This window comes from Dioscorea cayenensis, chromosome 19 (assembly GCF_009730915.1).
Source record: "Dioscorea cayenensis subsp. rotundata cultivar TDr96_F1 chromosome 19, TDr96_F1_v2_PseudoChromosome.rev07_lg8_w22 25.fasta, whole genome shotgun sequence".
NCBI classification, from domain to species: domain Eukaryota; kingdom Viridiplantae; phylum Streptophyta; class Magnoliopsida; order Dioscoreales; family Dioscoreaceae; genus Dioscorea; species Dioscorea cayenensis.
This window is the reverse complement of record NC_052489.1, coordinates 10,418,153-10,490,241: the sequence shown is the minus strand read 5'-3', so window position 1 is coordinate 10,490,241 and position 72,089 is coordinate 10,418,153. Positions and strand designations below refer to the sequence as shown.

The 72,089-nt window shown below is 40.1% G+C and overlaps 1 protein-coding gene and 3 non-coding genes across 4 annotated transcripts; 3 read left to right on the top strand and 1 right to left on the bottom strand.

The window, feature by feature from the left end:
* Positions 1-5,892: 5,892 nt before the first annotated feature.
* On the top strand, positions 5,893-5,999 carry LOC120250950. The gene has a single exon (XR_005533279.1). It is a non-coding gene; the product is annotated as a small nucleolar RNA R71 (small nucleolar RNA).
* A 26,269-nt stretch (positions 6,000-32,268) lies between these two features.
* On the top strand, positions 32,269-32,375 carry LOC120250947. The gene has a single exon (XR_005533276.1). It is a non-coding gene; the product is annotated as a small nucleolar RNA R71 (small nucleolar RNA).
* Positions 32,376-48,591: 16,216 nt separating this feature from the next.
* Positions 48,592-48,697, bottom strand: LOC120250870. Its single transcript, XR_005533202.1, has one exon. It is a non-coding gene; the product is annotated as a small nucleolar RNA R71 (small nucleolar RNA).
* Positions 48,698-63,194: 14,497 nt separating this feature from the next.
* LOC120250079 (amino acid permease 3-like) lies at positions 63,195-68,036 on the top strand. The gene is made up of 7 exons (XM_039258841.1): positions 63,195-63,347; positions 63,463-63,598; positions 65,863-66,096; positions 66,181-66,274; positions 66,405-66,619; positions 66,828-66,988; positions 67,071-68,036. The coding sequence occupies exons 1-7, from the start codon at positions 63,300-63,302 to the stop codon at positions 67,722-67,724; spliced, it is 1,542 nt and encodes a 513-aa protein (XP_039114775.1). The 5' UTR covers positions 63,195-63,299; the 3' UTR covers positions 67,725-68,036.
* Positions 68,037-72,089: the final 4,053 nt, after the last annotated feature.

Below are 72,089 nucleotides of genomic sequence, written 5' to 3'. Positions count from 1 at the left end.
TACTCCCTATTTCCTGTGGATACGATATCCACTCACCTGGGATTTTATTACTCGATAAACCAGTGCACTTGCGGGACATACGCAAGGGGCGTTGTCAGGTATCAATCCTAAATAAAATGCATGCAAAGTATATAAAATACATGTAAGCAAATACCTACATTTAGGCACTTATCAAATATCCCCATACTTAAGCATTGCTTGTCCCCAAACAAACAACTCATGAAAAATAAAGAGACTGTCCTCAAGCAAGTATAAGAATCCAAAAGCAGTGGATAATGACAAATAGATGTTGAGTTAAAGTCAATAAGCATAATAAAAATACCCAGTCACACCCCTAACATGTCTGTGCTATGTAAGTGAATCTTTTATGTCATTTGCCCTGATGTGGTATAGCCTAAGGACTTCAATCAGTACAGCTCTAGATGGTAATCAGTCCACATACAAAGAATACTAAGTTTTAAACTATTAAGTGCTACTTCAATGGCCAAGTAAGATCCTTCTAATTCATTATCTTGAAACTGAATCCTCTTTCTTCTCAAAACCTTTGGTAGGTACTCAAAAAGATCGCTAGGGTTTTTATTTTCATTTTATCATTCATTTATTTATTTATTTTTATTCGAGTCCAACTAACGTAGAATGCACCAAAATCATTTTGAAATCTTTCTAGAGGGTGCACATGCTGGTTAGGCACAAGAGCCACCCAACAACTTGATTATAGTCTACATAGACGCATTCATGCTTCAGTAGCAAAGGAATACTGACATAGACTCTTTTTTTTATCTCATTCACCCTAGATCACATCTTTAGACACCACAAAACTAGGATTAGCTCAACAAGACTTAGAAGTTCTTAAGAGTCCATTGAAGGATAGAACTTAGTGTTCTAAGCCAAGTACTCAAAGTAGTGTGTTAAGCATACAAGAGAGTTAAAGTTCTCACATTGGCTATTCTTAGGGCATCAATAAAAAATTCAGTGCACAAGATAATACTAGGGGTAAAATAGGACTCAATAAAGCATAAAAACAAGTAACTCACATCAATCATTAGTCCAAGCTAAAAGAATCTTACAAGAATGAACAAAGGCATCATAGGTAACACTAGCATGTAAACAATGGTCCTAATACATGACATACAGTCATCCCAACACTTAGTGTTCTACATTGCCCTTAATGTACACTAATCATGAAAAACATGCTAGATAAAGTAATGAAAATAATAGAGGAGGGTGAAAATAAACTTCCCCGGTTCATCTTGTGCTCGTCGTGAGGTATGACTTGACAAAAGGTGTGGTGAGCAATACATGTCATGTCCGACCTCCATTTCAAATGAGGAAAGCTCACCAAATTCCCTTTATGCCTTGCAAGGAAAAAGGGAACATCATCATTCCACAAAAAAAAATATATATTTAAAATTGCAAACACAATAGAGGAACCGAGGAGTAGTCAATAAAACACATAGATGAAAAAGAAACAAAGTTCTACAACACAAGTTGGTTGGGTAAGAATCGTGCCAACTCATCAAAATAATAAACACGTAAAACAAAGCAAACTAAAATAGATAACAAGTGTCCATGCTCAAACAAGCTGCTACTCATCATAGGCTGGTGTAAGTGGCATTGGTATGGCTGCAGAAGAAGCATGAAACGAAGTGACAAATCGGTGAAAATCTCCTACGAGTCGACGCTGTCCCTCAATAATCTGGTGAAGCTGGCCACGAATCTCACGCTGCTCCTGACGCACAGCCTGAATCTCTCCCTCAATCCCCCATAATCTCATGTCAAAATCAGGCAATGATGTGGCATCGGGGTAGGAACAGGTGTGTCCTCAAGCTTGAACTCTAAGTGCACAGTCTCTCTCTGATTGGACTCTCCAGTGGCCAGGTGTCGTGTTCGTCTGCCACTCTCACCCTTGCTTGTCACCAAACCTATCGCTCGTAGGGTGGCCTTCCCGAGGGGTGCTACATCTCCTACAATGGTTATACCTCGAGTATATTCAAATAAACCCATGCCACGAATCAATCTAGTCATATAGGTCCCAGTAAAAATGTCTCCTAATCTCGCACACTATCCCTGGTGAAGGAATGCATCCGCAACAAGGTGGCCAAGATTAGCAGGGTGCTGCTCAATGATGCCAAACAATATGTAGAGATCTAACTGAGTGACAACCCCCGTGCTATCTGTCTGGCCCCAAATAGATCAAGCAATCAAAGCATGAATGTATCTATGAGCTGGATTAGTCATGCGTGAGGCTTTTCCAGGTGTTCTAATTATCACTAACTGCCAAGATTGCCCAATAATGGTTCCTACTTACATCACTTGGGAAATCAAGCTTAAGGTAGTGACAGGGAATGGAATTGATAAAATGATCATCATAGATATCCAAATACTTGGCAAACTCCATGTGGTTCATCGCATGAGACTTTCCAAAAGCTTGAAAATGGATGGTAGCACATTTTTTATTACGCACGGATAGTGAATCTTGTCGTGCCTCAAAAGTGCTCAAACCCTCCAAGGTTAATTGGTGAAAGGATGGTTCATCGAATGCAAATAGATTTTCCCAACAATTATGTGATAACCAGCCTTTGTCTTGATTTTCTATCCCAAGACTTTTCCACAAGACCCCAATCAATATAGCGCACCACTCTAAATGGTTTTGTCTTCAAAACATCCTATTTCTCTCAGTTGTAGGTGATGGTGTGGGGGTTCTTGGGATTCTGGAGGTGAGCCTTTTGGTGTTAGGCATCCCTACAACAAAGATAAAATTTGATCAAGGTTTGAGGGATTCAAGATAAATCAAAACAAGATACAAGAGATAGGGGAAAATGATGAAAAAACAAGGTTTAGTAGCCATACGGTCGTATGGGGGTCGTATGGTCACTATTCATGCGGCAAGAGTTTCCCCATATTCATAAAATCAAAATTTTTTTACAAAAATTCAAATGTAAATCCATCCATGACATTCACATCATCCAAACCAAGCAAAATGCTTGAAAAATTCCACATAAAAGGTCCAAGAATGCAAAAATAATGAAAAAAAAAAACTAGGGCATCAAAGAGCATACCGACGAAATCTTGAGAAAACTTGCATTAAACTAGAGGAAACCCACTAGATCGACATCTCCAATAGATGAGGAGAAGTTTTAGGAGAAAAAATGGGATGATTTGGCCAAGAAATGGGTGAGAAAGAAGAGAAAATTTCGGTAGAAAAAGAGATAAAAGAAGAGGATGGAAGAGAGAGAAGAGAGAAATGGTAAAACGGGCAAGAACCGGGCCATACGGCCCCCATGCGCCCGTATGGGGGCTGCATGTCCCGAGAGGCTTCTCTTGGTGTTCTGGATGAGAGGGGCAGATGGCCCGCATGCGACCCCGTATGAGGGTCACATGAGGCTCACCCGAGTCTCTGTTTAGCGCCCCAGTTGGCACAGACGCCTCCATACAGGTTTGGATAGCCGTATGACTAAATTATGCTCTCTATACCTCGAAATCCTGCTACAAATGATGAAATAATGATACGGCAAGCTTTGAAACTTCTCCAAAAATGATTGAAACGAATAAAACCACGATCTAGCTCATGAAATAACACCGAAACATGAGTTTCTCAAGACGTTGCATGATTAATCCACAATAAAATCGATGAGAGCAATGTGCAAAGTGTGTGAGCATGAACTTATTCAAAAACAAACAAGCTTAAGAAATACGAAAATAGAAATTAACTAAGACCTAGAATACGAAAAAAGCGAGAAAACACCTCCGAATGCTTGGGTTGCCTCCCATGAAGCGCTTGTTTAGCGTCACGAGCCTGACGTACCTTATCACTTACCTCACGGGGGTTCAAAGAGTTTGAAGCACCGCCAATTGCCTTTGGAATGTTGTTACTTCCCTGTAGATTCAATGACAACAATGAAAAGACTTCGAATTGTTCATACATAGAGAGGGGTGAAAAATTTACCTTCCCTCTGTGAGATGTGGGATGATCAGGCTTGGTACCTTTCTTTCTTCTCCCATGAATTTCCCTCCACATTTTCTTCAACATTGATTCTTTTTTTACTTTTTCTTTGGCATTGGTGCAAGTTACCTTCTACTTTGGTTGCTTCAAGTTATGAATTTGAGTGTGGTAGTGGGGCTCTTCTTGTTCTTCATTCCCTAAGTCCTCCAAATACTCATTCAAAGGATTTATGGAGAGCACCTCCTGCACACAATCAGAAATTAACCTATCAGTTTCATCAATGAAGTAAAGTGTGTCATCATGATCTAAAGAGTGTTTCATGGCATCCGGTAAAGTGTACACCACTTCTTCTTCTCTAATTCTCAATGTTGATTTCCCACCTTTTAAATCAATTAGGGCACCCGAGGTGCTAAGGAATGGTCGGCCAAGAATCAATGGTGTCTCTACATCCTCATCAATGTCCATGATGACAAAATCCACAGGAAAGACAAATTTGTCCACTTGGACAATCACATCTTCAACAATCCCACGAGGTTTTCTTGTTGATCTATCTGGCAGTTGTAAAGTCATCCTCATGGGCCTTAACTCATCCAAGCCAAGTTTCAAATACATGGTGTAGGGCATGACATTTATGCTAGCCCCTGAATCTGCTAGAGCATTTTCTTGGACTCCACCTTCAAGCATGCACGGGATTATGAAACTTCCCGGATCCTTCAACTTTTGTGAAAGTTTCCTTTCTAAAATGGCCGAGCAATTCCCTGTGAGTGCAACCGTGCCTTCCTTCTCCGATTTCCTCTTGTTCGTAAAGAGCTCTTTTAAAAACTTGGCATATTTAGGCATTTGGGTCAATGCTTCAACCACCAGAATGTTTAGGTGGAGTTGTTTGAAAATGTTGATGAATTTTTTGAATTGAACATCCTCCTTGTCTTGCTTCAGTCTAGCCAAATAAGGGATTGGAGGCTTGCACTCAGATGATTTTGACGGTACTTATTGTTGGGGCTTATCATTTCTTCCCTAACTATTTTCTTCAATGTTTTTCTCAGCTAGCTTGGGGTCTTCCTCAAGGGTTACCCCACTTTCCTTGACACTTGGTTTAACTTCGACCCTTGTCTCAACTTGCCTCCTGCTTCTAAGGGAAATGGCCTTCAAATGCTATCTTAAATTGTCTTCTGTGTTACTAGGAAGACAACCTAAGGGCCGTTCAAAATTCACCTTGACGAGTTCCCCCACTCGATGCTCAAGTGAATTTACAGAAGCTTGGAGGTTTCTCAAAATAGAACCTATCTCACTGAACCGTGTGGCATGTTGAGTGAGCTGAGCATTCACCTTGCTAAATTGTGCATCCATGCTACTGGTTATGTTATTGAGTCTGGTATCAGTACTAAGCATGAACTTGGAAAGAATGTCCTCAGTAGAAAATTTCTTCTCAATAGGTGGTTATCGAAATTGAGATCCTTGGGGTGGTGCAACTCTTTGTTGTTGACCTTGCTTCCATGCAAAATTTGGATGGTTCTTCCATCCCGGATTGTAAGTTGAGCTGTATGGATTTCCTTAATTTCGTTGCCCCCAATATAGTCGACATTCTCAATGAAAGCAACTGAGGAGCTAGAAATAGGACATTGGGCCGCACCATGCCCACCTCCGCAAGTGCTACAACTCAACAATGATTCTGACCTCGAACTACCACCCATAAGAAGATCAAGCTTTCGAGTTAACACATCAACTTTTGCAGCCAAGGCATCATTACTACTCACTTCATAAATTCCAGCATTCTTTTATGAAGATCCTCTTGAGGCCCAATGTGATTCATTGCTTGCCATAGACTCAAGTAATTGCTCAGTCTCATCAGGGTACTTGTTGCTAAGGGATCCACCAGACGCGGCATCAATGAGTTGGCGAGTAGCATAGTTCACCCCGTTGTAGATAATTTGTACTCACATCGATGATCAAATCCATGATGGGGGCACCTTCTAAGGAGATCCTTGAATCTTTCATAGGCTTCAAACAATGTCTCGGATTTCCCTTGTTTAAATGCTAAAGTTTCTTGTCTCAAACTGGCCGCTTTGCTTGGCGGAAAATACCTCCCAAGGAATATCTCAACTATATCCTTCCATGTTTTTATTGACCCCGGAGATAGAGATGTAAGCCAACGATATGCCCCATCTCTCAAGTTGAATGGAAATAGCCTCAATCGGATAGCATCATCTGACACCCCATTTATCTTAAATGTAGAGCAAATTTGAAGGTAGCAGGAAAAGTGGTCATGTGCATCCTCATTTGCAAGACCATTAAATTAAACCGAGTTTTGGACCATGCCGATTGTACTTGCTTTAATTTCAAAATTATTGGATGCCATTTACGGTGCTTGAACACCAACCTCATCACCCATGAATTGAGGTCTTTCATATTCAAACAAAGTTCGTCACTCTTTGGCCATGATTGAAGACTCTCTATCCTTAATTTCAATGTTTTGTGCACCCGACCCTTCACCAACTTCTCTCAACCTCTGATGCAAGGTTCTTGCAATTTCACTATCCGGTGTAATCAAAGTTGATGGATTTGAACGTGTCATGCATAGTACCTTGCAAAACTAAAAAAGATGGTAGAAAGTTAAGATCAAGAGAAAAGAAATGATAAAATGAGTAAATAATGGAATTGCTAGAGTAATAATCTAAAAGTTTCGAAGAATTCCTTAAAGTTCCCCGGCAACAGCGCCAAAAACTTGATTGCTTCCACGCAAGTGTACGGGATCGTCAAGTAATACCTATTGTAAAGACATGAGGATCATATTCCACGTGCTAAGGATCTCCTATTACTCCTTCTAACATCTTAAGTGAAGGATTTACTCTACTAGATGCAATTAAAACTAAATACAAGTTAAATAACAAATTAGAGAGAACAAGCAATGAGGAAGCAAGAATAACAATGGAATGCAACGGCCTATGGATGCTGCTCCCCTTGAGGGGTTATCATGATACATGGATGATTAACAAAAGATGCAAGGGTAATTTAGACCGAGAGATTCCTAGATTAGAACAATCCCAATTTCTCAGGTTGTTGAACCCTAATCCCATACGAATGTCGATAGAAATTTCTTCCAAATCCACATTCCTACGATTGCATTAAGATCTCAAAATAGGGACAAACTAATCCTAAGTTCACCCCTAAAACACGGAGGGCTACCAACACCCAATTTCTCGGCGTGTTAATACAAGTATCCACTTCTAATCCATTCACAATCTAATACATGCGAGTAGGTCACATCTACATTTATAACTCATTAAAGAACCACGGATTTCTCCTTAGTGTAGCTCTTACCATGAAAACAGTGGATTAAATCTCAAAATAACCCAAGCATGGAATTAATAAACAATCATCCAAAATACATGATAAAACCCACCAAGGTTCACCGACATCCGGTGGCTTTCGGGGGTCTAGTGTGTCATCATACCACAACAAGCAACAAAGTCAAGTAAAACACAAAGCAAACTCATAAATGACACTCCATAGATGAAATGGTGAACGAGAAGGTAGAAAATGTGCCGAATGATGCTTCCCCCGCCAAAAGAATACCGAATGACGCTTCCTCTAGCTGCTGGTCTCCTTCCTTCAAATAGTTGTCGATTTCCCCTTTGAATGATGATGTCTTCTTCCCTTGAGTGCCCTTGACCCTGCCCTTGGATGATCTCCTCGTTTCCTTGCCCTTATTTTTCTTCCCAAGGTCGCCCAAGGTCTCCCAAGAAGTCTCCAAGAAGCCCTCTCCAAATCTGTCCAAAAAGTCCCTCATTCTGCCCTATAAATCTGGATTTATACCCTTCACAGCATACGGGCCGTATGGGGGCTATATATTATGCCTTACTCGTTCTTTCAAAAGCTAGGCTTGGGAGAGCCTAGTGCCACTCGGATGACACTTCAATTGGCGGATTGAACAATGAGACATCCGAGGGGCATCATTGAAGACTTACTTATGAAGGTTGACAAGTACATATTTCCTGTGGACTTTGTAGTGTTCGATGTTGATGAGAATGTTAATTTTCCTTTGATACTTGGGAGGTCATTCTTGTGCACTTCCAAGGCTCTTATTAATATGTATGGTGGGGAGTTGGCTTTACAAGTTGGGTATGACAAGCTTTTATATCGCCTCGCCGAAGCCATGAGACATTCTCTAGACTTTGATGATACTCTTTACTTTCTTGACACTACCGATGAACTAATAGATGAATATGTGCAGGAAATGATGTGTCCGAACACGTACGAGGGGTTGCTAGACCAAGAAGTGAAGGACGAAGAAGTTTTGATGCTTGGTCTAGAGGACAAGGTGCAACCTACCCTCGGGATCATGGAGAAGATGTTCCAAAAGATGAAGCGAGCAAGGAGACGCCACAAGAAACTCCCAAAGGCTAATGGGGATGTACAAGAATGGAGTAAGGGTGACGAATTGATAAGTGCTTGTGCGATAAGAATGCGAAGCATTCTTTTTTTTGAGTTGAGCATTACTTTTCTCGGGTTTTAACGCTAATATGGGTGTATTTATGTTACTTTCGTGCATCTAGGATTCTGAGGCCGATTATGAGAGAAAGAAGCCAATGTGGGTCATAATGGACTAATTTGGAGGAAATCTTACTAAGGTTCAAACGCGAAGATATAGGTCGGGTTCCAGATGCAGGAATGTGTGCCAACCTCCTCATACTCGAGTTAACACAACTATTTGGACGGGCACAAGGGCAGTCACATTCAAGCATTCCGACTTGTGCATATAGAACAAGATCTCAACCAACATATCCGTTATTAAAGAAGAAAGGCGATCCACGACGTAAATGTGTGCCCGTTTGCGTTACCTCGATGAAAGTATGGATTCGATAGTATTTCAGGCCGGTACTATAGCAGGGTATTGTAAAAAACACTGTAACAAAAATACTGTAGCACTGTTTACAGCTGACCAAGATAATAGGAAAATAGAGAATCCACACAGGGGTGTGGAAATTCCGCACGGGTGTGTGAAAATTCCACACGCCTGTGTGAAAAATCCACACGGGTGCCCACACGGGTGTGTGGATCCCGGATTCTTGCCCTTTAAAAGCCAATTTTAGCACCAATTTCCGCATTCTCTTCTCCATGTTTCTCCCCAACTTGAGAGAGGATGACATCTAGGGTTTTGAGAGGTATTGGCTAGGGCTTTGGAGACGTACTATGGCTTTGACATCACTCGCTGTTTTGAAGAAGGTTAGTGGGAGAGCTTTCGCCTGCACTGATCCGGCGAGGTGTATCCTTGGCCGGACAAAGGGACCCTTACGATGAGTAGAGGACTCTCCACAAGACCATCGCTGATAAGTGTCTAAATGTACGTATTTGAGTGTATGTATTTGTTACCTCTAGCATGTATTTTCATTAGAATTGATGCCCGTTTTGTGCTTAATCGTGTGTTATTTGCTTTGCAGGGCACGGGAACACCATGGATGACACGAGGATATGATTCGGGTGAAAAAGAGAAGAAAACAAGGGCGTAGTACTGTAGATGGAAGTACTGTAGCATCGACACTGTAACTATAACAGAAGATACTGTAGATGGAAGTACTGTAGCTGTCACTGTAGCACCGGGAGAGTTTCAAGTCAGGATTTGGATCATGGCATACGGCCTCAATGCTGCCCGGTATAGAGCCCGGGATGATCACTGTAACTATAACAGAAGATATTTACTTGATGGAGTTTGACTACCCCAAATAGTGTCAATGTTGAGCTCCACAGCGAGTGGTATAGCACTCAGGATGGAGGCTATAGGGAGTGGTATAGCACTTGGTATAGCACTCATGATGGGGGCTATAGGGAGTGGTATAGCACTCGGGATGGAGGCCATCAAGGGGGTATGATGAGTGGTATGTAGGGGGATTTTTGGAAAAAGATTGGGGACTTTTGGCTGGACTTCTTGGAGACTCTAGGGCAAACTTTTGGAGGGTTTTTGGCAGCCATCACTTGGAGGAAGGAGAGAAACGAAGACACCATTATTTGGGAGAGTTTGGCTTGAAGCTTGGGAAGATCAAGGGCTTGAACTTAAAGGGGAAGCCTCATCATCAAAGGAGGAGAAGCATTCGGCATCTCTAGGGCTAGAAGAAGCATCATTCGGCCGGCATTCTCTCTCCTCTTCATCATTCGGACTAGGGAGTGTCATTTATGCATTTACTTCTTGCTTTTGTTGTGTTTGAGATACTTATTTATATGATGGCACACTAGACCCCCAAGGCCGCCGGATGTAGGTGAACCTTGGGGGGTTCATCTTGTATTTTGGATGCTACATTTATATTTGATATGCATTGGTGTGATTTATGATTTGGCTCATTGTGTTTCATGCCTAGAACTATTATGTGGAGAAATCCTTAGTTCTTGTTTGAGTTGTACATGTAGATGTGACCTACTCGCGCGTACTAGATCGTTAATGAGCTAATAGGGGTATTTGTTGACCAACATGCCGAGAAATTGGGTGTAGGTAGCCCCTCCGAACCATGAGGATAAACTTAACTTAAGTGTGTCCTTGTTGCGTGATCTCCATTCACTTAATGCAATCGTAGGAATGTGATTAAGGAGAGATCCTTGTCATCATTTGTATGGGATTAGGGTTTAGCCGCCGAGAAATTGGGGTTGAACTATTGTTGAGGTCCGTCGGTCTAAATCAACCGTGCCATGTATTTTCATGCATCCTTATATCTTGATGACCCCTCTTGGGAATCCTCATCCCTAGGCCTATTCTTATCATCATTGCTCTTGTGATTTTCTTGCTTGACTTGGAGTTGTTACACTTGTGTTTTATTTACAATCTTGCTTGTATTAGATTAGTATACCATGCTTGAATTGTAAGGTTAGAAAGTGAGTGATGGAGGAGTAATAGGAGCTCCTTAACCCCGTGGAATACGATCCTTGGGCTTTTGCTCAAGGTATTACTTGGCGACCCCGTACACTTGCGGGCAATCAATCAATCGCCATGACTAACGAGGGGGTTTTCTATGGATGCTTTGTTTTTACATTCAATTTTATTGATTGTATCTAGCTTCATGGAGAGCTAAACCCCTAGTGGGTACTTGGGTATTTGTGAACCCTAGGATGTATTCGTTTCATTGAGCATCTTTATTATGCTTTTAATTAATTGATGTTTATTGTGAGTTCCAATCTTGGAGACTTGATTGTATGAATACTACCCTAGAGTGACACTAGGGTTGAGAGTTCTTTTTGGTAACTCTTGTGAGTGAGTGACACACCATGAGAGTTAGACAAAGCTAGATTGGAGAGGGTTGAGAGGGTGAGTCGAGAGGTAGCGGAGCGTCCCCTTTCCCCTCCGGTGTGATCTACCCTACCTCCACATTCCAAGAGTTCTTTGCGGCCATAGTAGAGTGAATGGGCTAAGGGATGACCTTCCGCTGGGGCTTAGTTGTGAGTGCAATGGAGTGAAGCGTTGAAGTGATTTTAGCACCTAGGGCTTAATTGTGGCTAGGGATCTTCCACCTGGACAAAAGGGTTAGATCTATACATAGGGATAGGGTTTATCACTTGGAATCCCTAGAGCTCATTGCAATTCTATGCGAGTGTGAGGTTGAGAGGTTATTCAATCTCTCCTCCACGACATGTATAGAGTTAGGCATGGTTGACCTTAGATTTGGGATCATGTAATTAAGGATTTCCATGACTCATTGTTACATCAATTAAGAAGTATAATAGAGGGTTCTTGCACTTGAAACAATTATCCTAGGCGGATCAATATCCGGGTATCCCATCTTTATCGATTGCCATACCTTCTCATTTACTTGTGCCCTCTATCTTGTTGTTTTTATTTTTTTGTTATTTCATATTTTTTCACACTTAAGTGTCTTTATTCCCTACTCTCTGTGGATACGATACCCACTCATCTGGGATTATTAATTCGACACCCGTGTACTTGCAGTTTATACGCATATACAGACGTGTCAAGTTTTTGGTGTCGTTGCTGGGGAGTAGGCATCTAGAGATACTTTGCACTTTGTTTTCTTAGCTATTCATTTATTCATTCTGTTTCATACTTTCTGTCCTATCATCTTTCTGAATTATTCTTTTTTTTTCTTTGGTCAATGAAATGATTGAAATACCCGAGTTATTCGGCACTATCACAGGAATGGTTGAAAATGTGAAACAAAAGGTACAATTGCTTCTAGTACAGGATACACCAAGTCGTTTCTTGCGAGAGTCATATAATATTCAACAACCCATAGAAGAATCAGTTGAAGATTATATTGCCAGAATTCAGGAACGAATCTACGAATTAGATAATGTGTTAGATCAGTTTGAGAGATCTCCATTGGGATCAATGAATGATCACTTAGAGGAAAGTCTTGAGAGGGTTCTATCTCAATTTGATTCATCTTATTATGAACAAAAGCAGGAACTTTTCTCTTTGGGTGTGTCAATGTCAGGAGGAGAGAGTTGTGGAATGGAAGAAGACCACACAAAAACACATTTACAAGTAGAAGAAGGGGAGAATGATTGCGAACATGAGGCGAAGGATTTTGAGGAGACTGATAAATTGAAGGAGAGCAGGCTGCACCCTTCGATTAATTACCCACCAGAACTTGAGCTCAAAACCATACCAGCGCATTTAGAATATGACTTCCTGATGGAAGAATCTAAGCTCCTGGTAATTGTAGGTTCAAACTTGTCGGTGGATCAAAAGGAAAGGCTTGTTAGCATGTTGAAAAGGCATACATCGGCTATTATGTGGAAGATCTCCGACATTAAGGGAATAAATCCACCATTCTGTACTCATAAAATCTTAATGGAAGATGATTACAAATCTGTGATCCAACCTCAGGAGAGGTTAAATCCGAACATGAAGGAAGTCGTCAAGGTGGAGATGGTGAAGCTCCTGGATACAGGGATTATTTACCCTATATCTGATAGTGCATGGGTGAGTCCAACTCAAGTGGTTCCAAAAAAAGGGGAATAACAGTGGTGAAAAATGAAAAGATTAAATTGATTCCAACCAGGACGATAACAGGATAGCGAGTCTGCATTGATTATAGAAGATTAAATGATGCTACTCGAAAAGATCATTTCCCATTACCATTTATCGATTAGATGGTGGAACAATTGGCAGGGCATCAATTCTATTGCTTCCTTGATGGCATGTCAGGATACTTTCAAATCCCCATAGCTCTAGAAGATCTGGAGAAGACAACATTTACTTACCCTTATGGCACTTTTCTTATAGAAGAATGCCTTTTTCGTTGTGTAATTCACTAGCAACATTTTAACGCTGTATGACGGCCATTTTTGATGATCTTTTGGAAGATATTATGGAGGTGTTCATGGATGATTTTTCGGTATTTGGGGACTCATTCGACATATGTTTGAAGAATTTGGAAAGAGTGCCAGTGAGATGTGAAAAAACAAATCTCGTCTTAAATTGGGAAAAAAACTCATTTTATGGTCCAAGAAGGCATTTTCCTTGGACATAAGATTTCCCAAGCAGGTAAGGAGGTGGATAGGGCAAAGATTGATGCCATTGAAAAGCTTCCTCCACCTACAAATGTTAAAGGGATCCTCAGTTTCTTGGGGCATACAGGTTTTTACAGAAGGTTTATCAAGGACTTTTTGAAGATCACGTAAGCTTTGACCAAACTCCTAGAAAAGGACACTCCTTTTGATTTTGGGGATAACTATCTGAGTACATTCAATTTGTTGAAGGAGCGATTAGTGCAAGCACTAATTTTGACTATACCAGATTGCAATGAACCCTTTAAGCTCATGTGTGACACAAGTGATTACGCTGTGGGAGCAGTTTTGGGACAAAGGAAAGACAAGTAGTCTCGACCGATTTATTATGCTATCAAGAGTCTCACAAGTGCCCAAGAGAACTATACAACCACTGAAAAGGAGTTGTTAGCAGTGGTGTTTGCTTTTGACATGTTCAGGCCATACCTCATTTTATCTAGGGCTACAGTATTTACTGATCACTCGGCAATCCGTTATCTCATGAATAAGTCTGACACAAAGCCAAGATTGATTCGCTGGATCGTATTGTTACAAGAATTTGATATGGAAATAAAAGATAAGAGGGGAACCAAAAATGTGGTTCCAAATCATCTTTCAAGATTAGAAGGTTGTGAGGGGCAAGAACCGACAAGCAAGGAAATCAATGATTTCTTCTCTGAGGAACATCTGTATGCAGTACAGGAGTCAGAGTCAGAAGATACTCCATGATTTATGGATTTTGAAAATTATTTATCAGGAAAGGTACTGAAGCAAGGCCTCAGTTTTCAACAAAAGAAAAAGTTTTTCATTGACTTGAAGAACTATTTTTGGGATGACCCCTACCTATTTTGTAGTTGTACAGACCATGTGGTTCGCAGATGTCTTTCTAAGAAGGAAGGGTGGAGCATTATTGCACATTGTCATTCGGGTCCTGTTGGAGGGCATTATGCTGCGAGCAGAATTGCTGAGAAAGTTCTGGCTGCTGGTTTCTATTAGCCAACTTTATTCAAGGATGTTCATCAGTTTGTTCTTCGTTGTGATAGTTGTTAGAGGGCTGGAAACCTATCACGAAGGGATGAAATGCCTCAAAATCCGATGTAGTTCTATGAGGTGTTCGATGTTTGGGGAATTGATTTCATAGGACCATTCCCGAAGTCTAATGGTAATCAATATATTTTGGTGGCAGTTGACTACATTTCTAAATGGGTGGAGGTTCAAGCTCTTCCAACTAATGATGCAAGAACTGTGGTGAAATTTCTAAAGAGGCTCTTGACTCGATTTGGGACTCCACGAATCATTATTACCGATCGAGGAACCCATTTTTGTAACGCACAACTTGCGAAAGTGTTGAAGCACTATGGTGTACATCATTGTGTTGCTACCCCCTATCACCCGCAAACGAGTGGACAAGTGGAAGCTACAAATAGGGACCTCAAGAGGATTTTAACTAAGTCCATAGAACAAGGGAAGCGCGATTGGTCTGAACAGTTAGATGACACACTTTGGGCTCATGGAACAGCGTATAAAACCCCGATAGGAACTATTCTCTAAAATTTGGTGTATGGAAAATCCTGTTATTTGCCTGTGGAGTTAGAGCATAAAGTATATTAGGCAATTAAGGCTATGAATTTTGATTTGAGCAAGTCGGGGGAACAAAGAATGTTACATCTCAACGAACTAGATGAATGGCGAATGAAAGCATATGAGAATGCTAGGATTTATAAGGAAAGAATTCGGAAATGGCATGACAAGTATATCAAGAATCCGAAAGGGTTCAGTGTGGGTGATCAGGTGTTACTATTCAATTCTCGTTTATGGTTATTCCAAGGGAAGCTGAAGTCTAGATGGTTTGGTCATTATACGGTAACCGAAGTTTCACCTCATGGAGTTGTTGAGATCACCCATCCACAGAAGAGTACACTTAAGGTGAATGGACACAGGCTAAAACCATACTACGGAGGAGAGGTTGGTAATGAAGACAAGGAAGTATTTTTCCTTCATAAACCCCCGTGAGGTAAGATAAGGTATGTCAAGCTAAGTAACGTTAAACAAGTGCTTCTTGGGAAGCAACCCAAGTGTTTACTGTTTTCTTAATTTGGTAGTTTAGTGTTTGCTTGAATAAATTATTGAGTATTGGTGTCTTGATTTGTAGATGCTTTTGCTGTGATTTTCTTGTGGACTTGTAATCTCACTGTGTGTTTTCATGTGAATTTGATGGTGTTTTGGTCGTTTGAGCTATCTATCATTTTTATCACTGGTATAGTTTGCATATTAGGGCAGGCTCTGAGTGTGTAAACATGTTTAGAAATTTTCTGCAGATCCTGCAGAGTTTTCTAAGGCATCCAGAGAAAACACACGGGCGTGTGGAATTAACACACGCCCATGAATTTGCATTGCGAGCTCATCCAGAGAAGGAACAGGGGCGTGGACTTAGCCCTATGAATGACCTTGTGATTCTCGCATGCCCGTGGGTAATTTCTGCACGGGCGTGTGACTTTTTACAGAGACTTGGCAAACTATCCCGAGAGCACACAAAGGCGTGGACTCGTCTCTGTGGGCAAACTTGTGAAATACACACGGGCGTGGGTAATTTCCACACGCCCGTGCGAATCTTTGTAGAGGAGCCTGCAGAGTTTTCTAAGGCATCCAGAGAAAACACACGGGCATGTGGAATTAACACACGCCCATGAATTTGCATTGCGAGCTCATCCAGAGAAGGAACATGGGTGTGGACTCACCCCTATGAATGACCTTGTGATTCTCGCATGCCCGTGGGTAATTTCTACACGGGCGTGTGACTTTTTGCAGAGACTTGGCAAACTATCCCGAGAGCACACAAAGGCGTGGACTCGTCTCTGTGGGCAAACTTGTGAAATACACACGGGGCGTGGGTAATTTCCACACGCCCGTGCGAATCTCTCTAGAGGAGCTCTATCCATCCCGATAAGACACTGGGACGTGCGTTGGCCCATGTGAGTTAGGCTTGTGAATGCCCACCCCCGTGCGTAATTTCTACACGGGCGTGTGAAACACTTAGCGATTCTTCTCGGTTGGACAGAGAAGCCACAGGGGCATGCGGCAGCCCCTATGTGTTGGGCACACGGGCGTGGGTATTTCCCACACGCCCGTGCGGATGGGTTCAGTGAGATTGAGTGCTTTCCCGAGAGCGCACAGGGGTATGCATCTGCCTCTGTGAATCTCTCAGGGGGGGCACACGGGCGTGTAAAATTTCACATGCCCGTGTGGTTTTTGAAGGTATTAGAGAGATGCATTTCCCTTTATAAACCATTCGAGCTTTACTCATTAACAGACCCCCAAACACTCAGGAAACATTCTTCAACCTTTTTCTGACCTCCTATTATCTATTTTGCGTCAATTGTTTGAGCTTCTCGACGATTTCAGGGGTTTTAGTTTCATCTCATCGGTAAATCCTTGTTTTATCTTGTCGCTACCCTAAGTCAATTTTATTCGATTTTTCTTCGATTAAACTGGCGAATGTGCCTCGTTTTCATGGTAAAATAACTGTGATGTGTTTTTAATGATCTCTAAAATGGAGAAAAAGGTGTATTCATGGATTTTGCCACAAAGGGCCGTGAGGTTTTCACGCTCGGTGAATCCACACGGCCATGTGGAATTTCCACACGACCGTGTGGTTTCTTGTATTATTAAGTTATAAATGAATTTGATTTATTCCTTTTCCAATACATGCAGATATGGCTCCTAAATCGAAGAAGACAGCTAGTAAGCGTCCTAGAGAGCCTACTCCTAAACCAGAAAGCATGGAATTTACACTTCTCGAACATCATGCTCGATTTGAGCGACTAGCGAAGCTTGAATTCGGTCAGACACAAATCTTGGATGTGAGCTCCCTTAGGGAGGTACAGTTAGCACATAACATGGCTGATGAGGTTGAGGAGTTAATATTGGTGGGTAGTTGGCATAAGCTATTGATTATTCGTGACCTTGCTATCCGCCTACTCACATTAGAGGTGCTCTCTTCATTTGAGTTTGACCGCTCTTATGCTTATTTTGATAGCGTCGATGTCATTCAGTTTAGAGCTTTTGGGCTGCATCATAGTATGAGCATCACGCAGTTCTCCGTTAGGCTTGGTTTATATGACGAGGTGTTTACTAAGACGGAGGAGTATGAGGATCTACCAATTGACATTTCAGGAGGCTTAACTCCCCAGAAAGCATATAGAATACTATGTGGTAAGCGACGATATGAACCAGGAGTGTCTAAGGCTTCATGCCTTTCTCAACCTAATTATTGATATCTTCACGCCATCTTGAGTAGGTCAGTGAATGGTCGTGTGTGACAGTACAGGAGTCCTAAGCAAGCAGGAACTTCTATATTTATTCTCTATGGTACGAAACGGGCCGTTTCATTTGGGACACATCTTAGCGAAGTATTTGAAGCACCAAGGATAGTATCCTAGGCTTAGTGTCATTTTCTCAGGCCCATGCATTACTAGACTCATCTTGGGGATGCATTTATGAGACACAATCAGAGAGGCTGTGAAAATAATAGTACCAGCATCCCTCCGGTTAAAAACAATGAGACTCATGGGTATGATCAAGAAATATCCTGGTGGTGTTTATGTGCTAAATATGTCCCCACCAGAGCCTCTTGTATCCGATGAAACCACCGCAGAGGGGTCCCAACCAAGTTTAGAGCCTCAGTCAACACCTATAGAGACCGAGGCACCTCTGGTGACAGAGGACCCACCCCCCGTGCGCATGTTTTCACCATCTCGAGCTCAGGATCGCTTTGAGAGGCTCGAGAGCTCTGTGGGGGTGATACAGATAGAGGTAGCAGAGGCCCGAGCAGAGATTGGTGATATTAGGGCTACGCAGGCCTCACAGTATATAGAGTTCATGCCACGTTTCAACACATTACAAAAAATCTTAGAGCGAGACGTCAGCTTGTCATTTGTCCTGCGGCCGAGGACTTATCAGGCCCCCTCGGCTTCTCCGGCACCTTCATCCCCTATTTCAGCACTAGTTGACCCACCATGTACTTCATCACCAGTAACAGCAGAGCCAGAGGACGACATCGACACTTGATTTATTTTCCTTGTCTTTTACTTCCGCATTTTATTTTGGACTTGTATACTCAGAAAGGACTTTCCTTCTGAGTTTATTTTCATTTTGTATCTCGAGTTGTATTCATTGTCTTATCTTTTATATACTCGAGTTATTTTTGTTTTTATTGATCTTCACTGAACCCCCTCGTGTATGCGTGTAGATGGTCTTATCATTCTTGGAATTGAGACTTTGTCATGGACACGGCCAAGGTGTTTTGGCACTTAGCTGTGTGAGCTTCACAATCCGTTGGAACAACACTCCCATGGACTTAGCTCCATTAATTGCAACACTAGGAGTCAAGGGAGTATTGTTTTGATTGCTTCTCCCACATCTGAATTTAATTGATTTATATTATAAATGAGCTTGCATGTGTACATTGGGGATAATGTACAACTTAAGTGTGGGGGAGAGTTTCATAGTGCACGCATCCCTTTTATAGTAGTTTTGATTGATATACATGCTCACATAGCCAATGGCGGTTCACCTTAGTTTCATTGATTGTATTCTTCAGTTTAGGAGAATTTTTAACATTGAATGTTTTCATGCTCTAGTTTTTGTTTGAATTTCTAGGAATTTTTGCCCGATTGACACTTGTTGCACTACTCACTCTTTGAATTCTTTTGGAAACTAATGTTTGATGTATAAGGGACTAGTTATAGTTGTTTCTTGTGTTAATTCTGAAAAAAAATGGAAAAATGAAAAGAAATAACAAAATAGTTTTGTTGTTTAGTTGTGCTTGTTGGGTGGAAAGAGCTACCACCTATGATGTATGAAGCTACTTTCATAAGTCAGATACTAGTTATGCCCTAATGAGAGAAAGAGCTATCTCATGGGATATGTGAAAGCTACCACCCCGGTAGAAAGAGCTACCACCTTGAAAGTGTGAAAGCCACCTTAGCGGCCGCTTTGGAAAGGGCTACCTTAGAGGATGTGTGAAGCTACTACCCTTTTTTAATTTTTGTTAACTTTTGTAGATAAATAAGTCCCTTGTACATAGAACTTTGAGGAGTATACTTTGGGTTGTTTTGAGTGAGTTCATACACTTACACGATTTTGGGTTTGTTGTCCTTTCTGATTCAAGTTTTTATCTAGTGCATTGATTTTTCCGTATTTAGTGTTGAAATTTTCCTTACTTGTAGAATGCACTCTTTGTATGCTTGGTGAACCTAAGGCCAAGCACTTCCAATGTTTCCTTCATCTATGCAGATAATGTTTTAATCTTTGCTTGAGGACAAGTAAAAGTTTAAGTGTGGGGGAGTTTAATAAGTGCTTGTGCGATAAGAATGCGAAGCGTTATTTCCTTGTGTTGAGCATTACTTTTCTCGGGTTTTAATGCTAATATGGGTGTATTTATGTTACTTTCATGCAGGTAGGGTTGTAAGGCCGATTATAAGAAAAAGAAGCCAATGTGGGTTGTAATGCACTAATTTGGAGGAAATCTTGCTAAGGTTCAAACACGAAGATATAGGTCAGATTCTAGATGCAGGAATGTGTGCCAACCTCCTCGTACTCGAGTTAACACAACTACTTGGAGGGGCACAATGGCAGTCACATTCAAACATTCCGACTTGTGCATATAGAACAAGATCTCCGCCAACATGTCCATTATTAAAGAAGCAAGGCGATCCACGATGTAAATGTTTGCCCGTTTGCGTTACCTCTATGAAAGTATGGATTCGGGAGTATTTCAGGCCGGTAATGTAGCAGGGTATTATAGAAAACACTGCAGCAAAATACTGCAGCGACAATGTTTACAGCCGGCCAAGAAAACAGGAAAACAGAGAATCCACACGGGCGTGTGAAAAATCCACAGGGGTGCCCACATGGGTGTGTGGATCTCCGATTCCAGCCCTTTAAAAACCAATTTCAGCCCCAATTTCCATATTTTTTCTCTATTTTTTCCCCAACTTGAGAGAGGACGGTGGCTAGGGTTTTGAGAGGTATTAGCTAGGGCTTTGGAGAGGTTCTATGGCTCCGACATCGCCCGCCGTTTGGAAGGTTAGTGGGAGAGCTTTCGTCGGCACCGATCTGGCGAGGTGTATCCTAGGCCAGACAAAGGGACCCTTGCGACGAGTAGAGGACTCCCCACAAGACCATTGCCATGACTAACGAGGGGGTTTTCTATGGATGCTTTGTTTTTACATTTGATTTTATTGATTGTATCTAGCTCCATGGAGAGCTAAACCCCTAGTGGGTACTTGGGTATTTGTGAACCCTAGGAAGTATTCATTTCATTGAGCCTCTTTATTATGCTTTTAATTAATTGATTTTTATTGTGAGTTCCAAAATTGGAGACTTGATTGTATGAATACTACCGTAGAGTGACACTAGGGTTGAGAGTTCTTTTTGGTAACTCTTGTGAGTGAGTGACACACCATGAGAGTTAGACAAAGCTAGATTGGAGAGGGTTGAGAGGGTGAGTCGAGAGGTAGAGGAGCGTCCCCTTTCCCCTCCGGTGTGATCTACCCTACCTCCACATTCCAAGAGTTCTTTGCGGCCATAGTAGAGTGAATGGGCTAAGGGATGACCTTCCGCTGGGGCTTAGTTGTGAGTGCAATGGAGTGAAGCGTTGAAGTGATTTTAGCACCTAGGGCTTAATTGTGGCTAGGGATCTTCCACCTGGACAAAAGGGTTAGAAGTATACATAGGGATAGGGTTTATCACTTGGAATCCCTAGAGCTCATTGCAATTCTATGCGAGTGTGAGGTTGAGAGGTTATTCAATCTCTCCTCCACGACATGTATAGAGTTAGGCATGGTTGACCTTAGATTTGGGATCATGTAATTAAGGATTTCCATGACTCATTGTTACATCAATTAAGAAGTATAATAGAGGGTTCTTGCACTTGAAACAATTATCCTAGGCGGATCAATATCCGGATATCCCATCTTTATCGATTGCCATACCTTCTCCTTTACTTGTGCCCTCTATCTTGTTGTTTTTATTTTTTTGTTATTTCATATTTCGTCACACTTATCACTATTCATCTTCCACATTACTTAAGAACAACTTAAGTGTCTTTATTCCATACTCTCTGTGGATATGATACCCACTCATCTGGGATTATTACTTTGACACCCATGCACTTACGGTTTACACACATATACGAACGTGTCACGAACCCTTGTGCGGTAACAAACTCGATAACTCTGCCTCTACCTTCAAAAGTTTATGTTCATCATGCTTTCAGGTTATAGGTAAGAGTGAAACCTTCATCTATGAGCCCCCGTTAGGTAAGGTCAGATGCATCAAGGTAAGTGAAGTTAAACAAGTGCTTGTTGGGAGGTAACACGAGTCTTTACTGTTTCTCTAGTTTTTAGTTTAGTACTTACATGAATAAGTGCTTGAGTGTTGGTGTCTTGATTTTTACATACTATTGTTGTGCTTTTCTCGTGGATCATTGGTGTTTTCATGTGCTTAATTGTGATTGGCGAAGTTTCTTCCTCATTTGAGTGTGTTGTTTATGCTTCTCTACTCAATTTTGCATATGGTAAGCAGGCTCTGAGTAATTGTAAATGTGCAATAATTTTCTGCTGAGTTGGTAAATGTTTCTAAGTCATTCAGTGAAGACACAGGGCCATATGGGATTTCCACACAGGCGTGTGTTTCTGTTTAGAGCTCAACTTCTCAATCCCGAGAAGACACGGGGGTGTGTGAACGCCCCTGTGAACAACCTTGTGACGGTCACACGCCCGTGGATAATTTCCACACGGGGGTGTGTTTCTCTGCGAAAGACCCCTAGTAACAATTAAGCCCCAGATACTAAGGGTTACTTTAATGCTTCACTCTGTTGCTTGCGCAACTAAGCCCTAGCGGTGTTCATCTCTTAGTACTTCACTCTATTGTGACCGCAAAAAAATCTTGGAACGTGGAGGTAAGATAAATCGCACCAGAGGAGAAAGGGAATGTTCTGCTACCTCTCGACTCACCTTCTCAACCCTCTCCAATCTTGCTTTATCTAACCCTCACAAAGATTACCAATGTAGGCTCTCAACCCTAGTGTCACTCTAAGGAAAAACCCATTCAACAAGCATTCAAGATTGGAAATCAAATAAAGACATTAATTAAAGAAACATAATAGAAAGATCAAAGAAACAATACATCCTAGGGTTTATGACATGTCCGAATATGCGTGTAAACTGCAAGTGCACGGGTGTCGAAGTAATAATTACCCCGGTGAGTGGGTAAGTAAATCCACAGGGAATAGAAGTATTAGTATTAACCAATTCTTAGTTATTTAGTCGAAATCAATGGATGTGATGAAATGAACTAATTGCAAGAGAATTAATAAGGAAGCAAACGGGCAAGAAAAACAAGTAAAGGAGATCTCAATCAATAAAGATGAGGTACCTGGGCGATGCTCCCCCTAGGATCTAACATGAAGCTCAAGATTCACTAGATGCTTCTAAACCGAGTCTAATGAGTTGAGGCAATCTAAGAACAACCGGCCCTTGCCTCCAAGCCACTGGTACTAGTCCCCTACAAGGTCCCGGCGGAGAAATCGCTCAATCTCAACAACTCACACCCCATATGACCGCAATACGCTCCAAGGACACCTAAGAGTGAAACCTATTCCTAAAGATAGATCTAACCCTAATTCTCGTCGAATGATCCCTAACCCCCTACAAGGTCCCGGTGGAGAAATCTCTCAATCTAACGCCTCACACCAAATATGGTTGCATAGAATCTAAGGAATACGGAGATAGGAAACACTCAATCAGAAGGGAAAGGGGACACTCCACTATCTCATGACTTACCTCTCAACCCTCTTTAACCTTGAAGTTCTAACTCTAATGGAGACCCCTCGCTCATCAAAGTAACAAATCATGCAAATCCAATCAACCACAAGGATTAATAAAACATGCAAGCAATGGGAATACAAGATTAAAACACAAATGAACTCAAATTTAATAGAAACATAAAGCAAATCAATATAAAAACATAGATTCTAGGGTTCACATGCCCAAATACCTATTAAGGTTTAGCCCTCCGTGGAGAAAGTTACAAAACAATAGTGAATACAATGAAAAGTAATGAAAACCATGAAGAAAAAACCCCCTTGAATTCGTGATGATGTCCTTGATGGGTCACCCAACGTCTTGAAGAATCCTTCTCTGAAGCTAGGTCGCTGAAGGCTCCCTCTATGCTATGAAGGAGACAAGATCAATCAATGTTGATGATGGGCATCCACCAATTTGCCAAAGACCTCCTTCAAGACTCTAGCCGCCTTGCCTTCCAAGTGCTCACCAAATGCCTTGCAAAAAAAAAGTCCCAAAGAATAGGTCAAACGCCCTATTTAAAGCCCAAAACCGTGCCTACCACGTGGCCCCATGCGCCCATATGGATTTTCCACACGCCCGTGTGGGCTATAGGAATTTTTACCCGGGCGCGCGGGATTTCCAAGCGGGCGCGTGAACAGTAATTTTGCTACAATACTGCTATAGTAAAAAAATGCAGCATTGTTTTGCTGCATTACTTTTCACAAACCGCATTCCAAACACTTATCTCTTGAGGCCACATGTCCGGGCACACGTCCATGTGGTAGGCTATAAGACTTTTATTCATCGACGTATCTTTGAGAGATCTTGCAATCTTCACAAAGAGAAGGAACATGAAGATGTGGCTGCCTTTGTGCCTTTCCAACTAGTGAATTTACTTGAATCCTCTTGGAATTTGGCACACATCTCCACGTTCATAAACTCCTCTTGTGTCTTGGTCCCTGAATTGAACAAGAACTCCCAACATTGTGTCTTTATAGCCTATCTTTGCTTCCTTTTTACTCTTCAAAGCATTCACAACCTATATGCGTAAAAGAACACGAAATACACAATATGAGACATAAACCATGGTAAAAATGATGTTCAATGCATGTAAAACATATATAAAAATATGTCTACTCAAGCACTTACCAGTTTACAAGTCCAAGTACCCACTAAGTGTTTAGCTCTCCATGGAGCAAGATACAATCAGTAATGAAATCAAAAGTAAAAGCATGCAATCCATAAGTAAAAACCCCTTGGTATTCATGTCGATGGTCTTGTGGAGTGGCCGCGTCTTCTCCAAAGGTTCCCTCGTCAAGCCTACGGCACACCTCGCCAAATTGATGCCGATGGAAGCTCCTCTAATAACTTTCTTCTGAAGGAATGTGTCATTAAAAGCCATAAAACCACTCCAAAAACCTTGCCAAATCCTCCCCAAACCCTAACTGCGAGTGCCTACCAAGATGGACAAAAGATGAGAAAAGATAGGGCTAAAAAGATTCCAAAACTGGCTGAAGTTGTGGGTTTAAAAAGGCAGGAATCGGGCATCCACACGGGCTTGTGAAAATTCCACACGCCCGTGTGAATCTGCAGGAATTGATTTTCTAGGGCCTGTGAACACTAACTGCTACAGTAACTTAGCTACATGGATTTTTACAATAATCTGCTATAGTACTCCTCCAAAATACTGCTGAATCCACACTTTTCATTGAGACAACATGAATTGGCACACATTCATGGGGTAGATCGTGTTGCTTCTTCAACAAAATCACATTTGACGATAATCTTGCTAGCTTTGCACAAGTTGGAACAAATGAGTGTACTACCTTTGTGCCTCTCCACTTTGCATTTTCACTCGTGCACAACGGAGGTTGGCACACACTTACGTGTCTTTGAGCACAACTTGTGTCTCCATGTTTGTTCAATCCAAGATTTCATCAACAACATGCATTCACGATCTAGTTTGGCTTCTTTCTTCCATACTTGTCTCCACAACCCTACATGCACAAAAATAACACAAATACCTATGTATGAGAGATAGAATCTGAGAAAAGTAATGCTCATTGCAAGAAAAGAATACTTCATATTACTAATACACAAGCACTTATCAAACTCCGCCACATTTAAGATTTTGCTTGTCCTCAAGCAAAAATAAAACATTGAAGTATAGAAGAACGAAATATTGAAAGTGCTTGGCCTTAGGTTCACAAAAAGTATGCAAAAGAAGAATTTTACAAGTAATGAAAATTTCAACACTAAATATAAAAAATTATTGCTCTAGCTAAAAACTCGAATCAAAAAGGACAACAAACCCGAAATCATGTAAGTGTGTGTAAACTCACTCAAGTCAACCCAATGTATACTCCCTATAGTACTAAGTATAAGGGACTTATTTATTTACAAAAAAAAGCAAAGAGATTGTAGGAGCTTCACATCCTCTAAGGTAGCCCTTTCCGAAGTGGCCACTAAGGTGGCTTTCACACTTTCGAGGTAGTAACTCTTTCTACTAGGGAAATAGCTTTCTGATAAGTGCTTGTCAGATATGGATGCGAAGCGTTCATTCCTTATGTTGAGCATTACTTTTCTCAGGTTTTTACAGTAATATATGTGTTTTTATGTTACTTTTATGCAGATAGGGTTGTAAGGCCGAGTATGAAGAAAAAAAGCCAATGTGGAGCACAATGCACTGATTTTGGAGGAAATCTTGCTAAGGTTCAAACGCGAAGACATAGGTCAGGTGTGAGATGCTAGAGTGTGTGCCAACCTCCTCGTATTCTAGTTGGCACATCCATTTGGAGGGGCACAAAGGCAGTCACACTCGAGCATTCCGACTTATGCACATAGAACAAGAGCTTCACCAACGTGCCTATCATTGAAGATGCAAGTGATCCACGACGTGAACGTGTGCCCGTTTGCGCTACTCCGATGAAAGTATGGATTCGGGAAGCTATTCAGGCTGGATACTGTGGCAGAGCACTATAGCAACACGGTAGAAAGTAATGTAGCAGCACTGTTCACAGCCGGCCGAGAAAACAGAAGTTCAGAGGATCCACACGGGCGTGTGGAAATTATCCACTCCCGTGTGGAAATTCCCCACGGGCGCGTGAAGAATCCACCCCCGTGTAGTCGCCTGATTCCAGCCCTATTTAAAAGCCGAATCAACCCCGATTTTAGTATTCTTTTCTCCATCTTTTCCCCAACTTAAGAGAGGGCTTCGGCTAGGGTTTTGAGGGGTATTGGCCAAGGTTTTGGAGAGGTTCTATAGCTCCGACATTGTCATTCCTTAGGAAGAAGGTTGGTAGGGGAGCTTCCGTCGAGGCGTATCCTATACCATATGAGGGAATCCTTGGACGATGAGTAGAGGACTTTCCACAAGACCATCAATACGACTATCGAGGGGGTTTCTTTATGGATTCATTGCTTTTACATTCTATTTCTTTGATTGTACTTAGCTCCATGGAGAGCTAAACCCCGAGTGGGTACTCGGGTATTGTGAACCCTAGGATGTATTTGTTTCTTTGAACCTCTTTATTATGCTTTCAATAAATTGATGTTTATTGTGAGTTCCAACCTTGAATGCTTGATTGTATGAACATTTCCCCTAGAGTGACACTAGGGTTGAGAGTTCTTGTTGGTAACCTTGTGAGTGAGTGACACACCACGAGCGTTAGACAAAGCTAGGTTGGAGAGGGTTGAGAGGGTGAGTCGAGAGGTACAGGAGTGTCCCCTTTCCCCTCTAGCGTGATAGATTCTACCTCCGTTCCTCGAGCTATTTGCGGCCATAATAGAGTGAATGGTCTAAGGGATGAACTTCCGCTGGGGCTTAGTTGCGCGTGTAAGGGAGTGAAGCGTTGAGGTGATCTTAGTATCTAGGGCTCAATTGTGGTTAGGGACCTTCCATCTGGACCAAAGGGTTAGGTCTATAATAAGGAAGAGATTTATCACTTGGAATCCCTAGAGCTCATTGCAACTCTATGCGAGTGCGTGGTGTTGAGATTGTTCGATTTCTCCTCCGGGACATGTATAGAGTTAGGCATGGTTGACCTTAGATTTGGGACTATGTAATTAAGGATTTTCACGACTCACAATTGCATTGATTAGGAAGCATAATAGAGGGTTCTTGCACTTGAAACAATTATCCTAGGCGGAGCATTATCCGGGTACCCCATCTTTATCGATTGCCTTACCCCCTTCTTTACTTTTGCTCTCTTACTTGTTTCTTTTACTGTTGAGAATTGAATCATTATCACACTCATCATCATTGATCTTTTACATAGCTAAGAATCGAATTAAGTATTTTTATTCCCTACTCCCTGTGGATTCGATACCCGCTCACCCGGGATTATTACTTCTACAAACCCGTGCACTTGCGGGATATACGCAAGGGGACCTTGTCACTTTCACTCATCCCATGAGATATCTCTTTCTCTCATTAGGTCATAAATAATATCCAACTTATGAGAGTAACTTCATACTTCATATCGCGGTAGCCCTTTCCACCCCAAATGCACAACTAAAACAAGTATATCTTTTTCCTTAGCAAAAATTAATATAAGAAACAAAACTAACTAGTCCGTTAAACAATGAACTTAAGTTTCCAAAAAGGTTTAATTAGCGAGTAGTGCAACGAGTGTCAATAGGGCAAAAATTTCTAAAAATTCAAGTAAAAACTAGAGCTTGAGAACATTCAATGTTAAAAATTCTTCTAAACTTAAGAATAGAACCATTGCAACTAAGGTGAATTGCCATTGGCTATGTGAGCATTTTTCAGTCAAAACTTATGCAAAGAACATCTGTAATGTGAACTCCCCCCACACTTAAGATGTACATTGTCCTCATTGTATGCATGTAAGCACAATAAAAAGTATAACACTAAAAAACATATGTGAAGGTGGGTGATTGCTTCCCCGCAAGTGTACGGGATCGCCTAGTAATACCTCGTGTAATGATACGAGAATCGAATTCCATGGGGCTAAGGTTCTCCTATTACTCCTTCTCAGCTTATTATCTAGCCTAACATCTTAAGTGAAGGGATTTACTCTACTAGATGCAATTAAAACTAAATACAAGTTTAATAACAAATTAGAGAGAACAACCAATGAGCAAGTAAAAATAACAACAAAATGCAAAGGCTTATGGATGCGTCTCCCTTTGAGGGGTTATCAAGATACATGGATGATGAACAAAAGATGCAAGGGTAATTTGGACCGAGAGATTTCTAGATTAGAACAATGACGAATGATGCTTCCCCTGCCAAAAGAATGGCGAATGACGCTTCCTATAGCCGTGGGTCTCTTTCCTTCAAATAGTTGTCAATTTACCCTTTGAATGATGATGTCTTCTTGCCTTGAGAGCCCTTGACCTTGCCCTTGGATGATCTTCATGTTTCCTTGCCCTTGGATGATCTTCATGTTTCCTTGCCCTTCTTCTTCTTCCCAAGGTCTCCCAAGAAGTCTCCAAGAAACCCTCTCCAAATTTGTCCTAAAAGTCCCTCATTCTGCCCTAGAAATCTGGATTTATACCCTTCATAGCATAAAGGCCGTATGGGGGCCGCATGAAGTTCTGGATAGGTTGCTTCAAACAATCCCGTTGCTAAAGTGTTTGCTACAGTAACTTTGCTACAATAATTTTGCTATAGTAGTTTCGGGACTGTTTTCTAGGTGCCATATCTGCAAGAATTTAGATAGAAATTGATCAAATTCACTCAAGGCAACATCACTGCAGAAATCCAAACGGTTGTGTCAAAATTCCACTCGCCCGTGTGGATTCACGAGGCGTGAAAACCGCAAGGCCTCTATGCAGAATCCTCAAAAATACATCTAAAATTCATTGTAAACCACTCTAAAAGCATGAACCAAGAATTTAACATGTAAACAAAATGACATTTACCAGATTTAAACAAAAGAAATCAAGATTTAGCAAAGAAAAAGAGGGAAAGGGTTTACCGATGAGATGAGGAAGAAAAACTTCAAATCGGCCCGAAAATGCGAGTGAAATCCCTCTAAAATGATGGTGAGGAGTCAGGAAAGTGCAAGGATGTGTTCTCTGAGTGTTTGGGAGTATAAAGACGAAGAAACGCGAATAGATTTTAAAGGAAAACTGTGTCTCTTGGCGTTCCACACATAAATACGGGCGTGTGGAAATTACCCACGCCGGTGTAACTCCACAGGGGAACACTACAGGGGCAGACACACGCCCCTGTGTGCTCTCAGGATAGCATATCTTGCTTAAAAATGCATCCACACGGACGTGTGGAAATTTCCAACGCTCGTGTGCCCGACACACAAGAGCACCCATATGCCCCTGTGGCTTCTCTGTCCATCCGAGGAATTTCTCTAAGTGTTTCACACGCCCGTGTGGAAATTCCACACGGCTGTGGATCTTCACAAGGGCCACTTAAAGCAGTACTTACACGCCCCCTACGTCTTCCCAATATGGATGAAAACTCTCTACAGAGTTTCACACGGGCGTATGGAAATTACCTACGCCGTGTGTAATTCACAGGATCATCCATAGTGGTAGACACACACCCCTGTGTCTTCTCGGGATAGAGCTCTGAACTCTGCATAGAAACACATACCCGTGTAGAAATTACCCACGGGCATGTGACCGTCACAAGGTCATTCGCAAGGTCAGACACATGCCCCTATGTCTTCTCAGGATGGAGATGTTGAGCTCTAAATAGAAACACACGCCCGTGTGAAAATTCCACACTGTCATGTGTCTTCTGTGGATGATTTTAAAAAAAAATTACAGACTCTGCAGAAAATTTCTGCACACTTATACACATACAGAGCCTACTTACACCATGCAAAATTGACCAAAAAATCATGAAAAACATGCTCAAACAACCGAGAAACTTAGCCAGTCATAATTATGCACATGAAAACACCAATAATCCACAAGAAAAACATAGTGATAGCATGTAAAAGATTAAGACACCAACACTCAAGCTCTTATTCATGCAAGTACTAAACTAAAACATAGAAAAATAGTAAAGATTTGGGTTGCCTCCTAAGAAGCACTTGTTTAACGACACTAAGCTATACGTACCTCTTGCTAACTCACGGGGGCTCATAGATGAATGTTTTCCTCTTACCCATAACCTAAAAGCATGATGAACATAATCTTTTCAAGGTGGAGGGGAAGTTATCGAGCATGTTACCACACAAGGGCTCGTCACCCTTACTCCGTTCTTGCACATCACCATTAGCCTTGGGGAATTTCTTGTGGCATCTCCTTGCTCGCTTCATCTTCTGGATCATCTTCTTCATGATCACCGAGGTAGGTTGCGCCTTTTCCTCTAGACCAAGCATCAAAACTTCTTCATCCTCCACTTCTTGGTCTAGCAACCCCTTGTACGGATCCTGACACATGATTTCCTACACATATTCATCTATTAGTTCATCGATAGTGTTAAGAAAGTAAAGAGTATCATCAAAGTCTAGAGAATGTCACATGGCTTTGGCAAGGCGATATGTGAGCTTGTTATCCCCAACTCATAAAGTCAACTCCCCACCATCCATATCAATAAGAGACTTGGAAGTGTGCAAAAATGGCCTCCCAAGTATCAAAGGAACATCAACATCCTCATCAACATCCAACACTACAAAGTCCACATGAAATATGTACTTGTCAATCTTCACAAGTACATCTTCGATGATGCCCCTCAGATGTCTCACAATTCGGTCCACCAATTGAAGTGTCATCCTAGTGGGTCTAGGCTCTTCGAAACCTAGCTTTTGAAAGAATGAGTAAGGCATGACGTTGATGCTAGCCCCTGGATCCGCCAATGCCTTATCTTTACCCAAATTACCAATGTTACACAGAATGATAAAGCTTCTAGTGTCTTTCTTCTTGTTCGGCATATTCTTTTTAACCACCGATGAATATGAAGCATCTAAGATCACAGATGCACTCTCCTCCAACTTCCTCTTGTTGGTTATGAGGTGCTTGAGAAACTTTGCATAGCGAGGCATTTGAGACAACAACACTACAAATGGGATGTTGATATGCAATTTCTTGAATAGACCCAAGAACTTCTTCTATTGCTCATCATTTTGGTCATTCTTAAATTTTGAAGGATAAGGGATTTTTGGCTTATAGGGTGGGTGCACCATCTCCTTCCCTTTGGCTCTCTGCTCAACCTCCATGACCTCAGGTACTTCAATATTGGTCTTCTTGCTCGAAAGTCTACCCTCAACCTCATGACCACTTCTCAAAATGATTGCCTTCACATGTTCTCTCGGATTTATCTCCGTGTTACTAGGCAAGCTTCCTTGAGGTCTCTCAGATAATGACTTCACAATTTGCCCCACTTGATTCTCTAGATTATGCATAGATGTGGTGTGTTTGCGAAGTGTAGCTTCGACTGATTGAAACCTTGTATCTGGTGATTTGATGAACTTTGTCAAAGCTTTCTCTAGATCGGTCTTTCGGGTTTCCAAACCTGAAACTCGATTCTCCATGTTCGGGGCATGTTGTTGTTGTTGGAAACCCAGTGCTGCCATGGCCTTTTGTTGCCCTTGATTATTCCATAAAAGATTCGGGTGGCTCCTCTAACCTGGATTGTAGGTGTTGCTATATGGATTACCTTGACTTCTCATTACATTAACCACAAAATCCACTTGTTCTACCGAGGATGTACCACCAATAGAAATCGGGCAATCGGATGGAGAATGTCCTTCCCCACACCTAGTGCAACTCATCATAGCCGCCATTTGAGGAGAAGTTAGAGTGTCTAACTTCTTGCTCAATGATTCAACATGGGCCACTAATGATGTAACTGCATCAATTTCATGACGTCGGGCTACCTTTTTTCTGTCCCTTGTGTTCCACTGATAATTATTCATATCCATTTCTTCAATGAGATGTCGGGCCTCGTCGGGGGTCTTGCTTCCTAAGGTACATCCTGTTGCAGCATTAAGTAACTGTCTAGTACTTGGGTTCAACCCATTATAGAAAGTATGAATGATCATCCACTAGGGGAACCCATCTTGAGAACATTTCCGCAGGAGCTCCTGGAACCTATCTCATGTCTCAAAAAGAGACTCCAATTCCATTTGCACAAAGGAGGATATTTCATTCCTAAGCTTTGTAGATTTTCTAGGAGGGAAATATCAGGCAAGAAAAGCTTCTACCATCTACTCCCATGAAGTAATCGATGCTTTAGGTAATGAATGTAGCAACTGCTTTGCTCTCCCCTTAAAAGAAAATGGGAAGGCCCTCAATCTGATAGCATCATCCATAAAATCATTAATCTTAAGCATGTCGCACACTTCCACAAAATTCTCGATGTGGTTGTTCAGATCCTCATCGACCAAACCATTAAATTGTGCTTACTGTTATATCATCTGGATGAATACTGGCTTTAGTTCAAAATTTTGGGCCATAATCGGTGGCCACACTATACTAGATTGTGTGCACAGAACTGCGGGTCTGGCATAATCTGATAGTTCTTTAATGCTCATTCTGTCCTGCCATGTTATCTGACCCATCACCTTCTACCTCAGCTTGATTTAACTATTCTTGTATAGGTTCTTTTCCCCTTCTACTAAGTGTTAGTTCAAGTTCAAGATCTCCTTCAATCAATGTCAAAGGGTTCCCTCGGGTCATAACCTGAAGCTGCAACCAAAGAAAGAAAAACAAATCAGAACAACGAAAAAATAAGAAAGTGTGAAATATAATAAATGGTGAATAGCTAAAAAAGCAAAGTGCAAAATGTTTCTAAAATGCCTATTTTCCGGCAACGGTGCCAAAGACTTGACACACCACCTTTTGCCTATGTATCGCAAGTGCACGGGTTTATCGAAGTAATAATACCCTTGTAAGTAGGTACTCATATCCACAGAGAATAGTGATCAAAAACAAAAAGATTGCTATTTCACTAAAGTGAAGATGGATTAATAATAGTATGAACAACATCAATATAAAAAGAAATAAAAAGAACAAGAAAGAGAGACGCTATAAAAAATTAGAGGAAAGGTAATCGATAGAAATTGGGGCACTCGGACATTGCTCCCCTTAGGACTATTGCTTCAAGTACAAAACCAACTAATATGTCTCCTAACCTATGCTTAATGAGTCATGCAAATCCTAAAATACACGGTCCCAAACCTAAGGTCACCCGTAACTAACCCTACACTATGCCCCGGCGGAGAAATCGCTCTGTCTCAACACCTCATATGTGCAAAGTTGCTTAAAGCTCTAGAGACTCCAAGTAACAAACCCTATTCCCTAACATAGATCTACCCCTTTGGTCCTGGCAAAAGACACCTAGTCACAATTAAGCCCCAGATACTAAGGCTTCCTTCAATGCTTCACTCTGTTGATTGCGTAACTAAGCTCCAGCGGAGTTCGTCTCTTAGTACTTGATAAGTGTTTGTGTACTAAGAATACGAAGTATTCTTTTCTTAAGATGAGCATTACTTTTATTAGATTTTATCGCTAATGCATGTGTTTTTGTGTTCTTTTGTGCATATAGAGTTGTGAAGCCAAATATGAAAGAAAGAAGCCAAAGTAGATTGTGATTGTACTTTGTTGATGAAGTCTTTCAGTAAACAAATGTGAAGACACAAGTTGTGACCGAAGATACGTGAATGTGTGCCAACCTCCATGCGCTTAAGCAATTACATGGTTTGGAGGGGCACAAAGTAGTGACATTTGCATATTCCGACTTGTGCAATGTTAGCAAGGTCTTCACCAATGTGGCATTTTATTGAAGAAGCGATGCGATCTATGCCATAGACGTGTGCCCATTTATGTTGCCTCCATGAAAAATGTGGATTCGGGAGTATTTTGGTGGAGTACTGTAGCAGATACTATAGCAAATCAATGTAGCAATTTACTATAGTAGTTACTATTCATAGCCCGTAGAAAATCGAATTTCCAGAAATCAACACGGACGTGTGGAAATTCCATATACCTCTGTGCATGCCCGATTCCAGCCCTTTATAAAGCTGCGATTTGTACCAATTTGGGGATCCATCTTTCATCTTTCTCTCCATCTTTTCTCCAACTTTTGGGAGGCCTGTGGCTAGGGTTTAGAGGGGTTTTGGCAAGGGTTTTGGAGTGGTTCTATCGATTCGACACTGCATTTCTCTTGGAAGATAGTTATTGGGGGAGCTTTCATCGGCACAGATCCAGCGATGTGTGCCCTAGGCTTGACAAGAGGACCTTTGGAGAGGATGAGGCTACTCCACAAGACCATCAACACGAATACCGAGGGGTTTTTCTTATGGATTACATGTTTTTATTTTCGATTTCATTATTGATTGTATCTTGCTCCATGGAGAGCTAAACCCCCTACTGGGTACTTGGACTTGTAAACCCTAGGATGATATTATTTCAATGAGTTTTTATTATGTTTTCCTTAATTGATGTCTTTAATTGAGTTCCAATTTTGAATGATTGTTGAATGATTTCTCCCTTAGAGTGACACTAGGGTTAAGAGTTCGTCTTGGTAGCCTTTGTGGATAAGTGACACACCATGAGCGTTAGACATTGCTAGATTGGAGAGGTTTGAGAGGGTGAGTCGAGAGATAGCGGAGCGTCCCCTTTCCCCTCCGGTGTGATTTATCCTACCTCCATGTTCCTAGAGTTCTTTGCGGTTACAATAGAGTGAAGTGCTAAGAGAGAAACTCCGCTAGGGCTTAGTTGCATGAGTAATAGTGTGAAGCGTTGAAATAATCCTTAGTATTTGGGGCTTAATTGTGACTAGGGGTCTTTTGCTTGGACTAAAGGGTTAGATCTACATATAGGAATAGGGTTTACCACTTGGAATCCCTAGAGCTTCTTGCATTTGTACATAGTGTGAGGTGTTGAGACTGAGCGATTTCTTAGCCGGGGTATAGTATAGAGTTAGTCACGGTTGATCTTAGGTTTGGAACCATGTACTTTAGGATTTCCAAGACTCATTAAGCATCAGTTAGGAGACATAATAGTTCATCTTGCACTTGAATCAATAACCCTGGGGGGAGCAATGTCCGAGTGCCCCACTTTCTATTGGTTACCTTTCCTCTCATTTTATTGTGCTTCTCTTTCTTATTGTATTTAGTCTTATTTACATTATTTCATCTTCACTTTGTTAAGTAGCAATCGCTGTATTTCTATTTACTATTCCCTATAGATACGATAACCCACTCACCTGGGATTTATTACTTTGACAAACCCGTGCACTTGTGGGTCACACACAAGGGGTGTTATTAGTACTTCACTCTATTGTGATCGCAAAAAACTCTTGGAATGTGGAGGTAAGATAAATCACACCAAAGGGGAAAATTGACGTTACGCTACCGCTCGACTCACACTCTTGACCCTCTCCAATCTTGCTTTGTCTAACCATCATAGTGTGTCACTCACTGATAAGTACTTGAATGGACATATTTTTATATATGTTTTACATGCATTGAGCATCATTTTTACCATGGTTTATGTCTCATATTGTGTATTTGGTGTTCTTTTATGCATATAGGTTGTGAATGCCTTGAAGAGTAAAAATGAAGCAAAGATGGGCTATAAAGACATAATGTTGGGAGTTCTTGTTCAATTCAAGGACCAAGACATGAGAGGAGTTCATAAACGTGGAGATGTGTGCCAACTTCCAAGAAGATTCAAGTCAATTCACTAGTTGGAAGGGCACAAAGACAGCCACATCTTCATGTTCCTTCTCTTTGTGAAGATTGCAAGACCTCTCAAAGATACGTCGATAAAGAAAAGTTTTATAGCCTACCACATGGATGTGTGCCCGGACATGTGGCCTCAAGAGAAGAGTGTTTGGACCGCGTTTTGTGAAAGTACTGTAGCAATTCTACTGTAGCACCTTCACTGTAGCAAATCCACACGGGCGCGTGAGGGCATGTGAAATACGCGGTCTAAGGCCTATAAATAGCCGTTTTGCCCTATTCTTTCTCATCTTTTCTGCGGCTCTTGAGGGGTGAGACGGCTAGGGTTTGGAGAGGAGGTCTTTGCGGCTTTGGAGGCACTTCGTCACCAACTTTGATCGATTCCTCCTCCGTCATAGCATCAAGGAAGCCACCGGTGAACCTAGCTTCGGAGTGGGTCCTTCAAGACGTCGAAGCTCTCCATCAAGGCCATCAGTTCATATATAAGGGGGTTTATTTCTATGGTTTTAATGTACTTTCATTCATTGATGGTGTGTTTTGTATGTTTCTCCATGGAGATCTAAAACCCTAGAGGGTATTTGGGCTTGTGAACCCTAGGATTCTCTTCTTTTGTGGATTTGCTTAGTGTTTCTATTTAATCCGAGTTTGATTAAGTTTTAATCTTGATTGTCTAATGCTTGCTTGCCTTATTGATCTTTTGGTTATTTGGTTTGCTTGATTTGTTACCTTGGTGAGAGAGAGAACTCCATTAGGGTTAGAACCTCAAGATTGAAGAGGGTAGAGAGGGTGAATCATGAGATAGAGAGCATCCCCTTTCCCTTCCGATTGGTGTATTCTATCTCCGTTCCCTAAGCTCTATGCACCCATATTTGGTGTGAGGCGTGAGATTGAGAGATTTCTCCTCCGGGACCTTGTAGGGGGTTAGGATCCTTCACCGGGAATTAGGGTTGGATGAATCTTTAGGAATCGGATACACCTCTTGGAATCCCTAGAGTGCTTTGCGGTCATATGTGGTGTGAGGTGTTGAAATTGAGCGATTTCTCCACCGGGACCTCGTAGGGGACTAGTATCGGTGATCGGGAGGCTGAATCCGAATATATTTGGATTTCCACGACTTAACTTACTCATCATAGAAACACTTTGCTTATCCGGTACCTAATACCTGAATCCTATGGGGAGCATTACCCGAATACCCCACTTTTACTGATTGAGATCTCCATCCATTTAACCCTTGTATATTCGTCTCCGGTATTCATTTCTTCGCACATTAGATCACCACATCTTTCCATTTATCATTAGGTTAGAAAGCAGAGAAGAAGTTAGTACTAGTAGCTCTGTTCCCTGTGGATTCGACTACCCGACTCACTGGGTATTTTATTACTTCGACACCCATGCACTTGCGGTTTACACGCATATTCAGACGTGTCACTCACTCATAAAGATTACCAATGTAGGCTCTCAACCCTAGTGTCACTCTAAGGGAAAACCTATTCAACAAACATTCAAGATTGGAAATCAAATAAAGACATCAATTAAAGAATCATCATAGAAAGGTCAAAGAAACAATATCATCCTAGGGTTTACAAGTCCAAGTACCCACTAGGTGTTTAGCTCTCCATGGAGCAAGATACAATCAATAATGAAATCGAATGTAAAAGCATGCAATCCATAAGTAAAACCTCCGTGGAATTCATGTCGATGGTCTTGTCGAGTGGTCGCGTCTTTTCCAAAGGTTACTTGTCAAGCCCAGGGCACATCTCGCTGAATTGATGCCCGCGAAAGCTCCCCCAATAACTCTCTTCCGAAGGAACGCGGTGTTGAAAGCCGTAGAACCACTCCAAAAACCTTTCCAAAGCCTTCCCAAACCCTAGTTGCGAGCGCCTCTCAAGATAGAGAAAAGATGAGAAATGATAAGGCAAAAAAGATTCCATAACGGGCTGAAGTCACGACTTTAAATAGGCTAGAATTGGGCATCCACACGGGCGTGTGGAAATTCCACACGCCTGTGTGAATCTGCAGGAATTGATTTTCTGTGGCCTGTGAACACTAACTGCTACAATAACTTTGCTACTGGGATTTCTTACAGTAGCCTGCTATAGTACTCCTCCAAAATACTGCTGAATCCACACTTTTCATCAAGGCCACATGAATGGGCACACATTCATGTGGTAGATCACGTTGCTTCTTCAATAAAATCACATTTGACGACAATCTTGCTAGCTTTACACAAGTCGGAACACATGAGTGTGACTACCTTTGTGCCCCTCCACTTTGTATGTTCACTCGAGCACAATGGAGGTTGGCACACACTCACGTGTATTTGAGCACAACTTGTGTCTTCAAGTTTGTTCACTCCTAGATTTCATCAACATGTATTCACGATCTACTTTGGCTTCTTTCTTCCATACTTGTCTCCACAACCCTACATGCATAAAAGTAACACAAATACACATGTATGAGCGAAAAGAATACTTTGTATTACTAATAGAATACTTCGTATTACACATGTAACACAAATAGAATCTGAGAAAAGTAATGCTCATTGCAAGAAAAGAATACTTCGTATTACTAATACACAAGTACTTATCAATGTCTATATAACAAAGAAGAGAAAAAGGGAAGAAAAAGGGATCTATGACAGTATTCCTCTGCTGGTAAAGCATCAATGCGTCTATGTAGACATGTAATCGAATAAGTTGGGTGGTTCTTGTGCCTAATCAACATGTGTATCCTCCAGAAAGATTTTATGTAGTCTACGTTAGATTGACTCAAAAAAAATATAAAAATATAAAAAAATAAAAAATTCTCTCTATTGATCTCTTGGAACCTGTTTTACATTAACATAAGGGCTAAGTTTTATTTTGGAACCGAATGACCCTTAACTGATTATTAAGGTTGTCTTTAACACTTCTAACACCAATTATCATTGTGTGTAGGGTGAAAGGACATCCTAGGGTAACCAAGTGTGAAGGACGAGGTTGGAAGTTTGCACACTCACTGGAGCACTTTAGATGAAACAAGACTATCTTTACTTGTTTACTTATAGAATAACTCACTATCTCGTACTAGACTCACTAGGTTTAAAAGGGATTCATGTATGAATACACCGTGACTATCAAGTATTTCCTACCCCTTCAACCATTAGGGATGATACTAGGTATTGTGTTTGACCCTAATTAGAGACTTCCCTAAGTGTAATGCAATCATACAAGGAGTCGGTCGGAAGATTAGGGGTGGACTGCAGTGACCAATGGTGTTGACCTACTTTAGGTTGTCTCTTGGCCCAAAACCATCATTCATTTGTGGTCTTAACACCCTTCTAACTTTAGTAGACTCAAGTGGATCCGTATCCATGACCATCTTCTTCCATAGGAATCCCACTCTTTCACCCGGCTGTGTAGACACCTATTTTTAGTTCTTTCCCCCTTTTCAATAATTTAGAGCACTCACTCGAATTGGTATGCTAGACAACAAGTAAAAGGAAGTAAGGATAGCTCCTTGGGCCCACGAAATACAACCTTTGTGTCACTCACAGGTATTACTTAATGACCCCATGCACTTGTGAGAGTCACTCCAACCTCCATATATATGAGCACCACTTGCGTCTTGATCCTTGTGTTGCACAAAAGTCTCCCAAATTGTGCCTTTATGACCTTTCTTTGCTAGCTTTTCTCTTTAAAAGCCTTCACAACCCTATTTGCACAAAAGAACATGATAGAAATGATGCTCAATGCATGAAAAACATATAAAGAAATATGTTTAGTCAAAAACTTGTCAATGGCCTTGAAAAGACAAGCATAGTTTTGAGAAGACAAGTATGGCCTCTCATTTCAGCCTTGTACCCACTGATGCACTCTCCACAAGTGTACGGATTGTAACAAATAATAAAGTGGTACCACATGAGGGGTAGGGTTGTCAAACCACAGGGACTAGATTTATAGTACTAATTTCTCCTCTAATGTCTAGTAGATCAAGAATTAATTGGTAGAACAATCGCTAAACAAGAATAAAAAGATAAGGATGAAATTATCAGGCAGACTAGGATTGAATTTTTGACAACAAGAGAGTAATGCCCCCGGATGATTTATATGTGCTATAGTGTACTGACTTGCTTCTAATGTCTACCAAGTATATCCTAAGATCCTTATGAGTGCTCTAAAGCAATAATGCATCCACGGTTATCAAATACGCCAAGATCTACAAGTGAAACTACAAGCTTCATACATGCCAAGTTTTGCAACTACATTGTGTAATCACAACTACGGTAATCCACACTCACCAAGTTTTACACAAGCATCTATGCAAATCAAGCATGCTATGTTATGCAAAAACATGAATAAACACAAGAGCGCATCAAAACTCCGTATATATTAAAAACAAGTAGTCAAATCACACTTAGCTGTATAGTCCAATATCCCGGGTCAATGTGGAATGGTTAGCCCCTCATAACTTCATACAACTAAGAAGAATGAAGAAATGCATAAAGGAGAGAAATCATGACTTCTCCCTTTTACAAGATATTCTTAGTTGTGGTTTAAAAGCTTCATGGATGAACTAACTCAACTTCTCTTGTGCCTCCAACTCGACCTTGATCCCTTTAAATGTTGTGGTGAAGTTTGATCATCATCCTCTTGAGAGCTCCTCCTTTTAAGAAGAAAACTCCCAAATAAAAGATATTAAGAAACCCTAAATCTGGGAGTTAAAAAGGAACTTTTGGGCTCAACATTGTCTTAGCATGGTCCCATGCTCTTTTGTGGGACTTCTGAGTGAATCGGCTAAGTGTCTGCCATAGAAAATCATGGGGTGAGCATGACCATGCTAAGCTAACACACCCCTTGCGTGTGTGTATCATAAGTGCATGGATTGTCGAAGTAATAAAGTACCCTAGTGAGTGGGTAGTCATATCCACAGGGAATAGTGATCAGAAACACAAAAATTGCTATTTAACTATAGTGAAGATGATTCAAAGTGGTGTGAACAATATCGATGCAAATAGAAATAAAAAGAATAAGAAGGAGACGCAATAAAATAATAGGTGAGGCAATCGATAGAAAGTGGGCTTCCTGGACATTTCTCACCCTAGGACTATTGCTTCATATGCAAGACCGATCATTACATCTCCTAACTGATGTTTAATGAGTCATGAAAATCCTTAAACACATAGTTCAAAACCTAAGGTCTACTGTGACTAACCCTACAATATGCCCGGGTGAAAAAGAATACTCTCGATGCCTCACACTGTACAAGGTTGCATAAAGCTCTAGGGAGTCCAAGTGATAAACCCTATTCCCTAATCTAGATCTAACCCTTTGGTCCAGGCGAAAGACCCCTAGTCACAATTAAGCCCCACCACTAAGGATTATTTCAATGCTCCACTCTGTTGCTTGCGCAACTAAGCCCCAGTGGAGTTCCTCTCTTAGCACTTCACTCTATTGTGACCACAAAGAACTCTTAGAACATGGAGGTAGGATAAATCATACCGGAAGGGAAAGGGGACGTTCCGCTACCTCTTTACTCATCCTCTCAACCCTCTCCAATCTAGCTTTATCTAACCCTCATGGTGTGTCACTCATCCATAAGGATTACCAAGATGGATTCTCAACCCTAGTGTCACTCTAAGGGAAAATCACTTCAACAAGCATTCAAGATTGGAACTCAATTAGAACATCAATTAAAGAAAACATAATGAAAGGTCAATGAAATGAAATCATCCTAGGGTTTAAAAGTCCAAGCACCTACTAGGTGTTTAGCTCTCCATGGAGCAAGATACAATCAATAATACATTAGTAATCGATGGTCTTTTAGAGTAGCACCGTCTTCTCCATAAGTAAAAACATGCAATCCATAAGTAAAAACCCCCTTGTAGTCGAATTTCCACACGCCCATGTGAATCTCTAGGAATCGAATTTTTAGCTCATTGTGAACAATAACTGCTATGAATGGGCACACATCCATCTGGTAGATCGCGTTGCGTCTTCAATAAAATCACATTTGACAAAGATCTTGCTAGTGTTGCACAAGTCAGAACACATGAGCCTGACTACCTTTGTGCCCCTCTTATTTACATGTTCACTATAACACAATGGAGGTTAGCACACACTCACATGTCTTTGAGCACAACTTGTGTCTTCAGGTTTGTTCACTCTAAGATTTCATCAACAAATTGCATCCATGATCTACTTTTTGTTTCTTTCTTTCATATTTGTCTCCACAACCCTACATGCGCAAAAGAACACAAATACACATTCATAAGCGATAAAACTTGAGAACAACAATGCTCAATGTAAAAAAAGAATACTTCATATTACTATTACACAAGCACTTATCATAAGCCCATGCTTCACTTGCGCATGACCATGCAAGAATCATGTCGGGCGTGCTTCCCCTATGAGCAAAGGGTGCTTCAATTCAGAGAAAATCACTAGGAGGGAGCATGACCATGCTTTGACCATGTTTGTCTTGGAAGCATCCCCCTGTTTATTCAGCTACTTAAGCATCTTCAGATAGTGATAATCATAGGGACAGAGCATGACCATGCTCTGACTATGCTTGGCTTTGACACCAAGAAAAATCTACATTCTTTGCTTGTTTTGTCCTCGATTTCACTCCTAACTACATCGAACCCTAAATTCCAGCACCATAAACAATTATACCCAGAATAGAATCAAATATATCCAGGATGTGCTAAAAGACAAACAAATGAATGAATGTGAGTAAGAAAAACAAGATGTGAAATGAACTCATCAAATACCCTCACACTTGAATCAATGCTCATCTTCAAGCAATCTCACATTGCTCAATGAAAAGAAAAGATGAGTGCATCACTTCTGATCTCAAGAGACTTGAAAATTATTAAGCATAGAGGAAACAATGGGGATAGAAGAAAACATGAATGCTCAATAAAAGGCTACACTCTTAGTTCAAAGACCTTGTGTGTGTGTAACCCTAATTTGAGTGCCCTATGCTTATAAGGACTCAACCTAACAAAAATGGACCTTAATTAGACAACATACGATGGGTAGTAGTTTCATACACCCTAGAAGTAACATTCTCTTTAGGTAGGTCATCAAATGTACACTTGTAATCTCCAAAATTTGACTGCTCAAGAGCGTCTTTCACTCTTCTAAGGTGACAACTCTTTCTACCATCTTTTTTAAAAAAATTCCAAAAACGACCGGTAGGCCATTTCAAAAGGAATCCGACTTCCCAATCTGTTTTTTTTTTTTAATATTAAAAACAACATGACCTGGTGAACAAGAGATAGGACACCATCCTAAAGTAAGTGGCTCCACTCTTAGGGCTATGTGATGAAACTTAGGTCCTCAAAACAAGAGTAAGTCTACAATTTAGCTCCAAATAAGTCACTAACATGCACGTGTCCCCCTAGGTTTAAGAATTTCTAACAAAAACAATCATAGATCATCCTTAGTTAAACACTAATCACAATAGGCAGACAAAGTAAAATAAACCCTCCCCCACACTTGAATATTGCATTGTCCTCAGTGTACAACCATAAGCAATGAAAACAAGTAATCAAGAAGAAACAGAATTAAAGTGGATTTTATCCAACTTTCCTGAATACGGAGACTAATGTTGCCACTTTCAACGTGCTTGCTAATCAACCAATCAAGTACACGATTCTTAAACATGGAGAGTGATGTTGCTGCTCTCAATGTGCTTTTCAAACTCCAATCAACCACACATAATCCCTGAGATGAGATAATTGGCAGACAAGTGAAACTCAACATACACAACAAAATAAAAGTAACAAAAACTAAAAATACGGAAAGTAAATGCATAAATGAAACAAACCAAAATGTTAGTTTAGCAGGGGACTCCACTTGCTAATTGCACTGAATAATTCCACAAATATTAAATTGAAAGAAAGTACAAGTCCAAAATATAAAATAGAAGCACTAAAATTTACATAAATCAAAACTGAGCACTCTTGTCTAGTGAATTGGGTGATGTGTCTGCATCATCGGAAGAAGAAAAATAATGAGCCTTCCGCAGGTCTAACGTATCGACCCCAATATGGTGAGAAGCATGCACAGGGGAGACAGGCTCAGGCGAGAGATGAACACCCCGGTGCTCAGCCATCCTAACCACGCTCCTCTGCAGTAACCTAAATGCTAAAAAAGAACATATAACACGCTCAGCGTGGCTTAAGGAGGTGCGAGGAGCCCGAGTTAATCTAGATGTAGAATCAACAGTGGTAGCAGTAGCAAGAGTAAAGGGAGAGTCAAGGGCGGTAGTAGAAACAGTAGTGTCGGTAAGTTAACGTACACAATACTTGACCCCTCGAGCGATGTGCATGCACTACAACATCCCAATCGACCTCAAGGTCGTAAGGGTTATGGAAGTGACACCGCCCACCACTTTCATCTGGTTTGTCCCCTCAAGGATGTGCATGCCCCTAATAAGTTGTGTGATGTAAGAGCTGATAAATAGGGAACCAATACGGGGATCGGTCCCCTGATGCACAATAGAAATGCCTACCTCATAGCCCAAATGTATCTCAAACCTGTCGAGCATGGAGAGTAGGAAATCAAAGTGTGTCAGTTAATGACATTGGTGCTATCACCGTAACATGTCAGTTTGTGAATGAGAAAAAAATGAATGTACCTCAGGGCGGAGGAACGGAGAGTAGTAGCCTTTGACCAACGAGGGTCATAGGTGGGATCGGTGCTGAGCCCCCTCCATGCATCCTCGAGAGAATCTCTAATTGTCCACGAGATCAATAAAGAATCATATGCAGGTGTTCAAGTAAACTCCACATCATAGAGTCTCATCCGAATGGAGAACTCTGTGAGGCTCATCCAATGTAGTATATTGAACACCTGGAAATGAATGGTGTCAGTAAGGTGAAAGCTCACGGTCTCACGAGACAATTCAAAAGTACCTAACACCTCGAGTGCTAGCTATTCATATGTGTTATCGATGATGAGGAAGAGTTGTCTTGTGTCTTTTTGTTCAACATTTGTTGTACCTCCTATTCCAACCCAACCTCACTAAGGGCATCCCAATCAATCTTCTTTGACTCGCCAAAGCGACGATGAAAGAGTCCTGTGTAGCAATCCTGGTGCACCAGTATATGGAAGATAGGTGTTAAGGCAGTAGGCTGGGCCAACTCCTCACATCTAGGCCTCTTCAACTATAGCACAGATGATGTGTGTTTCCTCAGCATGGTCTGCAAAAGAAAATACGTTAGTTTAGTTCATTGATTGAAAATTTTAGAGGAGCACACAGACCGTGCCCACTATAACTACAGGAGCATGCTTCTCCCCTCCCCCCAACCCGTCCTTAGGGCTCTGAATAACAAAAGAGCACAATCATGCTTCTAAAAGAGCACGATCATGCTTCGGGGGCAACCATATTCCGTAAAGTCCCTAAGAACTAACATGCTCACGATACAACCAAGATCGACAATATTCATTAAATAGAAGCAAAAAATTATGTACATTAAGCATTTGCAAGCATGATGAGCATGATTTCTACATGAAACATCATCATAAATCGAAGAAACAAGGCTTATTGGAGCTGATGAAAAAGGGTAAATAAGCGATGAGAAAACAGGTGATGGGTCAGCAAACAAATGGCAAACTCAAGAAGATCTCGAATGCAAGAGAATGATTGGAAGATAAAATGAACGATGGTGAAGAAGGGTAGCCTACGGCGAAGCGATATTTAAAAGAAATAAAAGAAGATGAACGGTCGTGCTAGAGCATGCCCAAAGCACAATCGTGCTCAGTGTGTGCTTAGATTAGGGTATTTGCAAAAAGGAAAGCACGGTTGTGCTATCCCCAAGCTCCCTAGCCATGATTATCTTGGGAAAAATTACATCACTCCAAGCCATGGGAGCATGGTGACACACCCTTTGCGTATGTGTACTGCAAGTGCAATGGTTGTCGAAGTAATAAATGCCCAGGTGCGTGAGTAGTCAAATCCACAAGGAATAGATGTTCGGATACAAGAGATATTGCTATTTAGCTAAAGTGAAAGCCAATTCGTGATGTTGATTCAAAATATCAACGCAAATAAAAGTAAAAGAGAAAAGAAAAAGCAAGAGGAATAAAGGGAGGTAATTGATTTTAAAATAGGGTACTCGGATAATGCTCACCCTAGGATTATTGATTCAAGTGCAAGACCAATATTATGCCTCCTAATTGAAATTTAATGAGTCATGGAAATCCAAAGACACATGGTCCCAAACTTAAGGTTAACTGTGACTAATCCTCTACACTATGCCCTATCGGAAAGGGATACTTTCAATACCTCACACTGTGTTAGATTGTTTGAGGTTCTATGGACTCCAAGTGATAAACCCTATTCCCTAATTTAGATCTAATCCTTTGGTAGTAGCGAAAGATCCCTAATCACAATTAAGCCCCAGCACTAAGGATAACTTAATACTTCACTTTATCACTTACGCAACTTAGCCCCAGTGGAGAAGGTCTCTTACCATTTCACTCTATTATGATCACAAAGAACTCTTGAAACATGAAGGTAGGATAAATCACGTTGGAGGGGAAAGGGGACGTTCTGCTACCCCTCGACTCACCCTTTCAACCCTCTTCAACCTTGCTAAGTCTAACCCTAATGAAGTCTTGCTCATTCAAAAGGATTACCTTGATAAACTCTCAACCTTAGTGTCACTCTAAGAAAAAATCAAATCAATAAACACACAAGATAGAAACTTAATTAAAACATCAATTAAAGAAGCACTTATCACATGGTCGTACAAGGAGCCCATAAACCGTGCTCACTTGGAAGCACTATTGTGCTCTACCCGTGCTCAGCCTGGAGCGCTCTAGGGATCAAAACCAAGAAAATCACAAATTGAGCATTGGCGTGCTATGCCCATGCTCAACCTGAAAGACACTAGGTCTTTGTTTTTTTTCCTATGTACCCCATAACAAAACACAATGCTCACTCGAATTACCACAAGAATCACACACAACCGACACACCAAAATGAACAAAGAAAACCAACAATAATGAGAGCACACATAGTAATCAATACAAAACATGACTAAACTAAAAAAAAAAACTAAGATAACAACTAAAATAACAAATTAACAATATGACACCTTGGGTTGCCTCCCAAGAATTGCTTGTTAAACACCACTAACTTGATGTACCTATTCCGCTTATTCAAGAAGGTTCATGGAAGAGAGACTGACACACCTTTTGCATGTGTGTACCGCAAGTGCATGGGTTGTTAAAGTAATAAAGTACCCCAATGAGTGGATAGTCGTATCCACAGGGAATAGTTGTTAAGAAGCAAGTAGTAATGCTATTTAGCTATAGATTAAACCAAGTTGTGTTTTGAGTGACAATATCAAATGCAAATAAAAATAAAGAAAAGAGAAAACAAAGCAATAGGAATAAAGACAGGTACTCGATAAGAAAATGGGGTACCCGAATATTACTCACTCTAGGACTATTATTCCAAGTGCAAGACTACTTATTAAGCCTCCTAATTGAAGTTTATTGAGTCATGGAAATCCAAAGACACACGGTCCCAAACCTAAGGTTAACTGTGACTAACCCTTACACTATGCCCCGGCGGAAAGGGATACTCTCGATACCTCATAATGTTCAGGGTTGCTTGAAGTTCTAGGGATTCCAAGTGATAAACCCTATTCCCTAATATAGATCTAACCCTTTGGTCTAGGCGAAAGATCCCTTATCATAATTAAGCCCCAGCATTAAGGAGGCATAATGATTAGTCTTGCACTTGAAACAATAGTCCTAGGGTGAGCAATGTCCGGGTACCCCATTTTTCTCTCGATTACCTCTCCTTATCACTATTGCGCTTTTCTTTCTCTTTTTTACTTTTATTTGCATTGATATTGTTTGCTCACTCACAAATTGATCCACTCTTTAGCTAAATAGCATCACTATTTGCTTTATAACAACTATTCCCTATCGATAAGACTACCCACTCACCGGGGTACTTTATTACTTCGACAACTAGTGCACTTATGGTACACACGCTCAAGGGGCATGTCAAGTTTTTGGTGCCATTGCTAGGGAATAGGCATTTTGGAAGCATTTTGCACTTTGCTATTTTAGCTATTCATCACTTGTTCTTTTCACACTTTCTTATTCTTCCATCATTCTAATTTGTTTTGCTTTCTTTCTTTGATTGCAAGTCAAGGTTATGACCCGAAGAAACCCTTCGACATTGGTTGAAGGAGATCTAGATATTAGAAGAAGAATTCATAGATGGGGAAAAAGACATGTACAAGAATAGTCAAATCAAGCTGAGATAGAAGGTGAAGGGTATGATAATATGGAAGAACAACATGAGCAACAGAGGGCATTCTCGGATTATGTAAGTCCCGCAGTTCTTGGCACACAATCTAGTATTACGCGGCCACCGATTATAGCTCAGAGTTTTGAGCTCAAGCCAGGCTTCATCTAGATGTTACAACAGTTGGCACAGTTTAATGGTTTAGCTGACGAGGATCCAAACAATCATATTGAGAACTTCTTGGAAGTGTGCAACATGATCAAGATTAATGGTGTTACGGATGATGCTATCAAGTGGAGGGCCTTCCCATTTTCCTTGAAGAGGAAAGCAAAGTAATAGCTATATTCATTACCTAGAGCATCGGTCACTACTTGGGAGGAGATAGTAGAAGCTTTTCTTGCCCGATATTTCCCTCCCGGGAAAATTTGCAAAGCTCAGGAATGAAATATTTTCTTTTGTGCAAATAGAATTGGAGTCTCTTTTAGAGACATGGGATAGGTTAAGGATCCCCTGCGTAAATGTTCTCAGCATGGGTTCCCCGAGTGGATGATTATCCACACTTTCTACAATGGTTTGAACCCAAGCACAAAGCAATTACTTGATGCTGCAGCAGGAGGTACCTTAGGAAGCAAAACCCCTGAAGAAGTCCGATAGGTCATTGAAAAGATGGCTATGAACAGTTATCAGTGGAACACATGAGACAGGAAGAAGGTAGCCAGACTTCATGAGATCGATGCGATAAAATCATTGGCACTCCAAGTTGAGTCTTTGACCAAGAAGTTAGACACTCTAACTTCTCCTAGAGGGACAGCAGTGATAAGTTGTAATGGGTGTGGGGGAGTACATGCTCCATCTGATTGCCTGATTTTTACTGGTGGTACCACTTTTGTGGAACAGGCTGATTTTGTAGGAAATATAATGAGAGGTCAAGGAAATCCGTATAGCAATACCTACAACCCACAGTGGAGAAGCCGCCCAAACTTTTTTTGAAATAATCAAGGGCAACAGAAGGATATGGCACCACTGGGTTTCCAACAACAACAACAAGCCCCAAACATGGAGAATAGAGTTTCAGGGTTAGAAAACCTGATGACCAACTTGGAGAAGGCTTTGACAAAGTTCATTCAATCGTCAGATACAAAATTTCAATCAGTTGAAGCCACACTTCACAACCACACTGCATTATTTCACAATTTGGAGAATCAAGTGGGTCAAATAGAGAAGTCACTTTCGGAAAGACCTCAAGGGAGTTTTCCTAGCAACACGGAGACCAATCTAAGAGAACATGTGAAGGTGATCACTTTGAGAAGTGATCATGAAATTGAGAGTAGGCTCCCTATTGAGAAGACAACTACTGAGCCACCCGAGATCGTGGAGGTTGAGGAGAAAGCTAAAGAGAAGGAGGTGGCACCCCCACCTTACAAGCCAAGAATCCCTTATCCTTCAAGGTTGAAGAATGACCAAAATGATAAGCAATAGAAGAAGATTTTGGGTCTATTCAAGCAGTTGTACATCAACATCGCATTTGTGGAGGTGTTGTCTCAAATGTCTCACTATGCAAAGTTTCTCAAAGACCTCTTGACCAATAAGAAGAAGTTGGAGGAGAGTGTATTTGTGATCTAAGATGCTTCATGCTCAGCAGTGTTGCAAAAGAATATGCCAAAAATGAAGAAGGATCTCGGTAGCTTCATCATTCCATGCAACATTGGTAACTTAGGTGAAGAGAAAGCATTGGCGGATTCGGGGGCCAGAATCAACGTCATGCCTTATACATTATTTCAAAAGCTAGGCTTGGGAGAGCCTAGGCATACACGGATGACACTTCAATTGGCCGACCGAACAAATAGATATCCGAGGGGCATCATTGAAAATCCACTTGTGAAAGTTGACAAGTACATATTTCCTGTGGACTTTGTGGTGTTGGATGTTGATGAGGATGCTGAGGTTCCATTGATACTTGGGAGGTCATTCTTGCGCACTTCCAAGGATCTCATTGACATGGACGATGGGGAGTTGCCATTAAGAGTTGGTGATGACAAGTTGACATACCGCCTCGCCGAAGCCATGTGACATTCTCTTGACTTTGATGATACTTTATATTTTGTTGACACCACTGATGAGTTAATTAATGAATACGTGTAGGAAATGATGCGTCTAGACTCATTTGGGGTGTTGCTCGATCAAGAAGTAGAGAATGAATAAGTCTTATCACTTGGTCTAGAGGATAAGTTGTAACCTACCCCCGGGATCATGAAGAGGATGGTTCAAAAGATAAAAAGAACAAGGAGACATTACAAGAAGCACCCCCAATGCTAGTGGGGATGTGCATTCATGGAGTAAGGGTGACTAACCCTTGTGTGGTAACAAGCTCGATAACTCCCCCTCTACCTTGAAATAATTATGTTCATCATGCTTTCAAGTTATAGGTAAGAGGGTAACCTTCATTTATGAACCCCCGTGAGGTAAGAACAGGTACGTCAAGCTTAGTGACATTAAACAAGCGCTTCTTGGGAGGCTGATAAGTGCTTGTGTGTTAAGAATGCGAAGTATTCTTTCCTTATGATGAGCATTACTTTTATCAGATTTTAGTGCTAATTCATGTGTATTTGTGTTCTTTTGTGCATGTAGGGTTATGAAGCTAAGTATGAAGGAAAAAAGCCAAAGTAGATCGTGAATGCACTATTTGGTAAAACCTTGGAAGGAACAAACGTGCAAACACAAGTTGGTTCAAAGATACGTGAATGTATGCCAACTTCTATGTATTCAAGCAATTACAATGATTTGGAGGGTCACGAAGGCAGTCATGTTTGCGTATCCCAACTTGTCCAATGATAGAAAGATCTTCACCAATGAGTCATTTATTGAAGAAGTGACACAATCTACGGCATGAACGTGTGCCTATTTATATTGCCTCAATGAAAAGTAGATTCATGATTGTGCTTAGTTGGTACTGTAGCAAGTCTTTGGAGTGGTCCTATGGATTAAACACCACGTTTCTCTTGGAAGAAGGTTATTGGGAGAGCTTTATTCGGTATCTATCCAGCGAGGTGTGCCCTAGGCCGGACAAGGGGACATTTGGAGAAGAAGAGGCTACTCTACAAGACCATCAACACAAATACCAAGGGGGGTTTTCCTATGGATTACTTTTTTTCACTTTTGATTTCATTATTGATTGTATCTTGCTCCATGGAGAGCTAAACACCCTAGTGGGTACTTGGATTTTGTAAACCCTAGGATGTTTTTGTTTCATTGACCTTTTATTATGCTTTCCTTAATTGATGTCTCTAATTGAGTTCTAATCTTGAATGCTTGTTGAATGATTTCTCCCTTAGAGTGACACTGGGGTTGAGAGACCATCTTGGTAACTTTTGTGGATGAGTGACACACCATGAGGGTTAGACAAAGCAAGGTAGGAGATGGTCGAGAGGGTGAGTCGAGAGGTAGCCGAGCATCCCCTTTCCCCTCCAATGTAATTTATCCTACCTCCAAGTTCCAAGAGTTCTTTGCAGTCATAGTAGAGTGAAGGACTAAGGAATGGACTCCACTGGAGCTTAGTTGCGCGAGCAACAGAGTGAAGCATTGAAGTGACTTTAGCACCTAGGGCTTAATTGTGACAAGGGATCTTTCGCCTGGACCAAAGGGTTAGATCTACACATAGGAATAGGGTTTAACACCTAGAATCCCTAGAGCATCTTGTAACTTTACACAGTGTGAGGTATTGAAACTATTTGATTTCTTCACTGGGGCATAGTATAGAGTTAGTAACGGTTGACCTTAGATTTGGGACGGTGTATTCAAGGATGTCCATAACGCATTAAGCATCAGTTAGGAGACATAATAGTTGGTCTTGCACTTGAAACATTAGTCTTAAAGGGAGCATTGTCTGAGTACCCCACTTCCATCGATTGCCTTTCCTCTCACTTATTTGTGCCTCTCATTCTTGTTTCTTTTATTTCTATTTACATTACATTTCATCAACATAATCATTGTTCATCTTCACTTGGTTAAGTAGCAATCTTAGTATTTTTATTTCCTACTCCTTGTGGATACGATACCCTACCCACCTGGGATTTATTACTTTGACAAACTCGTGCACTTGCGGTTAACACACAAGGGGCGTGGTCAAGTTTTTGGCGTCGTTGCCGGGGAATAGGCATTTAGAGATACTTTGTACTTTGTTATCTTAGCTATTCGTCATTCATTCTATCCATATCTTCTTATTCTATCACCATTCTAATTTGTTCTTTTTCTTTGATTACAAGAAAAATGATCAACATACCTGAATTATTCGATACAATATTGGGAATGGTTGAAGATATAGAACAGAAAGTTCAATTATTTACAGTACAAGCCACACTGTATTACCCCTGCAAGAGCAATGCACTATTAACCATGTGGAAGAATTAGTTGTTGATTACATTGCCAGAATTCAGGATCGGAATTGTGAATTAGATAGTGTGCTGGATCGATTTGAGAAATGTACATTGGCATCTATGAGTAATCACTTAGAGAAAAGTTTAGAGAGAGTCCTTGCTCAGTTTGACTCGTCTTATCATGAACAAAGACAAGAATTTTTCTCTTTAGGTGTCTCAATGTTAGGGAAGGAAACTTGTGAGATGGTGGAATCAATAGTCATTGAAGACCATTCATAAGCACATGCACAAGTGGAAGGGGTGGAGAATGATTTTGAACGGGAAGCGAACAATTTTGAGGAAATTGACATATTGAAGGAAAGTGGATTGCTTCCATCAATTGAGGAACCATCCGAACTAGAGCTCAAAACCTGCTGGCACATTTGGAGTATGCCTTTTTAATGGAAGAATCAAAGCTGCAGGTGATTGTGGATTCAAATTTGTCTATAGATCATAAAGATAAGCTTGTTAGTGTATTGAAAAAACATAAGTCCGCTATTGCGTGGAAGATTTTAGATATTAAGGGCATAAATCCATCATTTTGCACTCATAAAATCCTAATGGAGGGCAACTACAAATCTGTGATCCAACCCAAAGAAGATTAAATCCAAATATGAAGGAAGTCATCAAGGCAGAGGTGGTAAAACTTCTAGATGCAGGGATCATTTATCCCATTTCTGACAGTGTATGGGTGAGTACAACTCAAGTAGTTCCAATGAAAGGGGGAATGACAGTTGTGAGAAATGAATAGAATGAACTAATTCCAACCAGGATGGTTATAGGATATTGTGTTTGCATTGACTATAGAAGATTGAATGACGCCACTCGAAAAAACCATTTCCCATTAACATTTATCGATTAGATGTAGGAACAATTAGCAGGGTATCAGTTTTATTGCTTCCTTGATGGTATGTCGGGATACTTTCAAATTCCCATCGCCCTAGAGGATTAAGAGAAGACTACATTTACATGCCCCTACGGTACCTTTGCTTACAGAAGAATGACTTTCAGGTTGTGTAATGCGCCAGCAACATTCCAGGGATGCATGACTGCCATATTTTATGACCTCCTGGAGGACATTATGGAGGTATTCATGGATAATTTTTTTGGTATTTGGAGACTCTTTCGATACCTGTCTAAAGAATTTAGAAAGTAGAGTGCTAGTGAGGTGTGAAGAGACGAATCTTGTTCTTAATTGGGAGAAATATCACTTTATGGTCCAAGAAGGCATCGTCCTCAGACATAAGATTTCCCAAGTGTCCATGGATGTAGGTTTTTACAGAAGGTTCATCAAGAACTTTTCAAAAATCACGTAACCATTGACCAAATTACTTGAAAAAGATACTCCTTTTGATTTTAGGATCGACTATCTGATCACTTTCAATTTGTTGAAGGAGAGACTAGTGCAAGCACCAATTTTAACCATATCGGATTGGAATGAACCTTTTGAGCTTATGTACGACGTAAGTGATTATGCTGTTGGATCAGTTTTGGGTCAGAGGAAAGATAAGCAGTTCTGACAGATTTATTATGCTAGTAAGACTCTCACAATTGCTCAAGTGAATTATACAACCACTAAAAAAGAGTTGTTAGCAGTGGTGTTTGCTTTTGACAAATTCAGGCCATACCTCATCTTATCTAGTGTTACAGTATTTACTGATCACTCGATACTCCGTTATCTCCTGAACAAAGCTAATGCAAAACTGAGGTTGATTCATTGGATCCTACTATTACAAGAGTTTGATATGGAAATAAAAGATAAGAGAGGAACTAAAAATGTAGTTGTGGACCATCTATCATGGTTAGAGGATTGTGAGGGACAAGAACCGGCAAGCAAGGAAATTTATGATTTCTTTCATGAAGAGCATTTGTATGCAGTGCAGGCTTCAGAGTAAGAGGATACTCAATTGTTCGTGGATTTTACGAATTAATTGTCGGGAAAAATACTGAAGCAGGGCCTCACCTTTCCATAGAAGAAAAATTTTTCAATGATTTGAAGAACTACTTTTGGGATGATCCAAACTTGTTTAGTATTTGTGTTGACCATGTGGTTCGAAGATGTGTGTCTAGGGAAGAAGGTTGGAGTATTATTGCACATCGTCACTCTGGGCCAGTTGGGGGACACTATGCGTCAAGTAGAACTTCTAAGAAAGTTTTGGTTGCTGGTTTTTACTGGCCGATAATATTTCAAGATGCCCATCAGTTTGTTCTTCGATGCGACAGTTGTCAGAGGGCTAGGAATCTATCGCGAAGGAATGAAATGCCTCAGAACCCGATGCAATTTTGTGAGGTATTTGATGTGTGGGGCATCGACTTTATGGTACCATTTCCAAAGTCTAATGGTAACCAATATATCCTGGTGGCAGTTAACAATGTCTCTAAATGGGTGACAGCTCAAGCTCTTCCAACTAATGATGCCAGAATCGTGGTGAAATTTCTGAAGAGGTTATTTACTTGATTTGGGACCCACGAATTATCATTCGTGATTGAGGGACCCATTTTTGCAACACACAACTTGGGAAAGTGTTAAAGCTATGGAGTGCATCATCGCCTTGCTACGCCTTACCACCCTCAAACAAGTGGCCAAGTGGAAGTCATGAATAGAGAACTTAAGAGAATCTTGACAAAGCCTGTGGAACAGGGCAAGCGGGATTGGTCAAAATGATTGGATGACACGCTCTGGGCTCATAGAACGGCGTATAAGTCCCTTATACTTAGAACTTTGAGGAGTATACGTTAGGTTGATTTGAGTGAGTTCACACACTTACACGATTTTGGGTTTGTTGTCCTTTTTTATTCGTGTTTTTAGCTATAGCATTGATTTTTCGTATTTAGTGTTGAAATTGCCCTTACTCATAGAATGCTTTCCTTGCATGCTTTGGTGAACATAAGGCCGAGCACTTACAATATCTCTTTCTTCTATGCTTTAATGTTTTATTTCTTTGCTTGAGAACAAGCAAAAGCTTAAGTGTGGGGGAGTTTGATAAGTTCATGTGTGTTAAGAATGCGAAGTATTCTTTCCTTATGATGAGCATTACTTTTATCATATTTTAGCACTAATTTATGTGTATTTGTGTTCTTTTGCGCATGTAGGGTTGTGAAGCTAAGTATGAAGGAAAGAAGCCAAAGTAGATCGTGATTGTACTATTTGGTGAAACCTTGGAAGGAACAAACGTGAAGACACAACTTGGGTTCAAAGATACGTGAATGTATGCCAACCTCCATGTATTCAAGAAATTACAATGATTTGGAGGGGCACAAAGGCAGTCATTTTTGCGTATCCCAACTTGTGCAATGATAGAAAGATCTTCACCAATGAGTCGTTTATTGAAGAAACAACGCGATCTATGGCATGAACGTGTGCTATTTATGTTGCCTCAATGAAAAGTGGATTTGGGAGTGTGTTTGGCAATTTACTGTAGCAATTATTGTTCGTAGTCGGCCGAAAATAAAAATTCCAAAGAATCCACATAGGCCCGTGTGGAAATTCCACAGGGGTGATGGAACATCCACAAGCCCATGTGGATGCTTGATTCCAGCCCTATTTAAGCCGCGATTCCGCTTGATTTTGGGGGCCATCTTTCATCTTTCTCTCCAACTTTTTTCCATCTTTTTGGAGGCCGTCAGCTAAGGTTTAGAGAAGTTTTTGGCAAGTCTTTGGAGTGGTCCTACGGATTCGACACCGTGTTTCTCTTGGAAGAAGGCTATTGGGGGAGATTTTGTCAGTATCGATTCGGCAGGGTGTGCCCTGAGCCGGACAAGGAGACCTTTGGAGAATAAGAGGCTACTCTACAAAACCATCAACATGAATACCGAGGGGGTTTTCCTATGGATTACTTGTTTTTACTTTTGATTTCATTATTGATTGTATCTTGCTCCATAGAGCGCTAAACCCCCTAGTCGGTACTTGGATTTTGTAAACCTTAGGATGTTTTTGTTTCATTGACCTTTTATTATGCTTTCCTTAATTGATATCTCTAATTGAGTTCTAATCTTGAACGTTTGTTAAATGATTTCTCCCTTAGAGTGACACTAGGGTTGAGAGACCATCTTGGTAACCTTTGTGGATGAGTGACACACCATAAGGGTTAGACAAAGTATGGTTGGAGAGGGTCAAGAGGGTGAGTTAAGAGGTAGCGGAGCGTCCCCTTTCCTCTCCGATGTGATTTATCCTACCTCCACATTCCAAGAGTTCTTTGCAGTCATAGTAGAGTGAAGGGCTAAGGAATGAACTCCGCTGGGGCTTAGTTGCGCGAGCAACAGAGTGAAGCATTGAGGTGACTTTAGCACCTGGGGCTAAATTGTGACAAGGGATCTTTTGCTTGGACCAAAGGGTTAGATCTACACATAGGAATAGGGTTTATCAACTAGAATCCCTAGAGTGTCTTGCAACTTTACACTGTGCGAGGTGTTGAGACTGTTTGATTTCTCCTCTGGGGCATAGTATAGAGTTACTCATGGTTGACCTTAAGTTTGGGACCGTGTATTCAAGGATGTCCACGACTCATTAAGCATCAATTAGGAGACATAATAGTTGGTCTTGCACTTGAAATATTAGTCCTAGGGGAGCATTGTCCGAGTCCCCCACTTCTATCGATTACCTTTCCTCTTACTTATTTATGCCTCTCATTCTTGTTTCTTTTATTTCTGTTTACATTACATTTCATCAACATAATCATTGTTCATCTTTACATAGTTAAGTAGCAATCTTAGTATTTTATTCCATACTTCCTGTGGATACGATACCCCACTCACATGAGATTTATTACTTCGATAAACCCGAGCACTTGCGGGTAACACACAAAGGGCGTTGTCAGAGGCAACCCAAGTATTTACTTTTTTTAAGTTTTAGTTTAGTGTTTGCACGAATGAGAACTTTAATGTTGGTATTTTTAGTGTGCTTAAATGTGATTGGCGAAGTTTTATTTTGTTTGAGCATGTTTTCATAAGTCTCCAGTCAAATTTTAAGTGTTTATGCAGTCTTTATATATACATGAGTGTGTAGAAATTTGTCTGTAGAGGTTGAAATTTTTCTTCTAAGTCATCTAGAGAAGACACACTGCCATGTGGAATTTTTAAACGGGTGTGTGTTTTTGTTCAGAACTCATCTCAAGAGGACACAGGGGTATGTGTATGCCCCTGTGAACGGCCTTGTGATGGTCACACGCCTGTGGGTAATTTCCACACGGGCGTGTGAATTTCTGCAGAGTTCTCAGACTCCATCCCGACAAGACACAGGGGTGTGTGGGTGCCCCTGTAGATGATCTTGTGAATAGCACACGGGCGTGGGTAATTTCCACACGCCCGTGTGAAACTCTGCAGAGACTTCTTCTCCATCCCGAAAGCACACAGGGGCGTGTGAGTACTCCTGTGAGTACCCCTGTGAGCATCCACATGCCCGTGTGGAATTTCCACAGGGTCGTGTGGAACACTTAGCCAAATTCTCGGGAGGACAAAGAAGCCACAGGGGCATGTAGGTGCCCCTATAGAATGGGCACAAGGGGTGGGTAATTTTCACACGCCTGTGTGGATGCGTTTAGAGACTGTCAGAGGCTATCCAGAGAGCACACAGGGGTGTGTGGTCACCCTTGTGAGTAATCCTATGGGAGTCACACGGGCGTGGGTAATTTTCATACGCCAATGTGGATGCACAGAACGCCGCTTTATTCCACGATGTTAAAGAGAGGTAATCAATCGTAAAATGGCGCACTCGGACAGTACTCACCCTAGGACTATTGTTTCACATGTAAGACTAATATTATGCCTCCTGATTGAAGTTTAATGACTCATGGAGATCCAAAGACATACGGTCTCAAACCTAAGGTCAACCGTGACTTGCCCTCTACACTATACCCAGGCGGAAAGGGATACTCTCAACACCTCACACTGTGTGGGACTGCTTGAAGCTCTAGGGATTCCAAGTGATAAACCCTATTCCCTAACCTAGATCTAACCTTTTGGTCCAGGTGGAAGACCCCTAATTACGATTAAGCTCCAGTACTAAGGATTACTCAAGACTTCACTCTGTTGCTTGTGCAACTAAGCCCTAATGGAGTTCGTCTCTTAGCACTTCACTCTATCATGATCGCAATGAACTCTTGGAATATGGAGGTAGGATAAACCATGTCAGAGGGGAAAAGGGACGTTCCGCTACCTCTCGACTCATCCTCTCAATCCTCTTCAACCTTGCTAAGTCTATCCCTAATGAAGTTGTCACCCCTTCAAGGGGTTACCTAGATGGATTCTCACCCTAGTGCCACTCAAAGGGAAAATGAAATCAATAAACACATAAGATTGAAACTCAATTAAAACATCAATTAAAGGAAACATAATAGAAGTCAATGAAACAAAATCATCCTAGAGTTTACAAGTCCAAGCACCCACAGGGGTTTAGCTCTCCATGGAGCAATACAAAGTCAAAAATGAAATCAAAAATAAGTGCAAGAAATCCATAGAGATAACCCCCTTGTCGTCCATGTCAATGGTCTTCAAGAGCCCCTTCATCTTCTCCAAAGACTCCTTCGTCAAACCCAGGGCACACCCAGTCAAATCCAAGCCATCGGAAGCTCCCCCAATAACTCTTCTCTGAAGGAAATAGATGTCGAATGCCGTAGGAACGCTCCAAAATACAAGCAAAAACCTCTCCAAATCCTAGCCGCACTCTCCCTAAAAGATAGGAAGAAGATAGGAAAAAGATCCACAAAATAAATTCTCACAGCGGTATTTAAAATGCTGAAATCGGGCATCCACAAGCCCATGTGGAAATTCCACACTGGCATGTGGATTTTCAGGCTTCGATTTTCCTGTGCGTTGTGAACAGTAACTAATATATTGATTTTCTACAGTAAACTACTATAATACTTTCGCTACAATGCTCACAGCTTCAATTTCTTCATAGAGACAACATGATTGGGCACACATCCATGCGGTAGATTATGTCGCATCTTGCTTCCAAACATATTGACAAAGCTCTTGACAATGTTACACAAGTTAGAACAAATGAATGTGACTGCCTTTGCGTCCCTTTACTTTATGTGTTCACTTGCACATTTTGGAGGTTGGCACACACCCACATGTCTATGAGCACAACTTGTACCTTGATCCTTGTTTGGTCTAAGAGTTTCCTCAATAATTGCGTCTATGATCTATTTTTGCTTCTTATTTTTCCAAACGTGTCTCCACAATCCTGAATGCACAAAAGAACGCAAATATTTTATCTTCAGATACATCATTGAAACAAGGCTATTCATGGGCATTGCTTTAAAGGTGTTACAGTTAAGTCTAAATTAGAAAGAATCTAAATTGTTGCATCTTTGGGCACTAAATGATCTGATGCAAGGAATTGTTTTGATTTAAATTAGTTTATCGTTTAATTGCTACAAGCTTATGACTAAAACGTCAAAGATAATCGAAGGACTTTAGAATGTTTGACAACGCCCCTTGTGTTTGACCCGCAAGTGCACAGGTTTATCGAAGTAATAAATCTCAAGTCAGTGGGATATCGTATCCACAAGGAATAAGGAATAGAAACACCAAGATTGCTACTTAACTAAGTGGAAATGCAATAATGATAGTGTGGATAAAGACCAATGCAAACGAACTAAAGAAAATAAAAAAGAGAGGTACAATGAAATGAGAGGAAAGACAATCGATAAAAGTGGGGTACTATGATATTGTTCCTCCTAGGATTATTGCTTCAAGTGGAAAACCAACTATTATGCTTCCTAACTAATACTTAATGAGTCATGGACATCCTTAAATACAAGGTCCTAAATCTAAGGTCAACCATGACTAACTCTATACTATGCCCCGGCAGAGAAATCAACCAATCTCAACACCTCACACTGGGTAAAGTTGCAAGAAGCTCTAGGGATTCCAAGTGATAAATCCTATTCCTATATGTAGATCTAACCCTTTGGTCCAAGCGAAAGACCCCTAGTCATAATTAAGCCCCATTTGTTAAAGTCACTTCAACGCTTCACTCTGTTGCTCACGCAACTAAGCTCCAGTGGAGTTCATCCCTTAACCCTTCACTCTATTGTGACCACAAAGAACTCTTGGAACATGGAGGTAGGATAAATCACACCGGAGGGGAAAGGGGATGCTTCGCTACCTCTTGACTCACCCTCTTGACCCTCTCCAATCTTGCTTTGTCTAACCCTCATGGTGTATCACTAACTCACAAAGATTACCAAGATGGACTCTTAACCCTAGTTTCACTTTAAGGAAGAAATCATTCAACAAGCATTCAAGATTGGAACTCAATTAAAGACATTAATTAAGGAAAACATAATAAAAGGTTAATGAAACAAATACATCCTAGGGTTCACAAATCCAAGTACCCACTAGGGGGTTTTAGCTCTCCATTGAGCAAGATACAATCAATAATGAAATCAAAAGTAAAAACATGTAATCTATAGGAAAACCCTCTCGGTATTCGTGTCGATTGTCTTGTACTGTAGCTTCGTCCTATCCAAAGGTCCCCTTGTCAAGCCTAGGCACACCTCGCCGGATCGGCGATAAAGAAAGCTCCCCCAATAACTATCTTCCAAAAAAATGCGGTGTCGAAGCCGTAGAACCACTCCAAAAGACTTGCCAAAGCCTCTTTATACCCAAGCAGCCGACCTCTCAAAAGTTGGAGAAAAGATAGAAGAAAGAATAATAGATGGATCCCCAAATCGGTCCAAGTCATGGCTTTATAAAGGGCTAGAATCCGGCATCCACATGGGCTTGTGGAATTTTCACACAGCTGTGTGGATTTCTGGAGATCTGATTTTCTGCGGGCTATGAATAGTAAAATTGCTACAGTGATTTACTACATTAAAGTGCTACAGTACTCAGCAAAATACTCCCGAATCCACACTTTTCATCGAAGCAACATAAACGGGCACACGTCTATGCCATAGATCGCGTCATTTTTTCAATAAAAGGTCTCATTAGTAAAGATCTTGTTATCATTGCACAATTCGGGATACGCAAATGTAACTGCCTTTGTGCCCCTCCAAACCATTGTAATTGCTTGAGTGCATAGAGGTTCACACACATTCACATGTCTTAAATTACAACTTGTGTCTTCACATTTGTTCACTCCAAGACTTCATCAACAAAGTACAATCGCAATCCACTTTGGCTTCTTTCTTTCGTATTTGGCTTCACAACCCTTCATGCACGAAAGTTCATAAATACACATGCATTAGCGCTAAAACCTGATAAAAGTAATGCTCATCGTAAGAAAAGAATACTTCGTATGATTAATACACAAGCACTTATCAATGTTTTTCTATGGTTTTCAAGTTATGCAAGGGTGTTTTCTCAAAAAACATAAACAATCAAGTATTTTGATATTAACTAGATGGGAAAAACATTATTGACTTAAAAATCATGAAAAATATATTGATTATATATATATAACAAAGTGGGCAAGTCACGTTAGGGGTGTGCTTAGACGAAGACTTAATATCTTAACCAATCTATATATGCCTTTACAGTATTTGAGTTGAGGTTAGAGCCAATTTTCTCAGTAAAGATATAAACACCCTATGCAGAAGATCTAGTATCAATAAACCAAGAGGTCATTAGTTTATATATGTATGTAGGAGTGCTTATTTTACCATCAAGAAAACTCAATCTCGACAACAATTTTAGTATATACACAAAGAGCACTATATACATTCTAATTTCATGTTAAGTATTTTAAGGAAGGATGTTACAATGTTAACAATTAAATATCTTTTCCTTTGCATGATGGGAAGAAATTAAAACATGATTCCAAAATTAACTCATTAATAAGGTGAAAAATGCATGATGGTATTCCTAAATGTTCACAAGTTGACTCTTCTTTATCAACATTAAAATAGGTGTCCATAAAATACTGCCCCTACATGACACTTGTTTCCTGTTCTGCAGCACTTATTCTTTAAAATTAAATGATATTTGCTTGTGAGTATAGTTTTCATAAATATATATATTCATGTAAAAAATTAATTTTGTTTAAGTTAAATACCAATATCATAGAACACTAATAACATTAATGTTTTTCTTTTTTCTTTTTTTTATTCTAATGGTTTCCTAGGAGGTCAAGATTCTATAAGACCTTTTTGTATATAAAAAAATATCATACCTAATAAAAAACATTTTTTATAGAAACAATAACTTAAATTTAAAATTGCTTGTTTAAGCCATCAAATTTTTAATTTGTGTTGATAAATTTTATTTAATTTCCATCAGCTATAAATAGAAATAATATTATTTCAATTAAATAACTTTACTGAATTGATGAAGGTTAACTTTGTTTTTTTAAGGAGAGCTACCAACACAAGAATATTTATTAAAAAATGAATTCAATCAAAAATAAATTTTATACAGCCAAGTGATAAGCTTGGAGGTAAAATGAAATAGCATACAACAAAGCGATAAACTTATATGTAGATTGGGAATTGGGAAAGCTACGTGAAACACGCTCAGTTCCTGTTACCTTAGATATGCTAGGGGCACCATGAGCGTTATGGATTCCCCCACCCCACTTCCCACTTCCCACTCCCACTTCCCTACCTACCTCACCACCTTGTGGGACTCATTCTCATTCCCACCCTTCTGCCCATCATATAAACACCCCTTCCTATTGCCTAAAGATCATCAATCATTGCTCTCTCTCTCTCTCTCTCTCTCTCTCAAACTTACCCATCTTATCTGCACTTCATTCTAGTACTGTTTCCATTGAAGAGAAATGTTGCCAAGAAGCAGGACTCTTCCTCCAAGAATACATGACAGTGTTGTAAGTTGGAATTAATACCAAGTACAAAGAACTCATTTATTGATGTTGATTTCCAGTGTTGATGTTTGTTATATGTGTTTGCTTTGTTGATTGGTTTTGTTTGGTTTGGTTTTAGTATGATGAGAATAGAGATGCAAGGAGCTATTTTCAAGTGGAAACTCATGCCAAGCCATGTGGGGATATAGAAGCTATCAACAATCAACCAGAGCACTCCAAGTGCTTTGATGATGATGGCCGCCTTAAGAGAACAGGTAGAGGACAACATTACATCACCTATCTCTTTTTTTTTTTGAATAATTATTATTTTGATTTTTCATTCCATATATCACTGATCAAAAAAATGACGGTATGTCCATTAAATAATTCAAAATTTTCTAATACACCGATAAAAAATATTAATCTTTTCCTTATGCACTCAAAATATTGAATATTTGCCTGTGTATCCCTTGAGCAACATTTCTTTTGTATGTTTCAGTTTTCCCTCCCACCTTTTCAAATGAATAGAGGGGTTATAAGCAAAGCAATTATGAATTTATTTGGGAAAATCATCAGTGTTGTTTTATATTTATTTTTCATTTTTTTCTACTGATTCCGTTTCCAATTATGCTTCTTATATTTTCAAAATTTTAACTTTATTTCTAAAAATTTAATTTTTCTATCTCGTTTAATTTGATGAAATATTTCACGATGTGTGGCTTCTATACTTGAGAAGTAGTATGTAAAAGATGAAGAATAGTATTTGAAAGACCAAGAATTTTGCTAGTAGATTTATTTTTTTGTGAAAACAGTTGGTAAAGGTAGGTAGGGCTGGTAACGGGACCGATAGTCGGGGACAGGGAATCCCCATCCCTGACTCCCCGACCCGGGGGGGGGGGTTTATCTCCCCGTCCCCATCCCCGCGGGGATCCGTATATATCTATAAGTTTTGTTTGATTTTAAAAAAAAAAATCTAATACTAATACACACTAACACACATGATAAACATAAAAATCATTCAAAATAAAGCTCAACAAAACAAAATTTACAAAAACAAAATACTTCAAATCGAAATTTAATGATATAATTTATAAAATGGTAAAATTGTAAATAATTTAAATTAAAAATTTATATATATATATATATATATTTTATTTTTAACCGGGGATGGGACCCCACGGGGCGGGGATAGCAATCCCCATCCCCGTCCCCATCCCATTTAACAAACGAGGACGGATTGGCCCCCGTCCCCGCCCCCACGGGGGGAATGAACCGGGGAATCCTTGTCCCCATCGGGTTGGGTCCCCGCGGGGATCGGAGATTTTCCGCCCCGTTACCAGCCCTAAGGGTACGAAGGACATGTATAAAATTTTTTAGATTATTCCTGAAAATCCAAAGATTATCTAAAATAATATGTTAATGATAAGTGATAGACAAAGGAGTATTAAGATGAAAATTTAATTCTACAGGAAAAATAGGAAGTTTTAGGTAAGTTCTAATACTTTGCTATTAAGCTAGTGATAAAAGAAATTTGTTTAGGAGAGCTCAAAAACTGTAAACATTACCCATCAATATATATATATATATATATAAAAATATATATATTTATATACAATGTGCGCAAATCACTCACACTCACTATTTTATTATTTAACCATACATTGGGAGAGAATTGAACCCTCGGTCTGTTACATTAAAGTCAAATGTCTTATCATTCAGCTTTTTACAACTGTGACATTACCAATCATCTGAAATAGAATACAATTTAAAAATGATTGGGTTGAATAAAAATCAGTGTGCATAAAACCATATTGATGGGTAATCTCATGTAACTGGTTCTAACCCAATAAAATATGTGATGATTCACTTAAAATCGAACTATTGTATCGAGTAATTGATAAACAAGGTTAAATTAAGTGAACTAACTATTAACTAACTAGGAATTAATTGCATGTATAATATAAATATATATATAATTTATGCTATTTATTTAACGAAAAATATTAAGAAACAAAATAATAATCAAGCTAAAACCTAACCAGCCCCAATTAGATATGCAAACATTTTTGACTCAGAAAATAACTAAAAAGAAATTTCTTTACAAATTTTTATTAGAATAATAATCATTATCTTTATTGAGAAATCTATTTATGCCCAATTCATAGAAATAGTATCACTATTAGTATCCAATATATAGAAATAGTATCACTAGTTGTGAAATATTCATTTTCCAAACTTTAGACTAAAGTGTGCAGTATATAATAGGAATTCACAAATTGTTGGAAAAAGATTCCTACACATTCATGCAAGTAAGACCCAAAAAATATGTTAAAAGACAGATTTGAAGTTTTCATTTCATAAAAGGAATCAACTAAAAAAGTTGGCATTATTAAGTGGATACTCCTTTTAAAGGGTGTCGTTAGACATAAATAAAATTAATCATGGATTGTTGATAATGGTATTTTGTCAAACAAGCTTTCTTGAATAGGAAACTCTTGATTGTTGATGTAGCATATATCTTCATATTTCAATAAAACAGGGAACGTTTGGACTGCGAGTTCACACATAATAACAGCAGTGATTGGCTCTGGAGTTCTATCTCTGGCCTGGGCCATAGCACAACTTGGCTGGATTGCCGGGCCAATGGTGATGGTGCTTTTCGCCTTTGTGATCTATTACACATCCAATCTCCTTGCAGATTGCTACAGAAGCGGTGATCCGCTCACCGGGAAGAGAAACCCAACCTACATGGATGCAGTCAGGGCCAACTTGAGTAAGTACATGTTAAAGATCTATGTAGCTACAAACATAACAGAAATAACAAAATAAACTCAACTTGTATGCATGAATCACACAGGCAGCACAAAGGTGACACTGTGTGGCTCTATTCAGTACATTAATCTCTTCGGCACAGCCATCGGTTACACTATAGCAGCTTCAATCAGTATGATGTGAGTTCTAAGCACTAACTAGCACTTTTATAAAGTAGTACAATATGATAGAGAATCTTTTATACTATTAGACGTGGACACTAACAGGCCACAAGTTCTAATGATATGAATCTTCTTTAATTTATCATAGGGCGGTAAAGAGATCCAATTGCTTTCATGCCAGTGGAGGAAAGAACCCATGTCACATGTCCAGCAACATGTACATGATCATGTTTGGGATTATAGAGATCATTTTCTCACAAATTCCTGATTTTGATCAAGTTTGGTGGCTGTCCATTGTGGCTGCAGTCATGTCCTTTACGTACTCGACCGTGGGGTTAAGCTTAGGAATCAGCATGGTTGCAGGTATTTACTTAACCAATCATTGATATGATAAAGGAGATAATTCCAAATTGTGTGTCCATCTGCAAATTTCTTATATACAGAACCTGAATACTCAAGCTGTGTAAATATTTGGTGCATAGTAGTTTATAATATATGCATGAATCAAAACATGTAAACGTACCAGCTGGTAATTAAACTGCGAATCCATATACTTGTTTGGATTATGCAGAGAATGGTCATTTCGGAGGGAGTGCGATGGGCATCACTATTGGGACTGTAACAAGCAGTGGAACAGTAATTACTCCAACTCAGAAGATATGGAGAAACTTGCAAGCTTTAGGAGACATTGCTTTCGCCTATTCGTACTCTATCATCCTACTTGAAATTCAAGTATTCATCTAAAACCTTGACATGCTTGAATAACCCATTGAACCATGCATAAATGAGCTTTGATTAATTTGCACGCTTGTAGGACACAGTCAAATCTCCACCTGCGGAAAACAAGACCATGAAGAAAGCCACACTTCTAAGCATCATTGTTACCACCACATTTTATCTTCTCTGTGGTTGCATGGGATATGCTGCCTTTGGGGATGATGCCCCAGGGAACTTGCTCACAGGCTTTGGTTTCTACAACCCCTATTGGCTCCTGGACATCGCTAATGTGGCAATAGTCGTCCACCTTGTCGGTGCTTACCAAGTATACTGCCAACCATTGTTTGCTTTTGTCGAGAAATATTGCATTCAAAGGTGGCCCAAGAGTGAGTTCATCACTCATGATTATGAGGTCAAGATCCCTCTTATTGGTAAATACAAGCTCAACCTCTTCCGGCTTGTTTGGCGAACAGTGTTTGTTGTTGTGGTAACGGTCATCTCCATGTTGATGCCATTCTTCAATGACGTGGTCGGGTTACTTGGGGCTTTCTCATTCTGGCCACTGACGGTATACTTCCCTGTTGAGATGTATATTGAGCAGAAGAAGATCAGAAAGTGGACAGGACGGTGGCTTGGGCTTCAGTTATTGAGTGTCACTTGCCTTATTGTCTCTCTTGCAGCAGCAAGTGGCTCTGTGGCTGGAGTGGTTTTCGACCTGAAAAACTATAAGCCATTCCGTTCCACTTACTGAAAGATGAGGTTTTGGAAAAATCCTAATCTACGTTCTAAATACATTGATGTACGTGCTCAATAAGACATGCAAAATAGCTATAAAATATGCAGAATAACGTGCAGTTAGGTTGTCAGCAACCATACTTAATTAATTTAAAGAATGTTTGTAAGATGATACACATGGTCAGAGACACTACCTCCATCTAAATGATCTGTTATATAGGCCTTTCAGTTTCAGTTCGCTTTTTCATATGTATTACACTCAAAATGATTTTTCAGTATCGTGGGATTGTTTATAATCGTTGAAAGTGTTAAAGTGTAATTTTTTTCACACTACAGTGAGCACAATAAATACTTTCTGTCAAGCTATCGATCTCCATGCCAAAAGATTGGTAAGATTTGAAGACATATGCTGGAAATATCTTCAAGAACTTAAAGAAACTTTGCTTGCAGAAGAATAGGAGAGAAAAGAGCTTTTATTACTTCAAAACATCATCACTATATTGGTAAATGTTAAATGGATACCTCAAAGAGCGCCGGAGCAGCAAGCATTTGGTCATTCTCAATATTTACAGACATGCAACTTTTCATTGGATCACCTTTCTCCATGAAACAGAAAATTAAATTGATGGATAAACGAGGAGGTTAACACATATCAAGAAAATAATTTGAATATGTTGCTATAAGAATTCCATAAACCATCTATCTGATAATAAAACTGTCAAATCCATTAAGGGGCGCATTGTCAAAATATCTCCCATCCATTCTAGAGTATAAGCCAGTATTGGACCTTGTATTGGCCCGAAAGTAATTTTTGACGTTTTCCACTTAAGAATTTCCAAGCTTGTTTTTGGGCATTTAAGTATCAATCATTTTAATCAGTGAGTCTAATGAAAAATCCCATGTGAGATATTGGCCATTAACTAAGAATAAAATATTTTTTTTTTCTCTTAGGGAAGAGCTCTCAGAGCTGATTTTATTAATCAAAATAAAAAAATTTACAAAAGTACAAATAAATACAAGGCAAGAACAAAAACAGAAAAACAGTAAAACAAATACAGACAACAAAAGCAAAGAAAGACTTAAAAGCTAAAACAATTAGTAGAGAAGTATTTCATAACCCACTTAGGAAGATCCCTTCCAACAAAGAAGACGGTAATGGTATGTAAGATAGCAGCATGAGCAGCAAGTCTGGATGCAGGACCCATCCAAATGCGACATGGTATATATGGTTGGATACTTGGGCCATGCCTTCGGATTTTTCATCCCACATGGCATCATTGGCAATCATAGTCAACCAAAAGTTGGAGATTTATTTAGACAATAGAATCTCTGATCATATGGAATTCATTTGGCATGTCACAGTGAAAAATATACTGAAATAAAATTTTTTATCATTTGTTCCATTATAAATATCGAACTTATTCCTTTTACAAAGAGTAAGAAAAATGATTAAATTTAAAAATGTTATGAATATTTATTTATTTTCCTCAATTTTCACATTTTTCTTTCCATATGTTAAGTTGTGTATTTAAAATAATAGTGGTGGAGTATAATGCACTTAAGTAAATAGATAAAATTAAATTTAAAAATTAATATTTAAATTAAATAGGTAAATAAATAATTGAGACATAAAATTTTTAGATGTGGACACTTGTAATAGATCAAGGGAGCGATACATATTTTAAAGTGATTTGGCATTAATTTCGTTTTCATTTAAACGTATCAAATCATCCTCCTTATACAATGAACACCACACCACGAAAGAATTATTATTTATTCTCAATTAACATTAACCTAGCTGCCATATGAGAGATTGCCTCAATCTAAGTGATTGAAATGAAGAAAATATGGAAGGAAAAGGAAGGAGCACTAAAGCATTTTAAAGAAAAAGGACAGAAATGGACATTACACTAGGCTAGACGGACCACAATCAATCAAGAAAACTGTGTCTTTTCAAGTAATAAGACTTTACAATTAGTATTCTTATTGTTGTTTAGCTAAAAGGCCTATTGATTAATTAATCAGTTGTAGGAGTACTAAGTTGGGTTTTGCACTTCATTTGGTACCACCTTGAAAGATTTTTAAACTAGATTATGGAATTTATACGTTGCACAGGCATTGGTATGATTTTCCCATCGAGTTGTTTCCAATTTCACATTAACATTCATTCTTGTAGCATTTTCCAATCTAAGTGGCCATGCAGGTGGATAATCAGGATTCATCAATAGGAAATGAAGACTAGTCAACACTGAAGCCATTAGACAATGGGGAATACACTTGGGAGGAAAACATTTTTTGTCTTTTTGTTTTTTTTAAGAGAAGAGCTCTTAGAGATGATTTTATTAATATAGGGGGAAAATTACAAAGAGTTCAACAATTACAAACAAAACCCAAAACAAGTAAGCAAATACAAACACCCAGAAAAAAACCAGACAAATACAAACAAAGATGGTAACATACTTAAACACAAAACCCGCACTGCGAAACGCCATCATAATCCAATTCGACAACTCACGCCCCTGGAAAAACAGAGAAAGCATATGCAAGTTGATAGCCAAAGAGGCAAGCTTAAAGGCAGAGAAAGCCCAACACTTAGGGATAAGGTGCATGAGAGGCCACTCTGCAGTTTGAAGGATAGAGCTGATGTTAATAATCCAAGGCCGTAGGCTACAATCAAATGCATAATTCAATGAAATTGACTTGCTTGAATCTGGGCACGTGATGAAGAAATGCTTGATCATTAATCCACTGTCCACTGAAGCTTGTATAGCAAGATTGATCGCCAGCAGGTCCGCTTCGGATTCACTCCTTGCATGGATTGGACAAGCACCTGCCAACAAGACAGAGTAATTAGAGGAAACACAGAAGAAACCAGCACCCCCTACCTCCGACGCCGCATTCCAATAGCTGGCAATGAATAAGAAAGGACCATCACTGAATGAGAAGTTGTTAAGTATCAGATGAAATTCTGACTTATCAGCATGGGCACAAGAGAAGTCCTTGGCATGAGCAAATTAATGCCGGAGATACAATGACCAGACTGGTGGCAAATGAATTTCGGAAAATTTTATCACACCTGTTCTTCCATAAAAACCAAGCTGTAGATGTAATGACTGCCTTAGCAAAAGGTGAAATCAAAGCACAAGTGAGCCACTCTCTAGAGCAAACCATCACCAGGAAAAGAAACCGGAATATTGAGTTTAGAACTGACGTGACACCAAACATCTCGAGCCACATTGCATGAAAATAATAAATGCTCAATTGTTTCATAGTCAAGATTACACATGACACATAAGCTTATGGGCCCCAGATTAATGGAATAAAGGTAATCGAAAGTACTAACCCTGCCTTTGAAAGTTAACCACAAGAAATGCTTGACTCGTGGAGGCACATTTAAGCCCCAAAGCTTCTGCCAACCAAACTAACTCTCGGACCAGCAGAGGGAGCTATTAAGATACCGATAGACAGTAGCCGAGATACTACAATTCATAGGTTTAAGAGACCAAATCCAATGATTATTACTATTAGCATCAAGGACACCCAGTTTCGGAATAAAACAATCCAACAAATCACCAAACAACAGGCCAAGTTTATGGAAATCCCATGCCCCATTGATACAAAAATCAGACACACCCAATGAGTACAGATTCAAGTTAATATTAAAGTAAGTAGGACATAATGAGAGAGGAACTTCAAAGCAGCAGGGATAATTTAATAAAGAAGTCTGATCGGGGTTGACATAATTAATTCTCAACTGGGATTGATTTTGATCGCTGTGTAACAGAGCCCTCTAAAAAACCATGAACAACTAGAGGGAATGGAATCCCTCCAAAAGTTAACAGAGCTATACTTGACATACAAAATATCAACCCAAAGATATCGTTGTGTAACAGAGCCCTCCAAAACCATGGACAAGGTTCACCAAAGCATGCAAGAAAATCATTCTATGAGTAAGTGAAACTTCAACACTAAATACGAAAAATCAATGCTCTACAGCAAAACTTGAATAAAAAAAACAACAAACCCGAACTCGTGTAAGTGTTTGTAAACTCACTCAAGTAAACGCAAAGTATACTCCTCAAAGTTTTAAGTACAAAGGACTTATTTATCTAGAAGCAAATCAAAGCAAAAGGATGGTAGTAGCTTCACACATCCTCTAAGGTAGCCCTTTCCGAAGCTGCCACTAAGGTGGCTTTCACACTTTCGAGGCAGTGGCTCTTTCTACCGGGGTGGTAGCTTTCACTCATCCCATGCGATAGTTCTTTCTCTCATTAGGGCAAAGCTAGTATCCGACTTATGAGAGTAACTTCATACTTCATAGGTGGTAGCTCTTTCCATCCCCATTGAACAGCTGAAACAATCTATTTGTTTTTTATAGCAA

Bases quoted from the DNA above. Each gene is read 5' to 3' on its own strand.
- LOC120250079 (XM_039258841.1), top strand. From the start codon at position 63,300: ATGTTGCCAAGAAGCAGGACTCTTCCTCCAAGAATACATGACAGTGTT. The intron at 66,620-66,827 runs GTATTTACTTAA...TGGATTATGCAG, and splicing joins AGGAATCAGCATGGTTGCAG to AGAATGGTCATTTCGGAGGG. The intron at 66,989-67,070 runs GTATTCATCTAA...GCACGCTTGTAG, and splicing joins TCATCCTACTTGAAATTCAA to GACACAGTCAAATCTCCACC.